The sequence below is a fragment of the Bidens hawaiensis genome, unplaced genomic scaffold (genome assembly GCF_021521415.1).
Source record: "Bidens hawaiensis isolate Kalapana, Puna unplaced genomic scaffold, B.hawaiensis_p1.1 tig00019077_1, whole genome shotgun sequence".
NCBI classification, from domain to species: domain Eukaryota; kingdom Viridiplantae; phylum Streptophyta; class Magnoliopsida; order Asterales; family Asteraceae; genus Bidens; species Bidens hawaiensis.
In genome coordinates, this window is record NW_027492895.1 from 303,972 (window position 1) to 376,060 (window position 72,089).

Consider the following 72,089-nt stretch of genomic DNA (forward strand, 5'->3'; position numbering starts at 1 on the left):
GTTTCATCAAAAACCTAAGGTAATTAGTGATTTTTTCTTGATTTTTAACCATGATTAACATAGTTTAACCATGAAAAATTAATCCTTGATTAGTTTTAAACATGTTTAACCATCCAAAAACCCTAAAAATCAAGTAAAACCATGTTTTGATGTTAAACATGTTTACAAACCAGGAACGTATACTTTTTTGGTCAAAAACGCGGATTAGAACATGAATACAACGTTTTTACGGTTTGAAAGTTCGGTTTGAACCCAAAACCGAAACCCTAATTATCAAGGCTGTCACATGGATGATTTATGCTTGGTTTGATGTTATATGATATGTAGATACACTGAGTTTGCAACCCGAGACCCGGAGAGTCGTTTAAGCTAGCAAAACTCATCGAAAACCGACAAGGTAAACCCGTAACACTCGTTTAAGGGCTGTTTAGTATTAGGTTGTGACGTGCTTGTTTTGGCTTGTGAAAATTTTCTGGGACATTTGGGATCATATAAATGAGTCCCTGTTCAAATTTGGTAATTTTTCGATAAACGGAGAATATTTGGTGAATTTATTTCCGTTTATGAGCGTTTATTTGGGAAAAATATCTAAACATATTGAAAAATTATGAAACTTGGTTTTGGAGTTTAGTATGTGATGGTAAGATCACTGGTAAAGTTTGGGGGATCATTGGAAATGCCTAAGTATGGTTTGTGCAATTATGGTTTAACCGAATTTTAACAGCCGAAAAACGCGAAAAAAGGCATTTTGTCAAAATATTTAGGTTCTGGAGATTTTGCAGGGGCTATGTAATAACATTTAGGCCATTTGTAAAAATTATTGGATTTTTCGTAGGTCGTTTGATATAAACGGGCCATTTATTACACGATTATAACCTATTAAATGAATTTTTATAAGTAAATAATTAATCATAAAATTTCTGAAAATATTTTTATAAAATTCTCCATGTCTTAATGTATTTTTAGAAAAATTTACATAATTTATATATAAGTACATATTTAGTTATGATTAATCAAAGATTTAAATTATAATTGTTTTAACGAAACCGGCAGTTTTGTGTTTAACGGACTAACTGGTATGTCAAACTGTAAAAAGTGGTCAAATATCATATTTTTGAATGATATTGATAAAAACGAACTTTTTACGAGAATTTCGGACAATTCGGGTGGATTGTACGTGTTTTGTATAATCAAACCCGTGTGAAAACGGAAACGAACCCTGCGATCAAACCAGTTACCGAAACCTTAAAATTCTTTAATAAATCAAATCATTTTATCAATCAATATATTTACTTAAGTTTATGTGATCTTACCTAATCCCGAAACGCATAAACGATCAACTTAGCTAGGCTCGGGAAACGGTGAAACTGAGCCAAATCCAGTTTTAATATTTTCATAGTATACAACGTCACAATCTAAGACTATGGTCATGTTCTGGGCCTAACAGCTATACCCGGATTATCTATACAGCCCGATTTGGTTTAAACACTGTACTAGTATTAACAGTACGATACCGGTTATATGATTCAAGCTATAATCGAGACATTCTTGTTACCGATACGTACCACCAGCTTGAACAACATTAAGGTGAGTTTCACGACCCCCACTTTCTAAACTGTTTTACAAACTTTTGGGGTGAAAAGCATGTTTACATATACTTATATACTTGAAAACGTGTGATGATGTGGATTATCTAAGTACTAACACTTGACAAGTCCCCACAAACACAAGTGATTAACTTCGTGCCGGTGACGTGAGGATAGTACTATCGGTTTGACAAACCCAACTGACAGAGCCGGTGGGGTATGCCAGAACATGTTAACCCAGTTGCACATTGTCATTTAAACTTATTACATACTGCTATGTGGTGTTAGACATAGTACATACTTGGGGCAAAGTGATTGTTAAATGCCAACGGGAGTACATGGGCAGGGGTGGCCATGTGTTTTAGCTCGTTTCGGTTTCACTTGTGGCTTAGTATAATACATCATACACATACATGTATACATACACACTGTACACTTTACGAACTCGTATACTGATTTCGTTGATACTCGTGAAACTTGAAACTCACAAACTAGACGTAGTTGACCCGTTTTAACATGCTTTTCAGGTAAAGCGAAAGTGGAATGAATTTCTTACATGCTTGGTGTTAGAAGGAGAGTTGAATAGCTGTGAATAGACACAGACATATAATATTAAATAAAAAGCTCGTAAACCGGTTATGTGATTCTCATCTAGTTTGTAAACATAGTACCAACCCATGTAATATGATGTAAATTAGTTGTTGAATTTCTTTATAAACAATGTTGTTGATACCAGTGTTATCTGTTACATTCCCGTATTACGCTTCCGCAACTACCTAGTCGGGCTGTGACAGTTGAGAAGATTCCAATCTTCCATAATCTTTATTTAGGTCAAATCTCCTCATTTGGGTCAAACTCTTGACCCAACAATCTCCCCCTAGATTGGAACACCTCAGCTGGCCCAAAATACTCTATGGTTACTTACACTCAGCAAAATACACATCAAATTAATAGTCAAAGTTTCATAATCAAATTACATAAACAAAATTACATATTCAAAAGTGTACGACGACATTACAAAACAAAGCCTATCTTGAAATTCTTCATTTCAGCCAGAGATGCTTGTTTAATTTTCTTGCTCAATCAAGAATCTTAATAGTTCTGATTGCTTAGCACTTGTAGGCCTTTGCCTTTCTTTGTAATCAGAGAGATACAGTGCTGAAATCACATTCAATTGCCATAGATTGAATTTTATGAAGTCATTTTTAGAGAAGATCTTCACAATCTCTCCATTTTCCATCATAACATTCAGATGTTCAGTCCTGGAATCATAGAATATTCCACTTGGCATAACATTGTGGTTGACTGAAGGGTTTTTGGCTTTTACAGCAACCTTGACATAGGGTTTATCCATCTTCAAGTGCATCTGCTTTGGTTTTTCCTGAGTAGACACAGACATCTTCCCTTTCTTTGTATTGTTCTGTTTTGAGAGCACGGATGTTGCCTGTTTGCATAATTCCTCTACTTTGAATTTCCCTTTTATTGTCATCCTTGATAGATCAACCATCTTTTTGGATATTCCTTTGTTCTTACCAACCAGAGACTGAGTGGCTCCCTTCTTCAATTTCAATTGTTGTCCTTTCATTTTCTTGAAGTTGCTCAAAATCTCTTTTCTTGTCATTATTTTTACTGAATCAAAAGGAATTCCATTCTTAACCAAAAATTTTGGTTTACCACCATATTTGCTTAAGAATTTTTGAATTTCCACTTCTTGTTCCAAATCATCTTTCAATTTCAAGCATTTTAGTTCATTGTCTTGAGTATTCCTTTCTTTACTTAAAGCCTTTGAAATCTTGTCAATGACAGTGTCTAGTTTCTCCTTTATCTCTTTCTCAGGTTCTTCTTGCTTAATTAGTTTGAGCAGAGAGACTACCACACCATTTGGAATTTCTTGATCATTCAAGCATTTTTCAATCAGTTCTTGAGGGACTTCTCTCTGATTATTCTTCACTTCATCTCTTAGCTTTCTCTCATCTTCAATCAACTTCATCAAGTTTTCTTGTTCTTCAAAGTCTTTATCAGACATCATTTGAGAAAGAAATTCTCTGTCATAAATTTCTGTTATTCTTTGCACATAGACTCTTTTGGCTTCTGATTCAGATTCATTCATTTCCGAGTCCATTGTATTCTCCTTCTGAGAATTTAAGTCTGAATTTCATCATCCTCTTGAGCAATTTCTTTCCCTTTTAATTTCTTTCTTTCCTCAAGATCTTCCTTTTCATCTTCTGTAACATTGTCAGCTTCATCATCTGAGCTGTTTTTTTCATAAATTGAGAGAAGCTTCAGCGAATTCTCCCCCTGATTCAGTACTTTCTCCCCCTGTTTTGGGGCAGCTGAGATCTTCTCAACCTCAGTAATTAGGATTTGAAGTCGTTGCAATGCTTTCTTCAGTTCTTTAGAAAGATGACGTTTGTAGGAATTGTAATTACTTGGTGTTGGATCCATTGTTGATTTTCTGTTATATCAATGAACACACAACTATCAATTAGATCCAAAAAAAAAATATTAAAGTATAAATAATATGTCAATTCAAACCGTTGTCTTGAATGATATAGAAATCTGCACAAAAACACAAATGTGAGTTACTCTTGAAATGTGAAGTTTCAAAATTTTAATAGCATATGCAGGTCTTCATTTAATGAGAGTTAAGTCAAACGTAAGGTACATATCTGTAGCTTTATCAGAAAAGAGTTATGAATAAAGGTCTGCATATTTTGCTTTTCTTCAGCATATCAGATAAAGTGAGAGATTTTAAAAGTGTTTTGTCTTTTATCTCATAAATTTCTTATCTATTTCAAAAATGGTTTGCTTTGTGATACCAGATTTGCAGTGGAAAGAGAGAGAGGGAAATAATGTTGAAAAATTTGCCTTACTCCCTCTTTTATACCTTTTGAAATTGGGTTTAAATGCTTTTTGTCATTTTGTGAAATATTAGCTGTCAACCAGTAACATTATCCACTTGATATATTAAAACATTTAATTTCATTTAAGTTTATAGGACCTCACTCTAAAGATTAGTATATCCAAATTCTACTCGGTATACTTCCACATACAAACCTTACTCGGTCAAACTTTGCTTGAAAAATTTTCATTTTTGAATATACAAAGTTTGCCCGAATTCGTCTATATATCAACCTTGCTCGATCAAGTAAATTAATTTAAAGTTAAGACAATAATGAAGAAAGCTTACCCGAAATACTCGATTTCTTGAGAAATTAATCACAAGGCATATAATCAAGTATAATCATCAAATAAACATCCTTACTAAGAGTCAATTAAGATCTCCACATAGATTTCTCAATTTCAAATTAAAACTTATCTAGCATGAACCCTCATAAGTATCATAATCAATTTTATCATAATCAATTAACATATTCAACCAACACATTCATTCAAGTATGCTTGAAAACATAGTGTGCTCGAGCAATCTTTCTGGAGAATAGTGTGCCCGAACAACAATCATATGCAAAGTATACCCGAATAACCTTCATATAGTACAAAGTGTGCCCGGAAAGGAATTCTAGCAGACAGTGTACTCGGAAAGTTATGTTTTGAAATTACCAAGTATATTGAAGGAACACAAGTGTGCCCGAAATATAAAGTGTGCTCGGAAAACAAGGTTTGCCCGAAAACACTTGTAATTTCAAAGAAATCATACACATATCACAGAGCATGCTCGGAATGAAATTAAACACATAAACATTTAAGTGTGCTATAGTCTAAAATTTCATAGAGCTTGCCCGAAAATCCTATGTTAGCACTAAGCTTGCTAGGATAAACACATTCAATCATCTGGTATGCCGAACATCAATCTTATTCAAAGTATACCCGAAAAAATGACAGACTTAAACAGTAACATCTAAGCGTGCCCGGAAAGATTATCAAACCTTACCCGAAACAACACATTCACACATAATCAAGTCAAAAATGACTAAGCTTACTCGAAAAGGTTGAAAACTATCAACCCTTACCCGAAACAACATATTCACACATAAACAAGTCAAAAATGACTAAGCTTACTCGGAAAGGTTGAAAATTATCAAACCTTACCCGAAACAACATATTCGCACATAATCAAGTCAAAATTGACTAAGCTTACTCGGAAAGGTTGAAAATTATCAAACCTTACCCGAAACAACATATTCACACATAATCAAGTCAAAAATGACTAAGCTTACTCGAAAGGTTGAAAATTATCAAACCTTACCCGAAACAACATATTGACACATAATCAAGTCAAAAATGACTAAGCTTACTCGGAAAGGTTGAAAACTATCAAACCTTACCCGAAAATACATATTCACACATAATCAACTGTTTTGTACTCGGAAAGGTTGTAAATTATTAAACCTTACCCGAAAATACATATTCAAACAGTTTGTGCTCGGGAAAGTTATAAAGCATTAAACCTTACCCGAACTTACATATTCAACCTTTTTAGGCAAAATGCAACACTTTTTGACGTAAACTACTTTGTCAAAATATATTTTTCATTAAAGATCATAGTTTAAGAGCAAATGGTGCATTTGGAGATCAAATTTCAGTTATAATTTCTTTTCAAAACAATTTCTTCCTTTTACTGAAAAGATCTCAAGAATGGGATCATATTGACTAAGTAGCTATCTCAATACTTCACTCTCAGCATTATTATGACAACATAGATAGGTTAACAGCAGGTATAAACTTAGCATGAATTTCATCTCTTTGGTGATATGATTTAGGTTCATTTAAAGCATAATGCATTAATGGTCAACACTGTGCAATGATGCCTCATATCTCTTCTCAAAGCTTATTTGGCTTTCCCCAGATCACCCCAATTTGACTCCAACCTCCTGTATTTGGTCAAAAATAGTTTTTGTATGACAGAACTTATTGTATTTTTGTATTTTTTTTTTAGATTCAAACATATCTAGAGGTTGAACGTTGGACTTACAGTTAGAAACATGCCTTTCATTCAAGATGAGACAGTTTTTGCCAACATCTTTGTAGTTCTAGTTGTAACCCTCTTGTTTGATAAAATATTTAAAACACTTATCAACTTTTGGTTGATTTATTCATTTTCCCCTTGTTTTTGATATTTTCTCAAATTTTCTTAAAGTATGTTCCTTGTCATATTTAAAGATGTTTCATTTTTGGTTGACCAAATAACAACAGGCTCGTGTATGACTGGGTAATCACTTTTCTGCCTATCATTTGGAGAGATTTATCTTGAGATATGCAAAACAACTATGCATCTCCACATATAAATTAGCATATTCATTATGTTTATATCACCTTAGATTTTACATCATCATGGGAAAGCAACCATACATGTTAAGTACTATACTAAGGACTTTTTAGCCTATTAATTCCATATGATCAGCTAAGTAGTCAATGTACTATCATTTCCCAAATAAACACAGTTTAATATTCAATCACCCCAATATCTCTTCATTGTCAGGTTAATGGCTATCCTGTTTGACCAACAGTGGTCAACAGGACCAAACATACATATGTCCTTTCAAAGTCAGAGCTATTGACATAGTTTTAAGTGAAGGAATAAGAAACAAGTCATAGTTGCCCCAAATGCATTCAGTTTTCAGGTCAATGGCTATCCTTTGAATCTATAGAGATTTAAGGACCAAACATACACAAGTGCATGTCCTTCCAACTGGCAAATGACATAGTTTTCAGCAAAAACAACTTTATGAGACTTCTCTTAAAAAAAATCCTTCTTTTAAGCTTCTTTAAAGCTTGAACTGAATAATTTTATCATATCTCTACACCATTAATCAACTTGCTCATGTTTTGATCAAAATAAAGTATTTATGCAAAATTCATCATAAAATCCATTAAATCACTTAATTTTGACATAAAACACATTTTGACATAAACAGTTGAATCACATAATCAAATCTAATCATTCTTAACATCATCAAGAAAACAGACTGTACTAACATTCAATGTCTATCCTATCTTAACAACATCAAAGATCAGATAAAGCACATATTCAAGTAACCATAAACATGTGATTACTCATGACATTAGACAAGTATTTAATTTCACCCAAACAGATTAAACTACTTATCATAACATCAGATCAGTTAACATGATAGTCAAGAATTATCATTAATTTCAAACAAATTGCACAGATATTTACTAAAGCACATATCAGTTAACTTCAAAACAGTGACATATTCAAGACATATTCAAGACACATTCAGTTGAAACATATTCAAAACATAATCAAACAACAGTCAGTTGAAACATATTCAAAACATAATCAAACATGATATTATCAAGACAAGCAGACAGCACTAGCATTCAAAGTCTATTCTATCTTAATAATATCAAAAGATCAGATAAAACACTTATTCAAGCAATTATACAATGATATCAGATAAGTAGTTTAACAGATTAAACATAACACGTCTACCTATCTTATCATCATAAATGCTCATCAACTGACAAACATGCAAACATAACTTCAATCAGTCATGACAGAGTAATTAATCATCCTTGCACACACACAGTCAGTTAAGGCACCCTACATTTAACATACTCATTAACATACTCAGCATCATACTCATTAACATACTCAGCAACATATTCAGCAACATACTCAGTAACATATTCAGTAACATACTCAGTAACATATTCAGTAACATACTCAGTAACATACTCAGCAACATATTCAGCAACATACTCAGCAACATATTCAGCAACATACTCAGTAACATACTCAGCATCATACTCATTAACATACTCAGCAACATACTCAACAACATACTCAGCAACATACTCACCAACATATTCAGCAACATACTCAGTAACATACTCAACATCATACTCATTACTCAGCAACATATTCAGCAACATACTCAGCAACATATTTAGCAACATATTCAGTAACATATTCAGTAACATACTCAGTAACATACTTTAACAACAACTTTCAGCCTCACATGAATAAGAATCTTTGAGGAAGTGTTTGCACCAGTTGCAAGACTGGAAGCCATAAGAATCTTCCTTGCATATGCTGCCTCAAAGAACATTAGAGTATTCCAGCTTGATGTTAATCTGCATTTCTAAATGGAAAGATTGAAGAAGAGGTGTATGTAGCTCAGCCACCAGGTTTTGAGGATCCAATGTATCCAAACAGGGTGTATAAGTTTAACAAAGCCCTTTATGGACTGCATCAGGCTCCTAGAGCATGGTATGATGAGCTATCAACTCATCTACTTGAAAATGGTTTCACAAGGGTAGCCATTGACAAGATACTCTCCTACAAAAGAAAGGGGTCAGATTTGTTGCTTTTACAAGTCTATGTTGATGATATCATCTTTGCATCTACAAATGAAATTATGTGTTTGGAGTTTGAAGGGGTGATGAAATCCAAGTATAGCATGAGTTCCATGGGTGAAATGAACTTCTTTCTGGGACTGCAAATTCTACAAAAGGCTGAAGTGATCTTCATTCACCAAACTAAATATGTGCAGGACATTTCGAACAAGTTCAACTGTCATGATTACAAGACTGCTTCAACTCCAATGGACACCAAAGAAAAGATGATTGCTGATGAAAAGGGGGAGTTAGTAGATGAACATGTATACAGAGCCAAGATTGGATCTCTGATGTATCTGACTGCAACAAGACCATATATCATGTTTGATGTGTGTGTATGTGCAAGGTTTCAGTCCAATCCAAAAGTCTCCCACATGAATGCTGTGAAAAGAATATTCAGATATTTGAAGGGAAGACCAGACTTAGGAATTTGGTATCCTAAGAATCAAGCCTTTGATCTGCTTGCTTATACAGACAGTGATTATGATGGGTGTAACATGAGCAGAAAGTCAACATCAGGGGGATGCCAGTTTTTGGGTGAAAGGTTAGTGTCATGGCAATGCAAGAAACAGACTACAGTATCCACTGCAGAAGCTGAATATGTTGTTGCATCTGCCTGCTGTGCACAAGTTCTCTGGATTCAAAATCAGATGCTGGATTATGGTTTGAATTTTCTAAACACCCATATTCTGATTGATAATACTGCTGCATATTTTACTGTTAAAAATCATGTGCAACATTCTAAGACTAAGCACATTGAAATCAGACATCACTTCATCAGAGATTGCAGTGAAAAAGGTTTGATTGAAATGCAAAGGGTTGATACAAGTGATAACTTGGCTGACCTATCACCAAACCACTTGACAGAACCAGGTTCAACTTTCTTTTGAAAGTCCTGGGGATGATCACCTCTGATGAAATCTGATTAAGGATGTGTGCTTGGTTGTGTACCTCTATGTGCTACCTAAAAAATTTAGAAGAGGTCACACATGCTGAATATGTTGCTGAAGTTTGGGTTGTAATTGTTGTTATTGAAGTTGTTCATTTGATTGTTGTTGTTGTTGAATCTTGGCTGATTTTTTTGGTAATTCTGCTGACCTCTTGGTTGATTTTGTTGATATTGATGCTGACCTCCTGGTTGATTCTGGAATTGATTCATTTGAAAGTTTCTTGGTTGATTGCATTCTCTTGCAAAATGACCAGGTTGTTGACAATTGTTGCATATTGCTTTTGACTTGTCAAAACCAATCCTGTCAGTAGGACCAGAAACCAGAGACCTACCAGTTCTGTTATACAGCCTTCTACTTCTCAAACCCAACATGGCAGCTTGCCATTTCAAATCCATGTCTTCCAAATCATCTACATCAATTTGTTCCAAATCATCTTGTACCACACTTGTGTGAATTAGGTTCTTTGCAACAAATTCATTATATGACTCAGTAAACATAGACAACAAGGCTTGTGTTTCACTGCTTTGACTATGTCATTTTCCAGTGTTAGGAACATTTCCACTTGACATAGAGGCAGAATCAGAATCATCAATTAGTTGCACATTGAACCTCTGCTGATTTCCTTGATTACTTGTGCTACCCCCAATGAAAGATTTTGGAGTGACAGCATTATGTTCAGCTGGTTCTTCAATAATGGGAATTTGTTGTTGGTTCTTGGTGGACGGATTTCCCATTGGTGCAATCAATGCATTTGAAACATTGAAACTCTATCTTCCTTGATCATCTCATTCTCAATCATTTCAAGTTCAGCAGCCTGAAGAAAGCATACTACATCATCCAATTTCAATTCATTGAAATTTTGCTTCTGAAGGATGAATTTGCAAGCAGTATACCATTCTTTTGGCTTTGAGTTGAGTAACTTTGTATTCAAATCAAAGTCAGTCATTACATAATCAGTTGTTCTCAACTCATTCACAATACTTAGAAATCTTTCTAGTATTGATTTCAACCTTTCTCCATCTCTATACTTGAACCTTTCCAACTGTTGCTTCAATCTTTGCTTCTTTATGTTCTTTAGTTCAGTATTCCCTTCATACATTTCAAGGATGGCATCATACATTTGTTTTGCAGTTGTGTGATGAGCCACCTTGGTCAGGATCTCCCAAGACAAACCTAGCTTAATCATAGCTAAGGCTTTGTCATCCACCTTTCTCATTTTTTCTCTTACAGCAGCAGTTGCAGTAGCATTTGCACCTTCTTCAACAGCAGTTTGTGGACCATTCTTGATGGAGTTCCACATGTCAATATCATTGTAGCATACGGCTGCTTCAAAAAGTACCTTCCATTTGATAAAGTTTTCCTGTCCATACAACCTAGGTATCTTGTTAGTAGACACCTCTTGTTCCTCATATCCAGATATTTTGAGAAATCAAAAATCAGTTTCTTTAAAAAGAGTTTCAAACTAATCAGATCTAAAAACAAAATGCTTAGATCTGATGTGTCTGATGTGATTAGAACAAGATTTATATATAAGGATCCTAAGAGAAGCGATTTTGGTAACAAGTTTCTCTCTCTAGGAAAGGCGATTTTGGTATCTAACCCTATGCGATCGGCCGCATAGGGTTTTTGGCTTTCCTTGGGTTTTTTGTTGCTCTAATCTTGTTCCAATCCTTGGTTCTGATTGCTTAGTAGGTTTGTTATTGATCACGGCTATTGTTATAGTTTAGTTAGATCGATAACACCCTATTAATTGATTAAGGATCTTGTGGTTTTCAAGGTTAGGGTTGTTTCTTATTTCTTGATCTTGTTCGTTCTTGGGGTTGTTAGATCTTGGATCTTTGGGCAGATTTGGATTAAGGTTCCATTCTCCTCTTGGTTCCTTGGATTCGGCTGGCTTGGGTTTCTTGGATTCGGCTGGATTAAGGTTCTTGTTATTGGTTCTTGATCTTGTTCTTGGTTTCTTCGTTCTTGGCTGTTACGTGAGATCTTGTTCTTGGCTGAATCTTGCTCTTGATCTTGATCTTGATCTTGTTATTGGCGGACCTTGTTCTTGATCTTGATCTTGATCTTGGTTTGGCCGAATCTTGTTTTTGATCTTGTTCTTGGCTGATTTGGTTTATTGTGAGTGAGATATTGTTCTTGATTTGGTTTGATCTTGGCTGATTCGTGTTTCCTTATTTATTGATCTTGATCTTGATATTGATTTTGGGGTATCTTGGCTGGATTTTTATTGGGGTTGCATGGAGAAAAAGGGTGGCATTGGTTCTGTTGATCAGATTATACATGGGTTTCCAGCGAATCGGGTAACGAACATTGATGGGGCTCCCCCTCGTAGGGGGGTTCTGAAAACTGGTTCTTCGGGAAACCCTATTGTTACGGGTTCTTTTAGTTCGTTTGCTGCAAACACTACATTCACTGCTCCGTTAAATGACGTTATCCATAATGTTGGTGGTTGTTCAGCAGTGGGGAACAAAGCTAGTGGTTGCTTGAGCGATAACAAGGGTATTGGATCAGGTTCGCTAAAGAGTCAACAAGATAAGGGTTGTTCAGCTTTTGTTCCGAATGAAAATAAGGTGGTTGGAGCTGAATCGTCTAATATTCAGAGGGATGTAGGGAAGGAAAAACATATGGAAAATTCAAAGCCTTCCTACATGAGTGTTGTTCAACTTGAAAACAAAACATCGAAGGCAACTTTAAGAAAAGTAAATGTTGAATCAACGATGGATGGAGTTGATGTGGTTATACCGGTTGATTCTGTCAAGAAAGTTAAAGAGAGGTTTAATAATACTTTGTTTGGCTATTTTTTGGGTAATAGACTCCCTTTTCCGGTTGTTGAGGATTTTGCTAAGAAAAATTGGAACAAATATGGGCTTACGAGACTAATGATGAATGCGAAAGGGTTTTTCTTTTTCAAGTTCCATACGGAAGCTGGGATGATGAAGTTGATTGAGGATGGTCCTTGGATGATTAGGAATGTTCCCATTATTCTCCAAATTTGGACTATGGAGTCAGATTTGGAGAAGGAGGATGTACGGTCTGTTCCGGTTTGGGTCAAATTACAAAACATTCCCCTGGGTGCCTTTACTGAGGAGGGTCTAAGTATGCTCGCGTCAAGAATTGGGGATCCGATAAGTATGGACTCTTATACTGCTAATATGTGTAAGGAATCGTGGGGAAGAAGTAGTTTTGCTAGAGTACAGGTTGAGCTCCATGCAAATCAGGAGATTAAAAGGAAGCTTGTTGTTGCTGTTCCGGATACGTGGGGGGAGACAAATAAGATCTCGGAGATTAAAGTTGAATATGATTGGGAGCCCCCCAGATGTTCTTTATGTGAGGTGTTTGGCCATTCGAACGCCCAGTGCCCGAAACAAGTTCACGATAGAAAGTTAAATGACGAACAAACGAAAGTCACTAATGATGATGGTTTCCAGAGGGTGAAGGGAAAGAAAAAAGTTAATACGCAAATCAAGAAACATAATCTTGTCTACCGACCGGTGGTTAAACCTGCTGTGCCACAAACTATAAATAAACCATCCGCTCAAGAACAAGACAATAATTATCCTGTGGGTAAACCTACAACTTCCATGGCTAAGGGGGTCCAGTTAAAGGAAAATCATACTGTCCAAACCAGTAACAGGTTTGGTAAGTTGGCGGACGAGTCGGAAAGTGATGAAGATGATGATGATGTGGAGGAGTTGTTTACGGATGTGGCTAAAGCTATGAAAGCGGATATTTTTTCTGAGGGTGCAAGCACACCCGGTGAATTGGGTGTTTAATGGGTACCATCGCCACTTGGAATATAAGAGGGTTGAACCGCCCTCTTAAACAAAAAGAGGTTCGTAAGGTAATACAAGATAATAATATTCAGGTATGCGCTATTCTTGAGTCTCACGTCAAATTAAACGCGGTTTTTGATGTTTGTAAGAAGATCTGTAATAATTGGGATTGGACCAGCAATGGTAGTGTTTGTGATAAAGGTACTCGGATTATTGTGGGGTGGAATACGGATTTGGTTGATCTTATGGTTATTGATTATTCGAATCAGGTTCTTCACGTTCAGTTAAAGTTTAAGCTTGATTGCAAGGTGATGTATGGTTCTTTCGTGTATGCTGAGAATTGTTATTTGAAAAGAAGGGAGTTATGGCGTAATCTTCTTGTTCATAAACAACTCACTCGTGATAAACCTTGGGCTTTACTTGGTGATTTTAATTGTGCTCTTAGTTTGGAAGACAGCTTGCATGGTTCTTCCAAAATTTCTACTGGAATGATTGATTTTCGTGATTGTGTTAACAACATTGAAGTTCCTCATATAAAGGGGGTCGGACTCAAATACACTTGGAGCAATAAACCGAAAACGGGTATGGGCCATTTTAAAAAGCTTGATAGGGTGATGGGAAACTCTAAATTCTTGGAGATTTTTAATGATTCTTCGGCGGTGTTCCTTCCGTACCGGATTTCAGACCACTCTCCATGTCTATTGAAATTCCCCTCTCTTATTAAAGGTAAGCCTAAACCGTTTAAATTCCCTAATTTCTTGATTGAAAAACCGGGTTATCATGATATTATTGCTAAAGGCTGGAATATTGAGGTGAACGGGTATCACATGTTTCGCGTGGTAAAGAAACTCCAGAACTTAAAACACCCTATTCGTTCTTTGCTGTACCGGCAAGGCAATCTCCATAAGATAGTTACTGACCTAAGAACCCGTCTGGATGCTTGTCAAACCCGCCTTGACACTGACCCTACTAATTTGGAGTTGATTCGGGAACAGAGTAATTATCTTAAGGCTTATCATGAGGCGGCTAAGGATGAGGAAGAATTCCTTAAACAAAAGGCTAAAGTTGATTGGTTAAAGCTTGGTGACTCTAACACTGCATACTTTCACAATTCTTTGAAAATGCGAAACCATAGGGGTCGCATTGATATTATAAGTGATGCTCAGGGCCGTTTATTTGAGGGATTGGATGTTCCTTCGGTGTTTGTTAATCATTTTACGAACATCTTTGGCTCTGATTTGAAACCATTGAGGAAACTGGATAATCAGATGTTTACTACTAAACTCTCGGCCTCCCAGGCGGAGTTTATGATTAGACCTATCTCCGATTTGGAAATCAAGGATGCGGTTTTCTCTATTGAGAATTCCAAAGCGCCGGGACCTGATGGTTTTTCCTCGGCCTTTTTCAAGAGTTCTTGGGATATTGTTGGGAAAGATGTGTGTTTGGCGGTTCGTGAATTTTTCAGCAGAGGAAGTCTCCTTAAACAGGTAAACCACACCATTATTGCCCTTATTCCTAAAGTGACTAATATTGTGACTCCGAATGATTTTCGTCCTATCTCGTGCTGCAACACTTTATATAAATGCATTACCAAGATTATCTCGGTTCGTATGATGAAGGGGTTGGAGTCGTTAATTGATATTAATCAGTCAGCGTTTGTGCCTGGGCGTAGGATTTCTGATAATATCCTTTTGACCCAAGAATTAATGCATAATTACCACACTAATACAGGTCCGCCTAGATGTGCTTTTAAAGTTGATATCCAGAAAGCCTATGATACGGTCAGTTGGGACTTCATACGTGATATTCTTTTTGGGTATGGTTTCCACGATAAGATGATTCAGTGGATAATGGAGTGCATAACCACTTCTTCTTTTTCGATAGCAGTTAATGGGAATTTACACGGGTTCTTTAGTGGTAAAAGAGGTCTGAGACAGGGTGATCCGATGTCCCCTTATATTTTCACGCTGGTTATGCAAGCTCTCACGTTGATTCTGCATCGAAAGGTTCGTATTGATGGATCGTTCCGCTTTCATCGATGTTGTGAAAAGTTAAATATTATCAACATTTGCTTTGCGGATGATTTGTTCCTGTTTGCTCGTGGTGATGTGAATTCTGCTAAAATTATTATGGGGGCTCTGAATGATTTCAAAGATATGTCCGGGCTTACTCCGAGTGTTCCGAAAAGTACCGCTTTTTTCTGTAATGTCCCGGACCGTGTTAAAGGTGGTATTTTGAATATTATGCCCTTTGTTGAAGGAAGGCTCCCGGTTAAATACTTGGGGGTTCCTCTTATATCCACGAGGTTAAATTACCGGGATTGTAAGAGGTTGCTGGACTGTATGGATAGTCGGATTGGAGATTGGAAGAATAAAACTTTATCTTTTGCGGGTAAATTGCAGCTGGTCAGGTCTGTTCTTTCGTCTTTATATATTTATTGGGCTGCTGTGTTTTCTCTCCCTTCTAGACTTATTGCTGATCTTGAGAAACGGATTAAAAACTTTCTTTGGGATTATGGTCAAAATAAGGGAAAGCATAAAGTCTCTTGGGATATTGTGTGTCGGCCGAAGTGTGAAGGTGGTTTGGGTATCCGGCGTATACGGGATGTCAATAACTCTCTGCTGGTTTATCATATTTGGAGCTTAATCAATGTGCGTAACTCGTTGTGGGTTAAATGGATTTATGAGTATAAAATGAAGGGGCGAAATTTTTGGAGCTTGCAGATTCCTAACTCGTGTACGTGGGGATGGAGGAAAATTCTTCAGTTCCGTCCTCAGATTAGAAAATTTATATGGCATGAAATTGGGAATGGGAGATCTACTTCAGTTTGGTATGATAAGTGGGATGAGATTTGTCCTTTAATTGAATATATTAACCCTAGAGCTATTCATCGTGCTGGCTTGTCTTTAGAGACCTGTGTCAGTGATGTTGTTCATCATAATAACTGGGGTTGGCCGCCTGATTGGATTTTGAGGTATCCAATTCTTTTGAACCTAAAAGAAGTCAGCATTTGTCCGGATGAGAGGGACAAGATCGTGGTAATGGATGAGAATGGGACTTCAATGAATTTCTCGGCGTCTGGAATTTGGAATCTTATTCGGAGACCGGCTGATAAGGTGTCTTGGGTGCATGTTGTTTGGTTCTCTCAATGTGTTCCAAAACACTCCTTTATGTTGTGGATTGTGCTTCATGATAGGTTGAGCACGCAGAATCGTATTATGGGATGGAAAATTGGTGGGTATCCAAATTATAACTTGTATTGCTGCCCTCTTTGTAATGGAGAGCCGGATTCTCGTAACCACCTCTTCTTTGAGTGTAAGTTCTCTGCTGAGGTTTGGAGTATTGTAAGAATGAAAGGGAAGTTTCAGGGATGTAGGAATGGTTGGGCGAATATTCTTCAATATGTGTCTCAATTTGGAATGTCCAACTCTATTGAAAATGTTGTTAATCGGCTGCTATTTGGGGCTTCAGTTTACGTTATCTGGAAGGAGCGAAACAACCGGCTTTTCAAGAACTCTTTGAAGACTCCGAAGATGGTTGCGGACGAAATCATTAGGGGGACGCGCCTAAAGCTTATGACTCTAAAGTTCAAGAATTCTGAACGGGTTAATCGGGTTCTCGAGGATTGGCACTTTCCGCGGGGAGTTTCCCACCAGATTGATGATAATGGTTGATTTGTTTTAGTTTTGTTTATTTACATTGTTCTTGTGTAAGCTTTGGCTGTGTTTACCAATGTTTGGTGGTTTTGGTTTGTTTACTCTTGTATGGCATGTCATACATGAGAACTAATATGGCACTCTGTCATATTACTTGTACTTTTTGATTGTGTGGAATGCATTTAACCGGGTGAATCCCTTTACCCAAAAAAAAAACAAGATTTATATATAAAGATTAGAACTTTAATGGAAATAAGGAAGAGAAAACACCGGTAGATTGTAGATCTGGAAGAAAAAATGAAAAATAGAGCTGCTGACGTCACAAATCAATCGAACAATGGTCTGCTTACGTCATTCTTCTTCAAATCTTCAATCAGCAACAATCTTTCTAAAAATAGCAGTAACAGCTCTGATACCACTTGTCGGGTCCCTTTGATTTCAGCTGGATCTTAGTCAATCAAGTCATAACTCACACAGATTAATCGTGTTGACAAGAGAGTTAATGACGGGTTGCTATATTTAGAAAGATATCCGTTTGTTAAAGGCGGAATCAATAACAAACATACGGTTGCAATAAATAATCACAGGTAGAAGGCACACTCAAGATTCACTCAAAAGATTTCCATTTATATAATGTTAATCATACAAAAGGATAATCGATTTAGGGTTTTCTAGGAATCCTAAGACAGCCGTCACACAATATTCTCTCAATAAATGAGTCAGTCTTATCCGTATTGTGTGTTCTGCCTCCTTCTACCTCTCTTTTGGTGTGTTTGGCGGTGTGCCCTAAACATTCTATTTATAGGCCTGCCAACCTAGGATAGCTGTCATTCCTTCTAGAAACCCTATCCGATAATACATATTCAAATTACATATTCAAAATAAACTAAGTGTAAAACAAGTCTTCCGGGTAGGCTTTTCATTAATTTTTAGTCTCCGAGTACGCAGTGTACTCGGCCTTCCTTCAGACTTGGTAAACATAGAAGTGTACTCGGGATCAGTTTCCGGGTAGACTTTACTTAAAGAATATTTTACCAAGTCAAATATTCACCGAGTAGACTTCAGTCTTCTTGACTTTGCCAGACTTTGCCCGACAACTCCTTACGAGCAACCTTGTTCTTCGATGATCCAATTCAACTTTTTGCCATAAATAACTTATTAGCAAAGCGTACTCGGGAGTACAGTTCCTTGCTTGAGTTGAACCTTGCCTGATGTTACTTAGAGGTATATTCCATTTATACATCAAGCATGCTCGGACCATAATTATTAAAGAATACCTTGCCTGGTCTTCCAATCACTTGGTTTCTTGGACTTGGTTAAGCAAACCTTACTCGGAAGAGTAAAATACTTGGTCTTAAAGAACAAACCTGCTTGAAAAAGTGAACCTTGCTCGGAGATACCAAATCAGTGATCCTTACTCGGAAATGCACTGATTAGCATACCTTGCCCGGATACCACTTTTTTTTTTGGGTAAAGGGATTCACCCGGTTAAATGCATTCCACACAACCAAAAAAGTACAAGTAATATGACAGAGTGCCATATTAGTTCTCATGTATGACATGCCATACAAGAGTAAACAAAACCAAAACCACCAAACACTAGTAAACACAGCTAAAGCTTACACAAGAACCAAGTAAATAAACAAAACAAAAACAAATCAACCATTATCATCAATTTGGTGGGAAACTCCCCGCGGAAAGTGCCAATCCTCGAGAACCCGATTAACCCGTTCAGAATTCTTGAACTTTAGAGTCATAAGCTTTAGGCGCGTACCCCTAATGATCTCGTCCGCAACAATCTTAGGAGTCTTCAAAGAGTTCTTGAAAAGCCGGTTGTTTCGCTCCTTCCAAATAACGTAAACCGAAGCCCCAAATAACAGCCGATTAACAACATTATCAATAGAGTTGGACATTCCAAAATGAGACACATATTGAAGAATATTCGCCCAACCATTCCTGCATCCCTGAAACTTCCCTTTCATTTTTACAATACTCCAAACCTCAGAAGAGAACTTACACTCGAAGAAGAGATGATTACGAGAATCCGGCTCTCCATTACAAAGAAGGCAGCAATACAAGTTATGATTTGGATACCCACCAATTTTCCACCCCATAATACGATTATGTGTGCTCAACCTATCATGAAGCACAGTCCACAACATAAAGGAGTGTTTTGGAACACATTGAGAGAACCAAACAACATGCACCCAAGACACCTTATCAGCCGGTCTCCGAAGAAGATGCCATATTCCAGAAGCCGAGAAATTCATTGAAGTCCTATTCTCATCCATTACCACGATCTTGTCCCTCTTATCCGGACAAATACTGACCTCTTTTAAGTTCGAAAGAATTGGATATCTCAAAATCCAATCAGGCAGCCAACCCCAGTTATTATGATGAACAACATCATTGACACAGGTCTCTAAAGACAAGCCAGCCCGATGTATAGCTCTCGGGTTAATATAATCACTTAAAGGACAAAGATCATCCCATTTATCATACCAAACTGAAGTAGATCTCCCATTACCAATTTCATGCCAAATAAACTGTCTAATACGAGGACGAAACTGAAGAATTTTCCTCCACCCCCAAGTACACGAGTTAGGAATCTGCAAGCTCTAAAAATTTCGCCCCTTCATTTTATACTCATGAATCCATTTAACCAACAACGAATTACGACCATTGATTAAACTCCAAATATGATAAACCAAAAGAGAGTTATTGACATCCCGGATACGCCGGATACCCAAACCACCTTCACATTTCGGCTGACACACAATATCCCAAGAGACTTTATGCTTTCCCTTATTGTGACCATAGTCCCAAAGGAAATTTTTAATCCGTTTCTCAAGATCAGCAATAAGTCTAGAAGGGAGTGAAAACACAGCAGACCAATAAATATATAAGGACGACAGAACAGACTTGACCAGCTGAAGTTTACCCGCAAAAGATAAAGTTTTATTCTTCCAATCTCCAATCCGACTATCCGTACAATCCAGCAACCTCTTACAATCACGGTAATTTAACCTCGTAGAAATAAGAGGAACTCCCAAGTATTTAACCGGGAGCCTTCCTTCAACGAAGGGCATAATATTCAGAATACCACTTTTAACGAGGTCCGGGACATTACAGAAAAACGCGGTACTTTTCGGAACACTCGGAGTAGCCCGGACATTTCTTTGAAATCATTCAGAGCCCCCATAATAGTTTTAGCAGAATTCACGTCACCTCGAGCAAACAGGAACAAATCATCCGCAAAGCAAATATTGATAATATTTAATTTTTCACAATGACGATGAAAATGGAACGATCGTTCAATACGAACCTTTCGATGCAGAATTAACGTGAGAGCTTGCATAACCAGCGTGAAAATATAAGGGGACATCGGATCACCCTGTCTCAGACCTCTTTTACCACTAAAGAACCCGTGTAAGTTCCCATTAACGGATATCGAAAAGGAAGAAGTGGTTATGCACTCCATTATCCAACAAATCATCCTGTCGTGGAAACCATACCCAAAAAGAATATCACGAATGAAAACCCAACTGACCGTATCATAAGCTTTCTGGATATCAACTTTAAAAGCACATCTAGGCGGACCGTTATTGGTGTGATAATTATGCATTAATTCTTGGGTCAAAAGAATGTTATCAGAAATCCTACGCCCAGGAACAAACGCAGACTGATTGATATCAATTAACGACTCCAAACCCTTCATCATACGAACCGAGATAATCTTGGTAATGCATTTATATAAAGTGTTGCAGCACGAGATGGGACGAAAATCATTAGGAGTCAAAATGGTGGTCACTTTGGGAATAAGGGCAATAATAGTGTGGTTAACCTGTTTAAGGAGACTTCCTTTTCTGAAAAATTCATGAACCGCCAAACAAACATCTTTCCCAACAATATCCCAAGAACTTTTGAAGAAAGCCGAGGAAAAACCATCAGGCCCCGGCGCTTTGGAATTCCCAATCGAGAAAAAAGCATCCTTGATTTCCAAATCGGATATAGGTCTAACCATAAGCTCCGCCTGAGAGGCCGAAAGCTTAGTAGTAAAAATCTGATTATCTGGTTTTCTTAAAGGTTGCAAATCTGAACCAAAGATGTTCATAAAATGATTAACAAACACCGAAGGAACATCCGACCCCTCAAATAATCGGCCCTGAACATCACTTATAGTATCAATACGACCTCTATGGTTTCGCATTTTCAAAGAATTGTGAAAGTACGCAGTGTTAGAGTCACCAAGCTTTAACCAATCGACTTTAGCCTTCTGTTTAAGGAATTCTTCCTCATCTTTAGCCGCCTCATGATAAGCCTTAAGATAACTACTCTGCTCCCGAATCAACTCCAAATTAGTAGGGTCAATGTCAAGACGGGTTTGACAAGCATCCAGAAGGGTTCTCAGATCATTAACTTTCTTGTGGAGATTGCCTTGCCGGTGCAGCAAAGAACGGATTGGATGTTTTAAATTTTGGAGTTTCTTTACCACGCGAAACATGTGATACCCATTCACCTCAATTTTCCAGCCGTTAGCAATAATATCATTATAACCCGGTTTTCCGATCAAAAAATTAGGGAATTTAAACGGTTTAGGCTTACCTTTAATAAGAGAGGGGAATTTCAATAAACATGGAGAGTGGTCTGAAATCCGGTACGGAAGGAACACCGCCGAAGAATCATTAAAAATCTCCATGAATTTAGAGTTTCCCATCACCCTATCAAGCTTTTTGAAAAGACCCATACCCGTTTTTGGTTTATTGCTCCAAGTGAATTGGAGCCCGACCCCATTTATATCCTCAACTTCAATGTTCTTAACACAATCACGAAAATCAAGCATCCCAGTGGAAATTTTGGAAGAACCATGTAAGCTGTCTTCCAAATTAAGAGCACAATTAAAATCTCCTAGTAAAGCCCACGGTTTACCACGAGTGAATTGTTTATGAACAGCAAGATTATGCCATAACTCCCTTCTTTTCAAATAACAATTCTCAGCATACACGAAAGAACCATACATCACCTTGATATCCAGCTTAAACTTTAACTGAACGTGAAGAACTTGGTTCGAATAATCAATAACCATAAGATCAACCAAATCCGTATTCCACCCCACAATAATCCGAGTACCTTTATCACAAACACTACCATTGCTGGTCCAATCCCAATTTTTACAAATCTTCTTACAAACATCATAAACCGCGTTTAATTGTACGTGACACTCAAGAATAGCACACACCTGAATATTATTATCTTGGATTACCTTACGAACCTCTTTTTGTTTAAGAGGGCGGTTCAACCCTCTTATATTCCATGAAGCGATAGTAACCATTAAGCACCCAATTCACCGGGTGTGCTTGCACCCTCAGAACCAATATCCGCTTTCATACTGTTAGCCACATCCGTAAAAAGCTCCTCCACATCATCCTCTTCTTCATCACTTTCTGGTTCGTCCACCAAATTACCAAACCGGTTATGGGTTTGGACAGAATCCATTTCCTTTGATTCAACTCCCACAGCCTTAGAGGTTATAGGTTTACCCACTGGATGATTAGTGTCTTGTCTTTGAGAGGGTGGTTTATTTACAGGCTGTGTCACAGCAGGTTTAGTAACCGGTCGATAGACAAGATTCTGTTTCTTGACTTGCGTATTAACTTTTTTCTTTCCCTTTACCCTCTGGAAACCATCATCATTATTGACTTTCATTGGTTCTTCATTTACCATTTTCTCCTGAACTTGTTTCGGGCATTGAGTGTTCGAATGGCCAAACACTTCACATAAGGAACATCTGGGGGGCTCCCAATCATATTCAATCTTAATCTCCGATATCTTGCTTGTCTCCCCCCACGTATCCGGAACAGCAACAACCAGCTTCCTCTTACTTTCCTGGTTTGCATGAAGTTCAACTTGAACTCTAGCAAAACTACTTCTTCCCCACGATTCCTTACACATATTGGCAGTGTAAGAATCCATACTTATCGGATCCCCAATTCTTGAAGCGAGCATACTTAGACCCTCCTCAGTAAATGCACCCAGAGGAATATTCTGTAGTCTGACCCAAACCGGAACAGACCGTATATCCTCCTTTTCCAAATCTGACTCCAAAGTCCAAATATTAAGAATAATGGGGACATTCCTAATCATCCAAGGACCATCTTCAATCAGCTGCATCATCCCAGCTTCCGTATGAAACTTGAAAAAGAAGAACCCTTTCGCATTCATCATAAGTCTCGTAAGCCCATATTTGTTCCAATTTTTCTTAGCAAAATACTCAACAACCGGAAAAGGAAGTCTATTACCCAAAAAGTAGCCAAACAAAGTATTATTAAATCTTTCGTTAACTTTCTTGACAGATTCAACCGGGATAACCACATCAACTCCTTCCATTGTTGACTCCACATTTAATTTTCTTAATGTTACCTTCGATGTCTTGTTTTCAAGTTGGACAACACTCATATACGAAGGCTTTGAATTTTCCATATGTTTTTCCTTCCCTGCATCCCTTTGAATATTAGAAGATTCAGATCCAAACACCTTGTTGTCATCCGAGACAAAGGCTGAAAAACCTCCATCTTGTTGAATATTTAACGAATCTGATCCAATAACCTTGTTATCATTCGAACAACCACTATCTTTGTTCCCCACGGCTGAACAACCACCATCTTTGTTGATAACATCATTTAAAGGAGCATTGAATGTAGTGTTTGCAGCAAACGAAACAAACGAACTCGTAGCATTAGGGTTTCCAGATGAACCAGTTTTCAGAGCCCCCCTACGAGGAAGAACCCCATCAATGTTCGTTACCCGATTGGCTGAAAACCCTTGCTTGACACGATCCACAAAACCATTCCCACCCTTCTGCTCCATGCAAAACCCTAGGACGAATAAACACCCAAGAACAATAACCAAGCACCAGAACCAAGATTCCAAACAACAAAGATTGAAACCCTAGTACACGTTGCAAATCAAAACCACGGCTACCAAGCAATCCGACCCAAAGAAAAGATCAAGATTCAAGCAGCAAAAAACTCCAAGAATGAAACCCTAACCTTCAATCGGCTGGATGAATGAAACCCTAACCTTGATTAACCACAAGATAACCAAGGATTAGAACAAGATTCATGCAGCAAAACTCCAAGGAACAAGACCCCACAACCCTAACCGATCGCACAAGTTCCTTAAACAATTAATCAAGCTACAATCGGCTGAAAGAAACAAGCTACAATCGGCTGAAAGAAAAACCCTAACCTTGATTAACCACAAGATCCTTAATCAATTAACAGGATTGTATCGATCTAACTAAACTATAACAATAGCCGTGATCAATAGCAAACCTACTAAGCAATCAGAACCAAGGATTAGATCAAGATATAAGCAACAAAAAGCCAAGAAAAGCCAAGAACCCTATGCGGCCGATCGCATAGGGTTAATCTCCAAAATCGCCTTCTAGAGAGAGAAACTTCTTTTGGACTTTAGTAATGTATTCTCCCCGGATACCACTTAAGAAGACTATTTGAAGTAAACCTTGCCCGGGAGGCAAAATCTCGTACTCGGCTAAGTAAAAGCTTGCTCGGATCCCAAGGTGTGTTCGGATTCAATACTTAGCAGTTTCTGAGGAGGTTGAGAAGATTCCAATCTTCCATAATCTTCATTTAGGTCAAATCTCCTCATTTGGGTCAAACTCTTGACCCAACAAATTGTTGTTCAACAACTTGAGAATAAGTTACAGGTTTCTTGGACCTTCGTCTTAGATACGCAGCTTGAACTACATTTGAATTAACATATTTGCATAACGGTTCGGTTGGAATAAACTTTGGTTTAACAGAACCAAGATTTTCATTCACATGAACAACTTTTCGAGGATGCACGTTAGAGAACATAATATGAGTATCATTATCATATGACACAGGTCGTTTCAGAATCTCCTTGATAAAAGGATGAAGATTCTGATAGCTCTTCTCGCCACAATTTCTTACTACATGACCTTGTTGACCTCAAAGGAAACAGCTTCACATGTCAACATGATGATGTTGAGAATTAGTCGGAACATGTGACACAGAGGAAGGATGATGACTCACATTTTTGGTCATGCTTTTAGTAAAATCATCAGATAACTCAGATTTCATTTTCAAATAAAAATCTAAGTTAGAACAATTTGAAAAACTTTTCAACGTATCTGTTCCAGTTGGGTTCACAAATTGAACTTTCTTAGCCTGTTTTAACACTTGCTTTGCTTTAATCAATGGATCAGATGGAGCTGATGTTTTAGCTTGAGCATACCGACGTTCATTGTGAAATACACTCTCAATAAGTTCTGGTTTAATGATACTTATTGGAATGTATTTCTTAGTGAACATCGTGTCTATCCCCTTTAATTTAAATACTCGACCAGTAGATGGCTTGGAAACAGTGGGATTTATAAGATGCAACAAATCCTCATAAGAAATTTTGGGTTTTTTCTGGTTTCTTGGCCCTTACTTGTTTGACATTAACATGAGCATCATGTTTCACCTTAGTTGTGTGTGAACCATACACAACCTCCTCAAATTCATGAGGTTCACAAAGTATGTGATTAGAACTTGGAATGTTCTTGTTCTTGTGTATGATTTCAGGTTCGAACACATTCTCAATAATAACTTTGTCAACATTTTCAACAAAGATTTTGTTGCTTTGAACATGAGGTTTCTGAATTGAAGGTTGGGTTTTAACACTTTCAGTATTAACTGGTTTTGCTTTTTCAGAAATTACTGATTCTTTAACTATCTTTCATTTCTAGCAAAAGGATTCGGTTTGTAATCATTTTGAAAAGGTGGTGGAATATCAACTGTGACAATCGTCAATTTCAGGTTAACTCCGTTAACTCAACTCCGTCAATTCAAACTTAAGATCACTGAATCTATAACGCACACCTCATTACATTTAAACTAGGGTTTAAATGACGCTTAACACTTACTACATGTGTAGTCTTTCGGGAATTACACCGAAACGCATACGAGTTGACGCAAACAATTGGTGAATAAACGAAAAACGTCAAAACAGTAATTATGTGATAATAATGTGTTAGACTTATGTGTTGTGTGATAACATCGTTATAAACACTAACTCAAGATGTAAACAAGTTAGTTTAAGCTAGATAAGTAATACTTAGAAGTGGAGGGGCCAAAGTGTAACATAGTATTATTATAAATAATAATAATAATAATAAACCCTAACTTATTCTTTCTTCCCCCACACAAATCCCGATCGGACTCTCTCCCATGGTTCCCTTGGCTGCCGCCACTCATACACACACATACAACCAAGATTTCAAGCCTTTGATTGAAGATTAAGGTGCTAGGAAGGTATAAACGACTATCCTATGCATCCTTTATACTTAATTTCGATGTTTAATGGGTTAATTGAAAACCCTAGAGGCCGATTTATGTGTGTATGTAATCCATATGATTGTTGTTGATTTGATGATGATTTGATAACTAAATTGGATATTGTTACATGTTAATTGCTTGTGTCTTTGATTTGAGTTCAAACAAAAACCCTAATCATGTATGTAATGTGTAATTGATGTGCATGGATAGTGATTATGGAGTCTAGAGTGTTATATGAATGAAGGATGGTCCATAGATAGTTAATATGTTGAGTTTGGATGCAAACAGTTTCTGGACAGATTGTGTTATTGATGTTTAATTGACTGTAACGAGGTGTAAATGTGAAAATTGGTTGAGATTATTGATACTACAGTAAACTAGGTTGAGTCTAGTTTCTAAATAATATAAATTTGTAATTTTTGGACAAGTAAAGGTTAACTTTTATGATTTTACAAAAACGTTGTGCAAAGCTGAGTTGTCAGACCTGTGGTTAGGTTGTTTTGTAAATGTTATATCTCATGAACTACGAGACCACTTGGGTTGGTTCCACTTCTGGAAGTTGACTTATTGAGTTAGGAACCTAACCCAAGTGGTCTTGCATTTATTGGATTTTTCGTTTAACGGGAATTTCAAATAACATTCTGTTGCGCATGAATTTGACTGTTATGAGTTTGCTGTAATGATTTGATGATTGTGAGAAACCTATGTGGAATAAAAATATAATAAAATATGTTCTGGAAACCTAAGACTTTTTGGTAAATTAATTTTGATGCTATGATCGGTGAGATAGACTAGTTTTTCAAGTAGAATTCTGTCGTTAAGAAACTAGTTGCTGAGTTTTATGAAAGTTGCATGAAACAACGTGATTGCTAATTTATTATCGTGTTTTGACCAAATTGCCCTTGAGGGGAATGATTGCTAATTAATTGTCGTGTTTTGACCAAATTGCCCTCATGGGGAATAATTGCTAGTTAATCGTTATGTGTTGACCAAATTGCCCTTACGGGGAGTAATTGCTAGTGATGTACATTATGAATACATGACACGTAAATAATTTCTTACACATGTAACGTATCACAAATACACTTGTTAAAGTCACACACGATTCACAAACAAAACACGAAACATGTTATGTGCATAGGTATTATGTGCCGGGTCTAGAGACTCGATAATATTCCGACACTTAGAAAAATCTCTTTGTTGTTTTAGAACGCTAGAGAGAGTTTTTCTGTGACAAGCATCTTAGTGAATTATTTTGGGAATACTTCGCAAACAGTGAGTTTCACTTTCCCCTTTTAAACTTTTTAAACGCTTTTCACTTGGGGGAGATAACATACTCCGAAAACGCATTTAAGATTTTGTTAATATAGATTATATATCACTTGTAAAGACTAAGTGGCAAACGCGTTAACTAAAGTCCTTCATTCACATCGAACCGTTTAATATTGGATAATAGCGAGTCATTGTTGAGTAGTACTACTGGGTTTGACAAACCCCACCCAACGCTAAACTCGACTGGAGGTCGAGTGGGTGTAATCTTGGCTAAACACATACCATGGTCTGGATGACCTGGTGGCAAGGCAAATGATAAACATTCAGCTTCGGTGTCGAACACTTAGTGATACTTGTTTTATAGGCTAGCTACCTATAGATATATAATTGACATAACACTATCTGGTAACGCAAAACGCTGTAACGCAAAACGCTTAACGCAAAACGCTGAACGCAAACGCTAAACGCTTTATTTTATATAACTTGTGAACTCACCAACCTTGTGTTGACACTTTTAGTATGTTATTCTCAGGTAGCCGAGGCGGGCGCGGGGTTTAGGATCATGCATTTCTTGAAACACTTTTAATTATGCAAACTTATTTTAAACTGTTATCATTGGGTTTTAAGTCGTCCTGCGTGACGCAACATTGGTTTCTATGGTTTTACGCTTCCGCATTCAATTACTCGTAAACGTTTTCATGGTTTTGAAACTTTGGTTTATGGTTTGATTATAACTAATGAATCCGATCCTGTTAGTTCACACCCTCTGACGGTAAAACTCCGTTAGTGGATTTTGAGGGTGTGACAGATTGGTATCAGAGCCATTGGTTATAGCGAACTAGAAGCTGCATGCATACTAGACTATAACCGCGACGACCCATTAGTTATAATGATACGCACTGCATAGATTTGTGTAGTCTTTGTTATCTTATCTCTTTACCTCTTTCACTCATACGCGCGCGCATACACGGCTTACCTGTAGGAATGTCGACGCCGCTATTATCATCATCATCCGATCCGATGACTCATGCTCACGGGAAGGAACCGCAGTTACCTACCGCATCGCCACCCCGTGTAGTCCCGGAACTCGAAGCTCCCGCACCGAAGAGGTACCGCCTATCCGGAGGCATATACGAAAACGAAGTTAGCTGGGATTGGTACCCTAACATGATCAGACGTATGGTCTATCGCGAACAAGTTCCCCCGTTACCTCACCCGAACCACCCTGCTTATCCCAACACCCTACCACCCATAACCGAACCTGTAGAGCGAGTTCTCGCAGCTGTTGTTTCATGTTTGGAGCGTGATGTGGGTTACATGCGCTATACGAGAGCCAACGTTTCCGGACTGTTAAAAGACGGAACCGAGACTAAGGAGGAAATTGCCCGCATGGCAGCGGCAATGAAGGAAATGCAAGAGGCTAGTGATCAACAGATGAAGATTATGAGAAAGATGCAAGCCGAGATGATAGACTTGCAAGAGCAACTCCAAGTAGCAAGGACCCGAACCGAGATAGCTCTAGAGCGTTGCGATGTCTTACAAATGCAACTTGCTCAGAACGCAGCCGAAGCTGAGGCAGAGCCTGAGGCAGATCCCGAAGAGGAGCCTGAGGAGGACCCCGAGGAAGATCCCGAGAAGGAACCTGAAGAAGAACCGGAGGAAGAACCGGCTGAGGAGGAGGCACACTCAGAGGTGTCCTCAGATGATGACATCTAGTGATGATAACACCTAGATGGAGGGGTTGTCTCCATCCGAATTATTATTTTCTATGATTTTAAGGATTGATTGGAAATACTTTGTAGCGAATACAATGGTTTTAATCATGAATTATTAATTAGATTAATATATGGTTGTGATGTGATGTTTCTTATTTCTTTCTTACCTATCTTTTTATTACATGTATGGTGTGTTGTATATGAAAGAAAAATTCATGTTTAACATTTTATACTGTGATTCTAGGAAATGGCTGGAAGAAACGCTGGACACGGACGTGGTAACATCAACTTGACTGCAGCTGAACTCCAAACTCTGCTGAACGACCATGCGGCGGCCGCTCTAGCCGCACACGTTCAGATCCGCCGAGTAAGAGGATTGAGATGTATATTGATGGGTTAGCACCGCAAATTCAGGGCATGGTGACGTCTTCCAGACCAGCCACGATTCAACAAGCGATCTGTTTAGCTCACAAACTGACGGATCAAGCTGTGACCCAAGGTGCGTTACCACTCAAGGGTTCAACCACTAAAGCCCGTGACAACCCGAGTAATGACAACAACAGCAACAGCAACCCGAGCAGCGGAAAGAGAAAGTTTGACAACACCAGATCCTCATCCTCGAACCTCCCACAGCAACAACACTACCGTAAGCCCGAATTCACTCGGAGCTTTAACAATCAGAGTCACAACAACAATAACAACGGTAGCGGGCAGGGTTCGAGCGGATATACTGGGAAATATCCGAAGTGCAATAGGTGCAACTATCATCATGTTGGCCCGTGTGACCGTGTCAAGTGTCAGAGATGCGGAAAGATGGGTCACCAGGCAAAGGAATGTAGAGGAGACCTTGCGGCAAAGGGTGCTCCTAAACCACCTATGACGACGAAGGGATGTTTCGAATGTGGGCAGGAAGGTCATTTCAGGAAAGATTGTCCCAAGCTGAAACAGAACGACAACAATGGAGGTAATGGAAGTGGCAGTAGTGGTGGAAGCAATGGCGAAGGAAGAGCTTTTGTAATTGGGTCGGGTCAAGCCCGCAATGATCCTTAGGTGGTGACTGGTAAGTTCCCTGTGAACGATTGTTTTGCTTCTGTATTGTTTGACACTGGAGCTGATAGGAGTTTTGTGTCGAAAGCCTTTAGCCAACTCTTAGACTTAACTCCAACTCCGTTAGATGCTAAGTTTCCTGTTGAATTAGCTGACGGTAAGACTATAGTAACGACTCATGTACTTGCGGGATGCAAGTTAAAACTGTCAGGTCATGTCTTTGATATCGACCTTATTCCTTTTACGCTTAGTAGTTTCGATGTCGTGGTCGGCATGGACTGGTTATCCGAGAACCGAGCGGAGATTATATGTCACGACAAGATAGTCTACATTACTACCCCTTCCGGCGAGATCATTTCGATCCGAGGTGAGAGAAGCGGCATGACCACCAGCGTCATTACCCTCATGAAGGCGCAGAAGTACCTACGAAAGGGTCATCCGACAATTTTGGCGCAGATTGTTGAGAAACCCGCGGAGGAGAAGCGAATTTAAGATATACCGATTGTGCGAGATGTTCCGGAAGTTTTCCCGGAGGATTTGCCTGGACTCCCTCCTATACGACAAGTCGAATTCCAAATCGAGTTGACACCCGGTGCAGCACCCATAGCACGAGCCCCGTATCGGCTCGCACCGGCGGAGCTTCAGGAGTTGTCCACTCAGTTGCATGATTTATTGGATAAAGGTTTTATCCGACCTAGCTCATCACCATGGGGAGCCCCTGTCTTATTTGTCCGAAAGAAAGACGGGACTTTCCGCATGTGCATCGACTACCGGGAGTTGAATAAGGTGACGGTCAAGAACCGTTATCCTTTACCCCGAATTGATGATTTGTTTGACCAACTTCAAGGATCGAGTTACTACTCGAAGATCGATCTGCGATCCGGTTACCACCAACTAAGAGTGCGCGAAGAAGATATCTCAAAGACGGCTTTCAGAACACGGTATGGTCACTACGAGTTTTCGGTTATGCCTTTTGGACTAACCAACACACTAGCCGTATTTATGGATCTCATGAATCGAGTATGCAAGGCGTACCTCGACAAGTTTGTGATTGTTTTCATTGATGATATTCTCGTCTACTCCAAGGACGAAGCTGACCATGAAGAACACTTAAGGGTAATTCTGGAATTATTGAAGAAGGAACAACTGTATGCTAAACTCTCGAAATGTGAGTTTTGGCTTCGCGAGGTTCACTTTTTAGGACATGTGATCAACGAGAATGGTATCCATGTCGATCCCGGTAAGGTAGAGGCCATCAAAAACTGGGAAGCACCTAAGACTCCGACTGAGGTGCGGCAATTCCTAGGACTGGCCGGCTACTACCGGCGTTTCATCGAGGGATTTTCAAAGATTGCTCAACCCCTCACCGCTTTGACTCACAAAGGTACTAAGTACAATTGGGGTGACGCGCAAGAATCTGCTTTTCAACTGTTAAAAACCAAACTCTGTAGCGCCCCTATTCTAGCCCTCCCCGAGGGAACGGAAAATTTTGAGGTACACTGTGATGCATCGATACAAGGTCTCGGTTGTGTGCTGATGCAATTCGAGAAGGTTATAGCTTATGCCTCTCGACAACTACGGGTTCACGAGAAGAACTACACGACCCATGATATGGAACTCGGAGCTGTGGTGTTTGCCCTTAAGATATGGAGGCATTACTTGTACGGTACCAAGTTTACCATTTACACCGACCACAAGAGTCTCCAGCATATCTACGATCAGAAGGAGCTGAACATGCGACAGCGTCGTTGGGTCGAGCTGCTTAAGGATTATGATTGTGCCATCAAGTACCACCCTGGCAAGGCCAATGTAGTGGCCGACGCCCTCAGTAGAAAAGAAATCGATAAACCCAGACGAGTGCGAGCATTGCAACTCACGATTCATGCAAACTTACCCGAACAGATTCGCGATGCCCAACTCGAAGCTTTGAAAGATGATAATCTTCCATCGGAACTCATGCGAGGCATGAACAAGCAACTTGAAACCAGATCGGACGGGGTCCGATATTTTGAGAACCGGATTTGGGTTCCACGGTTCGGAGAGTTGAGAACTCTGGTAATGGACGAAGCACACAAGTCCCGATATTCTATCCACCCTGGCTCAGATAAAATGTACCATGACTTAAAGGCACTTTACTGGTGGCCGAACATGAAAGCCGACATTGCCACCTACGTGAGCAAATGCTTGACTTGTGCCAGAGTCAAAATAGAATACCAGAAGCCATCTGGTCTACTGCAACAACCGGAACTCCCAATGTGGAAATGGGAACACATCTCAATGGATTTTATCACGGGTTTACCTAAGACACCGACGGGATGCGATACCATCTGGGTGATCGTTGACCGGTTGACTAAATCTGCACACTTCTTAGCGATTAAGGAATCAGACAAAATGGAAAGACTGACTCGCGTCTACGTGAAGGAAGTAGTGTCTAGACACGGAGTGCCTGTCTCAATCATTTCTGATCGAGATTCTAGTTTCACTTCGCACTTTTGGAAGTCGCTGCAAAGCGCACTAGGCACCCGTCTTGATATGAGCACAGCATACCATCCTCAGACGGATGGGCAAAGTGAACGAACTATTCAGACCCTGGAGGATATGTTGCGTGCATGCGTGTTGGATTTCGGGAAAAAGTTGGGAACCTCACTTACCTTTGGTGGAGTTTTCGTATAATAACAGCTACCACGCAAGTATTAAAGCAGCGCCGTTTGAAGCGCTGTACGGACAGAAGTGTCGATCACCACTCTGCTGGGCAGAGGTGGGTGACAGCCAAATCACTGGTCCAGAACTGGTACTCGAAACTTCGGAAAAGATTGTTCAAATCCGAAATCGCATGGCAGCAGCATAAGATCGCCAAAAGAGTTACGCCGACAAGCGCCGAAAACCTCGCGAATTTCAAGTGAATGACCAAGTGTTACTCAAAGTCTCACCTTGGAAAAGTGTGGTTCGCTTTGGTAAGCGAAACAAACTCAACCCACGATATGTTGGTCCTTACCGGATAACTGAGTGCATTGGTCCGGTGGCGTACCGACTGGAGCTACCAACGGAACTCAGTGGCGTACACAATTTTTGTCACGTATCCAATTTGAAGAAATGCCTATCTGATGAAACCCAAGTAGTCCCTTTGGAGGAACTGCAAGTTGATGAACAGTTACGTTTCATTGAGGAACCGGTCGAGGTTTTGGATTGGGAAACCAAAACGCTCAAGCACAGCAAAATTCCAATCGTTAAAGTTCGTTGGAACTCGAGACGTGGACCGGATTTCACGTGGGAACGCGAGGATCAAATGATGAAAAAGTATCCTCACCTTTTTGAAGGGCTGACCAAACACAGAAAACCGCGAAACCCGGCAAACCGTCAGAAATCACCGGAGGTATGAATTAAATTTCGGGATGAAATTTCTTTCTACTAGGGGATGATATGACAAACTGAAAATTTTTTCTTACTTTTTCAGACACTCACCACGACTTGACTCAAATTTTCGGGACGAAAATTCTTTAACATGGGAATGATGTGACAATCGTCAATTTCAGGTTAACTCCGTTAACTCAACTCTGTCAATTCAAACTTAAGATCACTGAATCTATAACGCACACCTCATTACATTTAAACTAGGGTTTAAATGACGCTTAACACTTACTACATGTGTAGTCTTTCGGGAATTACACCGAAACGCAAACGAGTTGACGCAAACAATTGGTGAATAAACGAAAAACGTCAAAACAGTAATTATGTGATAATAATGTGTTAGACTTATGTGTTGTGTGATAACATCGTTATAAACACTAACTCAAGATGTAAACAAGTTAGTTTAAGCTAGATAAGTAATACTTAGAAGTGGAGGGGCCAAAGTGTAACATAGTATTATTATAAATAATAATAATAATAATAATAATAATAATAATAATAATAATAATAATAATAATAATAATAATAATAATAATAATAATAATAATAATAATAAACCCTAACTTATTCTTTCTCCCCCCACACAAATCCCGTTCGGACTCTCTCCCTTGGCTCCCTTGGCTGCCGCCACTCATACACACACATACAACCAAGATTTCAAGCCTTTGATTGAAGATTAAGGTGCTAGGAAGGTATAAACGACTATCCTATGCATCCTTTATACTTAATTTCGATGTTTAATGGGTTAATTGAAAACCCTAGAGGCCGATTTATATATGATTGTTGTTGATTTGATGATGATTTGATAACTAGATTGGATATTGTTACATGTTAATTGCTTGTGTCATTGATTTGAGTTCAAACAAAAACCCTAATCATGTATGTAATGTGTAATTGATGTGCATGGATAGTGATTATGGAGTCTAGAGTGTTATATGAATGAAGGATGGTCCATAGATAGTTAATATGTTGAGTTTGGATGCAAACAGTTTCTGGACAGATTGTGTTATTGATGTTTAATTGACTGTAACGAGGTGTAAATGTGAAAATTGGTTGAGATTATTGATACTACAGTAAACTAGGTTGAGTCTAGTTTCTAAATAATATAAATTTGTAATTTTTGGACAAGTAAAGGTTAACTTTTATGATTTTACAAAAACGTTGTGCAAAGCTGAGTTGTCAGACCTGCTGTTAGGTTGTTTTGTAAATGTTATATCTCATGAACTACGAGACCAATTGGGTTGGTTCCACTTCTACAAGTTGACTTATTGAGTTAGGAACCTAACCCAAGTGGTCTTGCATTTATTGGATTTTTCTTTTAACGGGAATTTCAAATAACATTCTGTTGCGCATGAATTTGACTGTTATGAGTTTGCTGTAATGATTTGATGATTGTGAGAAACCTATGTGGAATAAAAATATAATAAAATATGTTCTGGAAACCTAAGACATATATGCTTTTGTAATGATTTTTGGTAAATTAATTGTGATGCTATGATCGGTGAGATAGACTAGTTTTTCAAGTAGAATTCTGTCGTTAAGAAACTAGTTGCTGAGTTTTATGAAAGTTGCATGAAACAACGTGATTGCTAATTTATTATCGTGTTTTGACCAAATTGCCCTTGAGGGGAATGATTGCTAATTAATTGTCGTGTTTTGACCAAATTGCCCTCATGGGGAATAATTGCTAGTTAATCGTTATGTGTTGACCAAATTGCCCTTACGGGGAGTAATTGCTAGTGATGTACATTATGAATACATGACACGTAAATAATTTCTTACACATGTAATGTATCACAAATACACTTGTTAAAGTCACACACGATTCACAAACAAAACACGAAACATGTTATGTGCATAGGTATTATGTGCCGGGTCTAGAGACTCGATAATATTCCGACACTTAGAAAAATCTCTTTGTTGTTTTAGAACGCTAGAGAGAGTTTTTCTGTGACGCGCATCTTGGTGAATTATTTTGGGAATACTTCGCAAACAGTGAGTTTCACTTTCCCCTTTTAAACTTTTTAAACGCTATCATTAGGGGGCTTCGGTTTACGTTATCTGGAAGGAGCGAAACAACCGGCTTTTCAAGAACTCTTTCATGACTCCGAAGATGGTTGCGGACGAAATCATTAGGGGGACGCGCCTAAAGCTTATGACTCTAAACTTCAAGAATTCTGAACGGGTTTTTCGGGTTCTCGAGGATTGGCACTTTCCGCGGGGAGTTTATCACCAGATTGATGATAATGGTTGATTTGTTTTAGTTTTGTTTATTTACATTGTTCTTGTGTAAGCTTTGGCTGTGTTTACCAATGTTTGGTGGTTTTGGTTTGTTTACTCTTGTATGGCATGTCATACATGAGAACTAATATGGCACTCTGTCATATTACTTGTACTTTTTGTTTGTGTGGAATGCATTTAACCGGGTGAATCCCTTTACCCAAAAAAAAAACTTTTTAAACGCTTTTCACTTGGGGGAGATAACATACTCCGAAAACGCATTTAAGATTTTGTTAATATAGATTATATATCACTTGTAAAGACTAAGTGGCAAACGCGTTAACTAAAGTCCTTCATTCACATCGAACCGTTTAATATTGGATAATAGCGAGTCATTGTTGAGTTGTACTACTGGGTTTGACAAACCCCACCCAACGCTAAACTCGACTGGAGGTCGAGTGGGTGTAATCTTGGCTAAACACATACCATGGTCTGGATGACCTGGTGGCAAGGCAAATGATAAACAGTCAGCTTCGGTGTCGAACACTTAGTGATATAGATATATAATTGACATAACACTATCTGGTAACGCAAAACGCTTAACGCAAAACGCTGTAACGCAAAACGCTTAACGCAAAACGCTGAACGCAAATGCTAAACGCTTTATTTTATATAACTTGTGAACTCACCAACCTTGTGTTGACACTTTTAGTATGTTATTCTCAGGTAGCCGAGGCGGGCGCGCGGTTTAGGATCATGCATTGCATGAAACACTTTTAATTATGCAAACTTATTTTAAACTGTTATCATTGGGTTTTAAGTCGTCCTGCGTGACGCAACATTGGTTTCTATGGTTTTACGCTTCCGCATTCAATTACTCGTAAACGTTTTCATGGTTTTGAAACTTTGTTTTATGGTTTGATTATAACTAATGAATCCGATCCTGTTAGTTCACACGCTCTGACGGTAAAACTCCGTTAGTGGATTTTGAGGGTGTGACATCAACAAAACCTATTCCTTTCTTTGAATACTTTTGCTTACCAGATACTTCAATTATTCCATTTAGCAAAAAGGAAGAGTTTCTAAATTTTCCCAATTTGTTATTTAAATCAAGAACCTCATTTTCAAGCTCAGTTATATTTGATCTATGTTTCAAGATTTCTTTAAATTTTTGATCATTGACGGTCATTTTCGCCGACAACTCAGCCTTAAGATCATGATTACTTATAGTTAAAGCCTCAATTTTCTCTTTTGAATTCATTTGAGAGGTCAAGGATTGCCTATAAGTATCTTTTAACGAAACAATCTCTTTTAGCAAATTATCATTTTGAAGTTTCAAGACATCTATCTTAGACTTATTGGTCTCACAATCAACACATGATAATTTAGAAGTAGAATTACTAACCTCATTTTTCTTAGCCATGCAAGCATACATGGTTGAATTACTGATCTTTGCCATACAAGCGAAAGTAGCCGGAAGCTTTTCATTTGAGTCATCAGATTCAGACTCGGTATCAGCATCAGAAGATAAATCACTTCCACTTGCATCTTGAAAGTACTTAGGAAATCCAAACATTGCCAAATTTGCTTGATTGTTACCACATAATAACCTTTGTGACCAGTCATCTCCATCTACGTTGGATAACATTGCTTGAGATGCGGAAGACGAAGGTTTACCTCCAGAAGGCTTTCCTGCATCATTACCACTCTTTCCCGATGAGTTTTGATCTTGCTTTCTGGGACCGGTATACTCCTTTTTAGGCCTATCACATTCTTTGGCAAAATGACCAAATTCTTGACAATTGTAGCACTTGAACTTTAATTTATCAAACCCCAATTTCTTGTTCAAAGATGAAAGATCTTTACCCGTTCTCTGCATATACTTTTTAACTTTTCTGACTATCATCGCCATGTTCCACTTTAATTCCATCAGTTCTAAATCATCAGGATCGATCTGATCATAATCTTCATCAGTCAGATCACTTGTAGCAATCTTACTACTAATCAAATTCTCATATGAAGTCATGAAAGGAGACAAAAACGCAAAGTTTTGTTTGGCCTCTCTCATGTTTACATTTGTTTGAGATGAGAATTGATGTGATGGAGATGAAGATCCAGATCCTCCAGTTGAACCAGAAGCACTAGATAATCCAGTATTCCCAGCTGTATAGAAACAGGCTCGTGGATCACTATACAAGGTTGTTGCAGTCTCACTTGCATTTTGTGTGAGAAATGCAGTGATAGGAGAAATGGTTGAACTCAATGGCATACTTCCACCATAAATTGCGGGATCTTGACTGTTTTTTGAAGACTTTTGACATTTAAGATCATATTCTCATGCTTCGATCTTTTGCATAAAATCCGATGCCGTCAAATCTTCATTGTTGAAATAATTATTCTCTTTCAAAATCATCAAGAAAGTAGAGTAGGAACTCGGTAGTGCACTGTTAATGGTATCAATTTTATCAATCTCAAAAGTTTACAATCTCATCTTCTCCATTTCAGCTATCAAATGATTAAACCTTGTTATCATCTCTTCAACAGTTTCACCTTTAAGTAGGTTAAAGTTTCTGAATTGAAACTTGAGTATAACCTTTTCGCTTTCAGCGGTGTTTCCCATACTTCTCATACGGATATGTTGAAATAAAGAAGCACAAATCTTTATACTCCCTACTTGGTGAAAGATATTTTCAGGCAAAGCCATAGTAAGAGTAGAATAAGCTTTTGTCTCAATTTCTAATGCTTTCTTCTCTTCAACCGAATATTGTGAGATAGCTTTAGGTGTAAAACCAATAGTCTCATCCCCAATTATTGGAACGGTGTAAACCTCATCCAAACAGTACGAACAATCAGGATGAACTGATCCTAGATGAGCACGTAAACGAGGTTCCCATTTAGCAAAATCACTAAATTTCATCAAACGTGGACATTTTAAATGTGAACCAATCTCATTGTAACATTTGTTGCATCAACATGTTTTGAAAAGCTAATGCATACATACCAGCCATTCTTGACAAGTTTCAAAATTCAAGGATTAAAAATTAAAATTAGTTAACGAACTGTAAACAGTGTAACGAACTGTGAACAATTGTAACGAACTATGAATAGTTGTAATGAACCACACCTTAACGAAGTTAAGATTAATGTTAACGAATCAGATGGTCAACAAATCAGATGGTCAACGAATTAAATGGTCAACGAATCAAATGGTCAACGAATCAGATGGTCAACTAACGAATTAGATAATCGACTCACTAAGAGAAGGCTTAGCGAATTGTAGGGCGAATCAGCTACAGTTGATAACGAATCAGGTTGTTACAACGGTTGTAACAAACTCTGACAACGAATGCCACGTGGCCAAAGTTGTTATAATACAATTTCCAAGGTAGACACGTGTCACACGAATCAGTTGACACGAATCAGATGGTGAAGCGAACCGGTTAATTAATCAACCAAAATTCATAACGAATTGGCTAAGTATGTTAACGAATCAAAGTGAATGTGTTAACAAATTAAGTAGAACACTTAACGAATCAAAAATGTATTCAAATCTTCAAATCTTCAAAGAAGATTTCCAGATTTCTGGAAACGAAGAACACACAAACAAGAAACGAAAATTTGTAATACCAACTCAATTCTCAACCAAATCACACATCCAACCTATCGATTTACCCGTAAATCGATCACGAGTCTAATCGTATCACTCTCGTAACCCAATTCACCATAACCCAGATCTAATCTAACCAAAAACGATCCCCTGTTCTCGGTCAAAACTAGATCCAACCAAAAACGATCCAAACACAATCCAAACTCCAATTCTAGTCAACCACAACTCACCAATACCTTAACAAATTCAGATCCAGTCCAATCTTTACAAAATCAATTCAATTCAGTCTTAAATCAATTCAAAACCAAACCGATTAATAATTAATCTATTTTCAATCTGAATAACATCAATTAATCATCAAATCAAGCGTAATGGAGCACCGAAAGCTCTGATACCACTTGTTTGATCTCTCGAATTAATCCTAACACAGTACACAGATTCTCAGATCTGATATACGATTAACCTTATACGGATCTAGCTCATGATTACGTATGATTTATATGTTATATGATGTATATTAAGTATCTATATATTAGTTGTATGTATGTGTATTAATAATATTAGTATGAAGATGAAGCTTGAGAGAGAATTCGGCAGAGATTCGTTAATTAAACTCAAAACTTATATTAAACTGTGAACAGTGTTCACTATAAATAGAAGATGGACCTAGTTCGTTAACATCCCCTAACGAACTAGAGTCCACTTTGTTACATACATTAAATTAAATACTCTTAACGAATCACCCCCTGATTCGTTAAACATCCTTAACGAATTAGGAGGGGTAATAACTTAGATCTAGTTCGCTAAACATCCTTAGCGATCTAGACTATAGCTTTAGCGAACTACCTTAATACATTCATAATTTATTACATAAATAAATGATAAATACATTAACGTTAAATGCAAAGACTCGAGATGCAAAACCGTGTATTAACACTTTTTTTCTTTAAAGATTATGATGATCATGTTATTTCAAGAAATCACAATTATTTTCTCAAGATCTTGGATCAAAAGTATAATATTTCCATGAACAACTATGAATATTCTTATGATCTTCAAAAACTCATAAAGTTATCATAAATATCATAAATTATAATATTTACACTTTAAACCCTATACTTTCATAAATGTCAATAAACATCCTAAACTAAAATATTTACACTTTAAACCCTATTGTTTCCTAAATGAAAATAAATACACAAAACAATAAGATATTACACTTTTAACCTCGTACTTTCTTATTTATCAAAACCATCTAAAACATTTTGAGCAAGTATACAAATAGAGTATAAACCGAGTATGTATTTATCTGACAAGCAAACGGTTCTGCCAAAGGCAAGAGTGGCGTAAATAATCACATTGGACCCGTGACCCTTACATGGGAATCAACTTGCTAGAGGTCATGCTCTAGTATGCGACACTCTAACTAACTTAAAAATCAAAACTTAATTTAGGGCTTCCCGTGACCGGTTCAACAAACTCTTGCTCGTGTTCGTGTTCATCTATCAAGCAAGGTGAGTTCATAGCCCCTTTTACATGTTTTAAAACGTTTTATACTTTGGGGTGGAAACATGCAACTTATTTATTTTAATGTTTTATAAATGCTATTTGATTCAAGCTTTATTCATATCATTGTGTGTGATCATTACAAGTATATACTTAATCGCATGTACAACCATTAACTTTTTAAGAACGTGGTAGTATGATGATAGATCTATTATCCCGACCCGCCCACTCAGTCCTCGGGTAGAGGCCTGTGTGTTCAAAATCCGATGATCGTTAAACATTAAACATAATAGTCTAATCGTGGATTAGACGACTCGCTAATCGTGTTAGAGGTTTGGTTGTAATCACAAAAGTATATAAAGTAACTTAACACATATGGAATGTTTTTAACATAAAACATATTTTTCCATAATTTTAAATTTAAAACCTATGTTCTCACCAATTATTTTTAGTTGACACTCTCACATGTTTTTATGGTAATGGAAATTAATGAAGATTCTTGAAGTATCACCTAGGGGATGTGTCAGACTTAGAAGTTTAATTGCTATGTCATGTTTCTATTATGGATTATGTTTGGTTTGAACAACGTGTTGGTTTATTTTAATAAGAGTTTTACATTTAATACCATGTGCATGATTTCAATCTACGCACGCCCCGGTGTTTCCGCCTTCGGCCGGGGGTGTGACAGATTGGTATCAGAGCCTTGGTCGAAGAGAGTTAGTAACCGACCTAGGTCTAAGAATGTCCCTTAGGTTGAAATTATGTTCTATTAGATGTACTAACTTCCCTTTTGTAGCATATATTTTAATTCCGCCAACCCTTCTGAAAACTCCCACATCCCCTTACCACCGTTGGACTTAGACTACATTGCGCTAGAAGACTTGGACATGCCTTTGAACCCTCCATCACCAAGTATCTCCACCTACAGCCCAATTAGTTAGGCCCGTTTAATGAGAACTCCTTCCCCCACCCATGGAGAACTAATAGGCCCAATTGGAGAATTCATAGCCCTGTCAGTCAATAGCTCGGTAGGAAGTAATCAACTACTTGGCGATGAGCTCGAGGTTGATGCCACTAGCAAACAGGGCTAGGCCCTTGGAACTAACTTGAAGATTATTGGAATTTTTGGGCTTACAATCCTGATCTATCTTTTCACTTTCTAGTTTATCTTGTATTCAAATTTTGATGCCATGAAATTTCTAGTTTGAACTATCTTTCTTTTGTAAACAATTGTTTTATTATTCCTTACTCTTTTACTTGTTCCAACTTTGTATGATGATTTCTTAGAAAGCCTCCTATACGCGATGCCTCTAATGACAACAACGACAACAATGCCCCATTGGCAACAGTGCTCGCTTAAATGGCCACTCTTATTCCTGCTATCGTCAATCAACTCAACGGCAAAAATAAAAAAACAACAATAATTGAAACAACTACGATCAATCCTACCGAACCTTTGTTTCTTCAAAACCCACCGAGTTTACTGGCTCGGAAGGTGCCACCGGCTTGTTAGAGTGGTTCGAGAGCACGGAAGCCCCTTTAAGCATGTGTAATTGCCCGGAGAATCTTAGGGTCAAGTATGTTGCTAGCACCCTTAAGCTAGGAGCTTTGACTTGGTGGAACAAGAGACTCTGAACTTTGGGGCCATACCATGAAAGGAGCCAATCACCTTGGCTATACCAACCGTTTTCAAGAACTATCCCAGTTAGTACCCCACCTAGTCACTCCCGAGGAGAAGGCCACTGATCGCTACATAAATGGCTTACCTTCTTCAATGAGGAGCATAATTTTGACCGTTGATCCTGGAACCCTCCAAGACACCATAAACCAAGTCAGTACCTTAACCGATGAACTAGTTAAAACCGGAATTTTGGTGAAGGATTCGGGGAAACAAAAAGAGAGAGAGTTCAAGAAGATAGCTATCAACCTAACATGAAACCAAAAACTACCAACTATGCCGCAGTCACCCCTGCTGTGCCCGTCCAAGCTGTGGCTCCTGCTAACCAAGCCCCAGCTAGGGCAGGGTACTCTGGACCTCATCCTCTATGCTCCACCTGCAACTATAATCACCCACCAAGTTCCCAATGTCGAAAGTGTACTAATTGTGGTCGATTTGGGCATCTAGCTCCTCGATGCTGAACTGCCCATGTTGCTATTAATCAAGCCATTGTAGCCAACGCCGCACCAACAAACAATAACAATGCTCGTGCTTGCTTTGAATGTTGTGGTTTAGACCATTTCAAGAACAAATGTCCCCAATTGGCTCCAAAGAACAACCAAGCCACTCGTGGTAGAGCTTTCAGTACTGGTGCTTCGGATGCACGTCAAGATCCCAATGTCATAACCGGTACATTTCTCTTAAATAGCTACTTTGCGTCCATACTAGTTTATACGGGTGTGAAAAGAAGCTTTACATTACTTGATTTTGAACCCCTTGTTAAATGGAAGCCGACAAAACTAGACTTCCCTTACACTGTCGAGTTAGCCAATGGTAAAACCATCCAAGCCAATTCTATTATACGCGATTCCATCTTGACTTTTGATGATCATTCTCTTAATATCGATCTAATTTCCTTTAAGCTTGGTTGCTTTGACCTAGTTGTGGGAATGTATTGGTTATCCCGTAATCTAGCCGAAGTTGTATGTGCCGAGAAGCTCATTCGTATCCCGTTACCATCCGGTGAAACACAAATCATTCAAGAAGAAAAACCCGATCGTAACCTAAAAATAATCTCTTGTATGAAGGCCCGTAAACTTTTGAGTAAACAATGCTATGCCTTTTTAGCCCACGTAGTTGACAAGAAATCCGAAAGGAAAAAGATTCAAGACATACCCGTTGTCAAAGACTATCCCAAAGTTTTTCCCAACGACTTGCGAGGACTTCCTCCCTCTCGACAAGTCGAATTCCGAATCGACCTTATACCCGGTGCAACTCCCATAGCCAAGTCCCCCTATTGCTTAGCCACGTCAGAAATGCAAGAACTCTCTAGCCAACTTCAAGAACTTCTCGAAAAAGGATTTTATTCGACCCAGTTTTTCACTTTGAGGAGCTCCTGTCCTTTTCCTAAAAAAGAAAGACGGATCTTTTCGAATCTGCATTGACTACCGAGAGTTAAATAAACTTACCATCAAGAATCGGTACCCATTACCGAGAATTGATGATCTCTTCGATCAACTTCAAGGAGCCACTTGTTTTTCAAAAATTGATCTTCGCTCGGGTTATCACCAACTGCGAATTCTCGATGAAGACATACCCAAAACCGCCTTTTGTACCCGCTGTGGACACTACGAGTTCATGGTCATGCCCTTTGGCTTGACTAATGCACCAGTGGTGTTTATGGACCTCATGAACCACATTCGCAAACCGTACCTTGACAAATTCATCATTTTTTTATTGAAGACATTTTAATCTTTCAAGAACCAAGACCGAGCATGAGCAACACCTTCGTCTCACCTTGGAACTGTTGAAGAAAGAACAACTTTATGCTAAATTTTCGAAATGTGAAATCTGGCTTAACGAAGTTCAACTTTTGGGTCGTGTTATTAACGATAAAGACATACACGTGGATCCCGCAAAATTCAAAGACATCAAGAATTGGGAAGCTCCGAAAACCCCATCAGAATTCCATTCCTTCCTTGGTCTAGCTGGTTATTATCGTCAATTCATCTCGAATTTCTCAAAAATAGACTTACCTCTCACCACCTTAATTCAAAAAGGCAAGCCGTTCATTTGGGAACAAAAGCAAGAAGACGCATTCCAAACCCTAAAACAAAAACTTTGTAGCTCACCCATCTTTACCCTTCCCGATGGAAACGGCGATTTCATTATCTATTGTGATGCTTCAAATCAAGGTATCGGTTGTGTATCATGCAGCCAGGCAAAGTCATAGCTTATGCCTCTCGTCAACTCAAGATCCATGAAAAGAACTATACCACTCACAATCTTGAGTTAGATGCATTCATTTTCGCTCTTAAAATTTGGAGACACTACCTTTATGTAACTAAATGTGTCATCTATGTCGATCATAAAAGCTTGCAACACATCCTCAACCAAAAAGAACTCAACATGAGGCAACGGCGTTGGGTAGGGTTACTTAGTGACTATGATTGCGAAATTCTCTACCATCCCGGGAAAGCGAAGGTCGTGGCTGACGCCCTAAGCCGAAAGGATAGAGTTAAACCCTCTCGTATTCAGGCCCGAATTCTTCAAGCTCAAGCCCAAGTGGTAGCCCAAAACAATCTCAAGGCCGAATTGGATCGTGAAGACGAAAAACAATTTGAAACTATGTCCGATGGAGTTCTCATGGGACGCATATGGATTACAAATTCTGAAGACCTTCAAAATCTTATCCTTGATGAAGCACAAAAAACTCGATACTTGATCCATCCGGGAGCCGATAAAATTTACCACGATCTTAGGGAATTCTATTGGTAGCCTGGTATGAAGAAAGATATAGCCTTGTATGTTGGGAAATCTCTCACTTGCTCAAAAGTCAAAGCCGAACATCAAAAGCCCTCGGGTTTGCTTCAACAACCCGAGATTCCTCTATGGAAATGGGATCAAATTTCCATGGATTTCATCACTAATCTACCAAAAACCACTCGTAAGCATGATTCTATTTGGGTTATAATCGATCATCTCTCCAAATCTGCTCATTTCATCCTTGTTAGTGAAGCCTACAAGATGGAGAGGTTGTCTCAAATTTACATCAACTAAATCGTGACACGTCATGGTGTTCCCTAATCTATAATCTCTGGCCGTGAAAATCGCTTTACCTCCAACTTTTGGCAATCCCTTCAAAAAGCTTTGGGGACTCGTGTGGATCTTAGCACAGCCTATCATCCCCAAACAGATGGTCAAACCGAAAGAACCATCCAAACCTTAAAAGACATGCTCCGTTCTTGCATAATCGAGTTTGGAGGAAATTGGGATGATCACCTACCTCTCATTGAATTTTCCAATAATAAGCTACCATACTAGCATCAAATGTGATCCTTTTGAGGTTTTGTATGGTAGGAAATGTCGAAAACCCGTGAGTTGGACCGAGATTGGTGACCCACAAGTTATTGGTCCCGAAATCGTCCAATCAACCTCCGACAGGTTTGCTATCATTCGGGAAAGACTTAAGGCCGCTCGTGATCGACAAAAGAGTTATGCTGACAACCGAAGGAAACCACTTGAGTTCAAGTTGGCAACCATGTCTTAATCAAAGTTCCCCCCTAGAAAGGCATAGTCCAATTTGGGGAAAAGGGAAAGCTTGCTCCTAGGTATGTTGGACCTTTTGAGATTCTTGATAGGATTGGTCCAGTGGCACACAAACTCAAACTACCTTAAGAATTGCGCGGTATTCATGATACATTCCATGTTTCTAACCTCAAGAAATGCTTAGCCAATGACACTCAGCTTATTCCCCTTGAAGATATCCGCATTGATCATAAACTTCATTTTGTTGAGGAACCTATTGAAATCGTGGATCGTGATATCATGAAACTCAAGCGAAGTCGAATCCGTCTAGTGAAAGGCAAGTGGAACTATAAGTAAGGACCCCAGTTTACTTGGGAACTTGAATATCAAATGAAACAGAAGTACCCTCATCTTTTTCAATCCGAACCAGTCTCTACTATTTAATTTCGGGACAAAATTCCCTTAAGTGGGGGACACTGTACCATGTATGGTTTTTTTTTCTTGTTAATAAACGCTAGTTTTTTCTACTCATTTAATAAAGTTATCGTATTCATTTCATCGTCTACATTTATTATTTTTGAATTATATGTTATTTATTGAATAACATTAATTTTGTATGCGTAATTATATGATCCAGTGCTCATTTCATCATAATCATGTTTAATTTTTAATATGACACGTTGAACCGGAATGCCTGGATTAATTTTTCTATAACATGTAACAAAATATTTTGCTATTATTATTAATATTATTTTTATCCTAAGTATTTAAATAAACCATGTAATTACAAAATGGAACATTTTAGAACCTTCTATCTTAACCTTATTTCACAAGTAAGTTTATCATGTTCTTTTAATTTGAAAGAAAAAAAAGATAAAATATAAAAAAAGATTAGAAAAAAAAGTTCAAAAAAGTTCGGTGCACTTTTCATATGCACACACATATTTTGTTTTTTTAATAATTATTATTATTAGTTTTTCTTATTATTATCATATTGCTTATCATTTGATATACAAACCAGTTTTATCTCTATCTCAATTGTATTCAAACCTCCTTACCTCCACTATAAATAGAGACTCTCATTCTCATTATTTTTCATACCAAATCTCATTCTCTATTTTCTCTCTAAGCATAAGCAAGTAAGTCTTTATAATAATTTTGCTTGTCATTGATGTTTTTATAAATTTTTGCTTTCTATTATGAATTTCTTCTTGTTTGTTCTTATGTTCTTGAGTTTTCCTTTGAATTTTCATAGTTGTTCATATGTTCTCACCATGATCATCATAAATTGTTAATAAAACCCTTACTTTTTTGCTTTAAAGATTATGATGATCATGTTATTTCAAAAAATCACAATTATTTTTCTCAAGATCTTGGATCAAAAGTATAATATTTCCATGAACAACTATGAATATTCTTATGATCTTCAAATACTCATAAAGTTAACATAAATTATAATATTTACACCTTTTACCCTATACTTTCATAAATGTCAATAAACATCCTAAACTAAAATATTTACACTTTGAACCCTATACTTTCCTAAATGATAAAAAAAAAAACTATAAGATATTACACTTTTAACCTCGTACTTTCTTATTTATCAAAACCATTCTAAAACATTTTTAGCTAGTATAAAAATAGAGTATAAACCGAGTATGTATGTATCTGACGAGCAAACGGTTCTGCCTAAAACATTTAATCACAAAAGTATATAAAGTAACTTAACAGATATGGAATGTTTTCAACATAAAACATATTTTTCCATAATTTTAAATTTAAAACCTATGTTCTCACCAACTATATTTAGTTGACACTCTCGCATGTTTTTCAGGTAATGGAAATTAAGGAAGATTCTTGAAGTATCACCTAGGGGATGTGTCAGACTTAGAAGTTTAATTGCTATGTCATGTTTCTATTTTGGATTATGTTTGGTTTGAAAAACGTGTTGGTTTATTTTAATAAGAGTTTTTACATTTAATACCATGTGCATGATTTCAATATACGCACGCCCCGGCGTTTCGCCTTCGCCCGGGGGGTGTGACAGGTTAATATCTATATGGTTTGTATTTGTTGTGGGCTTATACTATAAACCGAGATCAACTTGGATCTCGCTGGGCTTTTGGGTATCTTTGGGCCTATGTAGTTGATATATAAACATATTCCTTGGTCATTATGTGGTTGGTTGACCTTGACAGAGGAGAGAGAGAGAGAGAGAGAGAGAGAGAGAGAGACGGGTTGTAATCAATTGTGCTTAAGCACCCGATGTTAAAAAACGTGTGTTTTGAAGCATTTTCATCTTGTTGTTATTGTTTATTTGATTTCCATTTAATCCTTTCATTGTTGGATTCCACATAACGATCTCACGTGATATCATATTGAAAGATGCGTCTAAGGGACTTACAATTGGTATTAGAGCATAATGACCTATTCTAGGCTCGGTTGTGATATCACGGATTCAATGAGTGTGATTTGGTTCTTAATCTGGTGGCCGTAGTGTATGTTTTTCCGGTGGATCACTCATCGGAGGAGGAAGGATATAGTTTCGGTTATAGATTGAGTTATCTTTGGTTAAAATTCAAATCCCATTGATTTCGAGATTTAGTTGGTTACCAAACTTAAATGGTCAAAGCTATCTTAGGAGGTTTCTTCTTTATTTGATCATTTTTGGGCATCACTTGACTGTTTTCGGGATTGTTTAAGGGTATTCGGCCAAAACTCTGGGTTCTTGGTGACTTTCACTAGTTCTCGGCCAAGCTCTCGAATTCTCGGTCAAATTCTTGAGATCTTGGTCAGGTTCTCGGGTTATCGGTCGGGTTCGTGGTCAACTATCTAGGTTCTCAAATATCTACCTTAACTATGACACTTTCAAGTGAAATTGCCTTATATATAGAGAATTACAGTCTGCTAAGGCTTTTATGGGAAGCCCTTATTGAAGTGTAAGAGGGAAACGAGGACATGAGAAGAAGCCGACAAGATCTTTACAACAAAAATTCAACATGTTCAATCACGTTCTGGGAGAGTCTTTGGATACACAACTATAGAGATTTATATCTCTAGTCACTAAAATGCGATCCGCAAACAAAAACTTGTCTGTTGCTGAGACAAATAACAAACTAGTCAATTCCCTGCCACAAAGCTAGGATATGAATGTTGCTGTGATTAAGAAAACAAAGGATCTTGTTAGGCTAACTTTATTAGAAGTAATGGTAATCATTAAAGCATGTGATATGGATGAAAAGCAGTGTGCCATAAATCATGCCAATTCCTAAAATGCGACCGGCTACAGTGTAGCTTCCAATAATGCTCTCATCTCACAAGACAACTTTTGTTAGTGCACGGTTTTGTCGTCTCGAGTCTTTGTAATTTTCGTTTGTAATTTGTTATTATTTTAATGTTAAAGGGGTATTTATGAAAATATGAACCCATTCGTTATCTAAGGTTCATTTGTTAAGGATGTTTAATGAATGTGCCCATTCGCTATTATGTACAGTTCATTCGTTAAGGATGTTTAATGAATGATCCATAATCGTTATTTGTAATTATCCATTCGTTTAGGATGTTTAATGAATGGACCTCAATCGTTATGTAATTAATCTATTCGTCATGGAATGTTGACGAGGAAGGAGATAGTTTCGGTTATAGATTGAGTTATCTTTGGTTAAAATTCAAATCCCATTGATTTCGAGATTTAGTTTGTTACCAAACTTAAATGGTCAAAGCTATCTTATTGAAAGTCACCGAGAACCCAGAGTTTTGGCCGAATACCATTAAATAATCCCGAAAACAGTCAAGTGATGCCCGAAAACGATCAAATAAAGAAGAAACCTCCTAAGATAGCTTTGACCATTTAAGTTTGGTAACAAACTAAATCTCGAAATCAATGGGATTTGAATTTTAACCAAAGATAACTCAATCTATAATCCCATCGTCTATATAAGGCTTGTTCAGCCTTTGATAAATAAAGTATTGATTAAGGTTATACCGAAACTCTATCAAATTGATCTCTCTCAATCACTTCACTTAATATTAATCGTTTGTTACCTAATCTAAAGTATATCATATAACTAGATCTATCATCTAATAAATATACTATGGATATGTATTGATTAGATCCGGTGTTTCAACAAGTGGTATCAGAGAACTAGGGTTAGATTGCTTGTGGTTTAAGGTAATTTGGTATGAATTGACAGAGAACTCAATTATTAATTGTTAATTTTTGGTTTAAGTTAATTGAATTCACTTGAATTAACATGCTGATATGTTAATTGGAGTTCGATTTGGGTGAAATTGTGTTCGAATTGGATTGTGTAAGGATTGTGAGGGTTGAATTGAGTTATAAAGCATATTTGTGATGGTTTTGGTTTGGATTTGAATTATGAATGGAACATGGGATTTTGGTTTTTGGGTGATTGGATTTTGGTGATCGGTAAATCGATTTGTGGTTTACGGAATAGGATAAGGATGTTCGCGAGTTGATTACGAGTATTTTGAACTTTTGATTGGTTGATTTGGTGCAATATTGACGTAGTAATCCGTTAGTTTATTTTGTGTTTTACAAATTTAGATCTGGAAATTTTCTAGAAATCTGGAAATCAATGTTTGAAAGTTTGAAGATTTTAAGATCTTTGTCATTCGTTATGATTATTATTATTCATTCGTTACTTGTGTATTTTTTATTCGTTATCAGTTTCTAACTGATTCGTGACACGTGTGCAGTTTGTTACAACAGAATAACAAACTCATTCGTCATCAATTCGTTATTAAATCGTCCACTCATTCGTCATCAATTCGTTATTAAATCATCCTCTCATTCGTCACTGATTCGATAACCATTCGTCTTCTCATTCGTCACCGATTCGTTAACCATTCGTCTTCTCATTCGTCACCGATTCGTTAACCATTCGTCATCTCATTCTTCATTAATTCATCATTGATTCATCACTCATTCGTCATTCATACCTCACTTCATTCGTTAAGTTACTGTTCTTGATTCGTTATTAGCCATCTTCACTTATTCGTTATTAAAGTTTCATTTTAACTCTATAAGTTTGAATTTGATCAAAGTTTGAACCTGTGTTTACTTAAAATGGCTGGTTTTTGTGCACTGGCCTCTTAGAACGTACTAATGCAGCAAATGTTTCATCTTGATGCTGAAATTGGATCCCGTTCGAAATGTCTTTGTTTGATGAAATTTAGTGATTTTGCTAAATGGGAACCACGTTTTCGAGCACATCTTGGTTCTGTTCATCCTGATTTTTCTCGATGTCTTGGTGATGTTTATACAGTTCCAATGATTGGTAGTGAAACTACGGGATTTACTCCAAAGGCTTTTTCTCAATACTCGCAAGATGAAAAGAAAGCTTTAGATATTGAGACTAAAGCATACTCTACTTTGACCATGGCATTACCAGATAACATCTTTCATCAAGAAGGGAGTATTAATTATGTTGAGTCAAAGATTTGACCAAAATGAAGTATATGGAAGATTGGAATCTTCTCAACCTCCTCAGAATTCGCTAAGTATGGATCCGGGCACACCTTAGACCTCCGAGCAAGCTTTTACTTAGCCGAGTACGATATTTTGTCTATCGGGCAAGGTTATCTTCAAGAAGTCTTCTTTAGTGGATATCCGAGCAGGGTTTGTAAATTAGTGTATTACCAAGCAAGGTTCACTAGTTTATGTAAATCCGGGCAAGGTTCACTTTATCAAGAAAGTCTTTTCTTCATAGCCAAGTAAAGTTCACTTCCGAGTAAGCTTTTGGCTAACCAAGTCCATGAAGCCAAGTGATTGAAAGACCGGGCAAGGTATTCATTAATAATAGTCCGAACAAGCTTGATTGAAATGAATATCTTTAAGTAAAATCGGGCAAGGTTCAACTCAATAAAGGAACAATACTCCCGAGTACACTTTGCTAATAAGTTATTTTATAGCAAGGAGTTAAAATGGACCATTGAAAAACAAGGTTGCTCGTAAGGGTTTGTCGGGCAAAGTCTGGCAAAGTCAAGAAGATTGAAGTCTACTCGGTGAGTATTTTACTTGGTAAAATACTCTTCAAGTAAATTCTACCCGGAAACTGATCCCGAGCACACTTCTATGTTACCAAGTTGTGAAGGATGGCAGAGTACATATCTTACTCCGAAAATGAAGATTGATGCAAAGCCTACCCGGGAGACTTGTTTTACACTTAGAATATTTTGTGACTATGTAATTTGAATATGTATTTACGTTTGGGGTTTCTAGAAGGAATGACAGTTGTCATAGGTTGGCAGGCATATAAATAGAATGTTTTAGGGCACGCCGCCTGAGGCAGAGACACATTAATGAAGAAATAATATTGTGTGTGTGACGGCTGTCTTAGTACGGAAAAACCTTCTTTCAAGAAACCCTAAATCGATTATCCACTTTTTATGATTGGTATTATATAAATGGAAATCTTTTGAGTGAATCTTGTTCGTGTTGGTTACATTTGAATATTGATTAAGCAACCGTATGTTTGTTATTGATTCCGCCTTTAACAAACGGTAATCTTTCTAAATATAGCAACCCGTCATTAACTCCCTTGTCGACACATCAATTTGTGTGAGTTATGACATGATTAAGTAAGATCCAGCTGAAATCGGGGACCTGACAAGTGGTATCAGAGCTTGTTGCTTAGTGCTAACACAGGGTATTCGGGCAAGCTTTTTGAAATTTTAGACTATAACACACTTAAATGTTTATGTGTTTTTAATTTCATTCCTAGCATGCTCTGTGATATTTGTGTTTATGATTTCTTTGAAATTACAAGTGTTTTCGGGCAAACTTTGTTTTCCGAGCACACTTTATATTTTGGGTACATTTTTGTTCCCTCAATATACTTGGTAATTTCAAAACTTGATTTTCTGACTACACTGTCTGCTAGAAGTCCTTTTCCGGGCACACTTTTTACTATAGGAAGGTTATTCGGGTATACTTTGCATAAGAAGGTTGTTCGGGCACGATAAAACATTGTGAAGGTTACTCGGGCACACTATGCTTCCAAGTATACTTGATTGAATATTTTTTTAGTATGATTGATTGATTATGATTCCTATTTCATTAGGGTTTATGCTAGACTAAGTCATTTAATTTGAATTCAATAAATTTATACGGGGATCTTCATTGATTCCTAGTAAGGAGGTTTATTTGATATCCTATACTTGATTATTTGCCTTGTGATTAATTTCTCAAGAAATCAGGTATTTCAGGTTAACTTCCTTCATTTTACTTAAATTTATTTCATGAATTACTTTAACTTTAAATACTTTACCATTTCTGTACATATTACAATGCAAACATTCCTTAAGTAGATAAGGAACTTATTAGCTAAAAGACAAAACACTTTTTAAGTTTCTCACTTTACCTGGCATGTAAAAGAAAGAGAGAATCAAATAAGCTTTATCTACAGCTTTTCTGCCAAAATGTGCAGAGATCTACTTTACATTTGTCTTAACTCTCATTAAAAAGAGACCTTCATATGTTACTCAAAATTGAAAATTCACATTTAAAGAGAAACTCACATTTCTGTTTTGTGCAGATTTCAATATCATTCAAGACAACGGTTTGAATCGAAATATTCTTTATGCCTTAATCTTCATTTGTATCTTAATTACACTTACTTAGAAATCTAACTGACAATTGTGTGTTCATTTCTTAAAAAGAGAATCAGCAATGGATCCAACTCCAAATTATTCAAATTCCTACAAACATCATCTTTCTGAAGACTGAAAAAGGCTCTACAAAGAGTTCAAACCCTAATGTCTGAGGTTGAGAAGACCTCAGTTGCCCCAAAACAGGGGGAGAAAACACTGAATCAGGGGGAGAATTCGTTAAAGCTTCTTTCTTATTATGAAGAAAACAGTTCAGATGAAGAAACTGACAATGTTCCAGAAGATGAAAAGAAAGATCTTGAGGAAAGAAAGAAATTAAAAGGGAAAGAAATTTCTCTAGAAGATGATAAAATTAAAACTTTCCTTCAAGAGAATACAATAGATTCAGACATGGATGAATCTGAATTAGAAGCCGAAAGAGTCTATGTGCAAAGAATGATCGAAATTTATGACAGAGAACTTCTAAATCAAATGCTGACTGACAAAGACTTTGAAGAACAAGAAAGTCTGATGAAGCTATTTGAAGACAATAAGAAATTAAGGAATGAATCAAACTATGAACATCAGAAGGAAGTCCCACAAGAATTGATTGAAAATTGCATAAATGATGAGGAAATTCCAAATGGTGTGCTAGTATATCTGCTCAAGCTGATTAAACTGGAAGAACCAGAGACAGAGGTAAAAGAGAAACTAGACACTGTTATTGATAAAATTTCAAAAACGTTGAACGAAGAGACCGTTCAAGACAAAATGAAAGATGAATTGGAAGAAGAAATGAACACTCAAAAGTTCTTGAGCAAATATGGTGGTAAACCAAAATTTTTGGTGAAGAATGGAATTCCTTTTAACCTGGTAAAAGTCATGACAAGAAAAGAGGTCTTGAGAAACTTCAAGAAAATGAAAGAACAACAGTTAAACAAGAAGAAGAGAGCTGCTCAGTCTCTAGTGGGTAAGGGAAAAGGAATATCCAAAAAGATGGTTGATCTACCAAAGATGACAATGAAGGGGAAATCCAAAGTAAAGGAATTCTGCAAAAAGACAACATCCTTGGTCTCAAAACAGAACAGTACAAAGAAAAGGAAGATGTCTTTAACTACTCAAGAAAAACCAAAGCAGAAGCACTTGAAGATGGATAAACCCTTTATCAAGGCTACAGTAAAAGCCAAAAAACCTTCAGTCAACCACAATGTTATACCAAGTGGAGTATTTTATGACTCAAGGATTGAACATCTGAATGTTATGATGAAAATAGAGAGATTGTGAAAATCTTCTCTAAAAATGACTTCAGAAAATTTAATCTATGGCAATTAACTGTGATTGCAGCACTTCATCTCTCCGATTTTAAAGAAAGGCAAAGGCCTACAAGTGCTAAGCAATCAGAACTGTTAAGTTTCTTGAGTGAGCAAGAAAAGTTAAACTTCCCATGCCTGAACAAACAACTCTGGCTGAAATGAAGATTTATAGAATAGGCTTTGTGATGTAATGTCTTCAGACAGCTTTTGATTATGTAATCTGTTTATGTTATTTGATTATGTAATTTGACTTTTAATTTGACGTGTATTTTTGACTAAGTGTAAGTAACCTTAGAAATGTTTTGGAACAGCTGAGGTGTTCCAATCTAGGGGGAGATTGTTGAGTCAAAGATTTGACCAAAATGAAGTATATGGAAGATTGGAATCTTCTCAACCTCCTCAGAATTCGCTAAGTATGGATCCGGGCACACCTTAGACCTCCGAGCAAGCTTTTTTTACTTAGCCGGGTACGATATTTTGTCTATCGGGCAAGGTTATCTTCAAGAAGTCTTCTTTAGTGGATATCCGAGCAGGGTTTGCAAATTAGTGTATTACCGAGCAAGGTTCACTAGTTTATGTAAATCCGGGCAAGGTTCACTTTATCAAGCAAGTCTGTTCTTCATAGCCAAGTAAAGTTCACTTCCGAGTAAGCTTTTGGCTAACCAAGTCCATGAAGCAAAGTGATTGGAAGACTGGGCAAGGTATTCATTAATAATAGTGGTCCAAACAAGCTTGATTAAATGAATGTCTTTAAGTAATATCGGGCAAGGTTCAACTCAAGCAAGGAACAGTACTCCCGAGTACACTTTGCTAATAAGTTATTTTATAGCAAGGAGTTGAAATGTACCATTGAAGAACAAGGTTGCTCGTAAGGGTTTGTCGGGCAAAGTCAAGAAGATTGAAGTCTACCCGGTGAGTATTTTACTTGGTAAAATACTCTTCAAGTAAAGTCTACCCGGAAACTGATCCCGAGCACACTTCTATGTTACCAAGTTGTGAAGGATGGCAGAGTACATATCCTACTCGGAAAATGAAGATTGATGCAAAGCCTACCCGGAAGACTTGTTTTACACTTAGAATATTTTGTGACTATGTAATTTGAATATGTATTTACGTTTGAGGTTTCTAGAAGGAATGACAGCTGTCATAGGGTGGCAGGCATATAAATAGAATGTTTTTGGGCACGCCGCCTGAGGCAGAGACACATTAATGAAGAAAGAATATTGTGTGTGTGACGGCTGTCTTAGTACGGAAAAACCTTCCTTCAAGAAACCCTAAATCGATTATCCACTTTGTATGATTGATATTATATAAATGGAAATCTTTTGAGTGAATGTTTTTCGTGTTGGTAACATTTGTATATTGATTAAGCAACCGTATGTTTGTTATTGATTCCGCCTTTAACAAACGGTAATCTTTCTAAATATAGCAACCCGTCATTAACTCCCTTGTCGACACATCAATTTGTGTGAGTTATGACATGATTAAGTAAGATCCAGCTAAAATCGGGGACCTGACAATATATGCATTATTGTTCAACTTATCAAGATGAGGAGAATTGGAAATACCGAGGAAAGTAAGAAAGTGATGCTAAAGTTTCAATTTCGAAACTTTAACTTATTGAAAGGTGAAATTGTTAGAGTCCAGGTTGCTAGAGTCCAGGTTGCTAGAGTCCAGGTTGAGCTTCAGGCAAATCAGGATATTAAAAGGAAGCTTGTTGTTGCTGTTCCGGATACGTGGGGGGAGACAAATAAGATCTCGGAGATTAAGATTGAATATGATTGGGAGCCCCCCAGATGTTCTCTATGTGAGGTGTTTGGTCATTCGAACGGAATCGTGGGGAAGAAATAGCTTTGCTAGAGTCCAGGTTGAGCTTCAGGCAAATCAGGATATTAAAAGGAAGCTTGTTGTTGCTGTTCCGGATACGTGGGGGGAGACAAATAAGATCTCGGAGATTAAGATTGAATATGATTGGGAGCCCCCCAGATGTTCTCTATGTGAGGTGTTTGGTCATTCGAACACTCAATGCCCGAAACAAGTTCATGATAAAAAGTTAAATGAAGAACCAACGAAAGTCACTAATGATGATGGTTTCCAGAGGGTGAAGGGAAAGAAAAAAGTTATTACGCAAGTCAAAAAACATAATCTTGTCTATCGACCGGTCGTTAAACCTGCTGTGTCACAACCTATAAATAAACCACCCGCTCAAGGACAAGTTAAGAATCATCCTGTGGGTAAACCTACAACTCCTATGGCGGTGGGGGTCCAGTTAAAGGAAAAGCATGCTGTCCAAACAAGTAACCGGTTTGGTAATTTGGCGGATGAAGCGGAAAGTGATGCAGATGATGATGATGTGGAGGAGCTGTTTACGGATGTGGCTAAAGCTATGACAGCGGATATTGGTTCTGAGGGTGCAAGCACACCCGGTGAATTGGGTGTTTAATGGGTACCATCGCCACTTGGAATATAAGAGGGTTGAACCGCCCTCTTAAACAAAAAGAGGTTCGTAAGGTAATCCAAGAGAATAATATTCAGGTGTGTGCTATTCTTGAGTCTCACGTCAAATTAAATGCGGTTTTTGATGTTTGTAAGAAGATTTGTAAAAATTGGGATTGGACCAGCAATGGTAGTGTTTGTGATAAAGGTACTCGGATTATTGTGGGGTGGAATACGGATTTAGTTGATCTTATGGTTATTGATTATTCGAACCAGGTTCTTCACGTTCAGTTAAAGTTTAAGCTTGATAGCAAGGTGATGTATGGTTCTTTCGTGTATGCTGAGAATTGTTATTTGAAAAGAAGGGAGTTATGGCATAATCTTGCTGTTCATAAACAATTCACTCGTGGTAAACCTTGGGCTTTACTTGGAGATTTTAATTGTGCTCTTAATTTGGAAGACAGCTTGCATGGTTCTTCCAAAATTTCCACTGGGATGCTTGATTTTCGTGATTGTGTTAAGAACATTGAAGTTGAGGATATTAATGGGGTCGGACTCCAATTCACTTGGAGCAATAAACCGAAAACGGGTATGGGTCTTTTCAAAAAGCTTGATAGGGTGATGGGAAACTCTAAGTTCATGGAGATTTTTAATGATTCTTCGGCGGTGTTCCTTCCATATCGGATCTCAGACCACTCTCCATGTCTATTGAAATTCCCTTCTCTTATTAAAAGTAAGCCTAAACCGTTTAAATTCCCTAATTTCTTGATTGGAAAACCGGGTTATAATGATATTATTGCTAACGGCTGGAATATTGAGGTGAATGGTTATCACATGTTTCGCGTGGTAAAGAAACTCCAAAACTTAAAACATCCTATCCGTTCTTTGCTGCACCGGCAAGGCAATCTCCACAAGAAAGTTAATGATATGAGAACCCTTCTGGATGCTTGTCAAACCCGTCTAGACATTGACCCTACTAATTTGGAGATGATTCGGGAGCAGAGTAGTTATCTCAAGGCTTATCATGAGGCGGCTAAAGATGAGGAAGAATTCCTTAAACAGAAGGCTAAAGTTGACTGGTTAAAGCTTGGTGACTCTAACACTGCGTACTTTCACAATTCCTTGAAAATGCGAAACCATAAGGGTCGTATTGATATTATAAGTGATGCTCAGGGTCGTTTATTTGAGGGGTTGGATGTTCCTTCGGTGTTTGTTAATCATTTTAGGAACATTTTTGGTTCAGATTTGCAACCTTTGAGAAAACCGGATAATCAGATTTTTACTACTAAGCTCACGGCCTCTCAGGCGGAGCTTATGGTTAGACCTATATCCGATTTGGAAATCAAGGATGCGTTTTTCTCTATTGGGAATTCCAAAGCGCCGGGTCCTGATGGGTTTTCCTCGGCCTTCTTCAAAAGTTCTTGGGATATTGTTGGGAAAGATGTTTGTTTGGCGGTTCATGAATTTTTCAGAAAAGGAAGTCTCCTTAAACAGGTAAACCACACTATTATTGCCCTTATTCCCAAAGTGACCAACATTGTGACTCCTAATGATTTTCGCCCCATCTCGTGCTGAAACACTTTATATAAATGCATTACCAAGATTATATCGGTTCGTATGATGAAGGGTTTGGAGTCGTTAATTGATATAAATCAGTCTGCGTTTGTGCCTGGGCGTAGGATTTCTGATAACATCCTTTTGACCCAAGAATTAATGCATAATTATCACACTAATAATGGTCCGCCTAGATGTGCTTTTAAAGTTGATATCCAGAAAGCTTACGATACGGTCAGTTGGGACTTCATTCGTGATATTCTTTTTGGGTATGGTTTCCACGATAAGATGATTCATTGGATAATGGAGTGCATAACCACTTCTTCCTTTTCGATATCCGTTAATGGGAACTTACACGGGTTCTTTAGTGGTAAAAGAGGTCTGAGACAGGGAGATCCGATGTCCCCTTATATTTTCACACTGGTTATGCAAGCTCTCACGTTAATTTTGCATCGAAAGGTTCGTTTTGAACGCTCGTTCCGTTTTCATCGCTATTGTGAAAAATTAAATATTATCAATATTTGCTTTGCGGATGATTTGTTCCTGTTTGCTCGAGGTGATGTGAATTCTGCTAAAACTATTATGGGGGCTCTGAATGATTTCAAAGATATGTCCGGGCTTACTCCGAGTGTTCCGAAAAGTACCGCGTTTTTTTGTAATGTCCCGGACCGCGTTAAAAGTGGTATTTTGAGTATTATGCCCTTCGTTGAGGGAAGGCTCCCGGTTAAATACTTGGGAGTACCACTTATTTCCACGAGGTTAAATTACCGGGATTGTAAGAGGTTGCTGGATTGTATGGATAGTCGGATTGGAGATTGGAAGAATAAAACTTTGTCCTTTGCGGGTAAACTGCAGCTGGTCAGGTCTGTTCTGTCGTCCTTATATATTTATTGGTCTGCTGTGTTTTCACTCCCTTCTAGACTTATTGCTGATCTTGAGAAACGAATTAAAAATTTCCTTTGGGACTATGGTCACAATAAGGGAAAGCATAAAGTCTCTTGGGATATTGTGTGTCGGCCGAAATGTGAAGGTGGTTTGGGTATCCGGCGTATCCGGGATGTCAATAACTCTCTTCTGGTTTATCATATTTGGAGTTTAATCAATGTTCGTAATTCGTTGTGGGTTAAATGGGTTCATGAGTATAAAATGAAGGGGCGAAATTTTTGGAGCTTGCAGATTCCTAACTCGTGTACTTGGGGGTGGAGGAAAATTCTTCAGTTTCGTCCCCGTATTAGACAGTTTATATGGCATGAAATTGGTAATGGGAGAGCTACTTCAGTTTGGTACGATAAATGGGATGTTCTTTGTCCTTTAATTGATTATATCAACCCTAGAGCAATTCATCGGGCTGGATTGTCTTTAGTGACATGTGTCAGTGATGTTGTTCATCATAATAACTGGGGTTGGCCGCCTGATTGGATGTTGAGATACCCAATTCTTTCGAACTTAAAAGATGTAAGTCTTTGTCCGGATATGAGGGACAAGATAGTGGTTTTGGATGAGAATGGGACTTCAATAAATTTCTCGACTTCAGGTATATGGCATCTTCTTCGGAGACCGGCGGATAAGGTGTCTTGGGTGCATGTTGTTTGGTTCTCTCAATGTGTTCCAAAACACTCCTTTATGTTGTGGACTGTGATTCATGACAGGTTGAGCACGCAGAATCGTATTATGGGGTGGAAGATTGGTGGGTATCCAAATCATAACTTGTATTGCTGCCTTCTTTGTAATGGAGAGCCGGATTCTCGTAATCATCTCTTCTTTGACTGTAAGTTCTCTTCTGAGGTTTGGAGTATTGTAAAAATGAAGGGGAAGTTTCAGGGGTGCAGAAATGGTTGGGCGAATATTCTCCAATATGTGTCTCAATTTGGAATGTCCAACTCTATTGAGAATGTTGTTAATCGGCTGTTATTTGGGGCGTCGGTGTACGTTATTTGGAAGGAGCGAAATAACCGGCTTTTCAGGAACTCCTTGAAGACTCCTACGACTGTTGCAGAAGAAATTATTAGGGGTACTCGCCTAAAGCTTATGACTCTTAAGTTCAAGAATCCGGAACGGATTAATCGGGTTCTCGAGGATTGGCATTTTCCGCGGGGAGTTTCCCATCAAATTGATGATAATGGTTGATTTGTTTTTTTTTCCTTGGTTCTTGTGTAAGCTTTAGCTGTGTTTACCAGTTTTGGTGGTTTTGGTTTGTCTACTCTTGTATGGCATGTCATACTTGAGAACTAATATGGCACTCTGCCATATTACTTGTATTTTTTGGATGTGTGAATGCATTTAACCGGGTGAACCCCTTTACCCAAAAAAAAAAAGGTGAAATTGTTGAAGATATGCTTACTAGATTTAATCATCTTATTGCTGAAATGAATAAGTTGAAGATGGAACCAACTAAACATGATAGAATTGATATAGTAAAAAATTCTTTACCTGGTTCATATTCGACGTTTCTAATGGTGTTGAAAGAAAACAACTATTTCAAGAATGAAGATCTCACGGCCTCGGAATTCATGCAAAAAGTGGAAGATCGAGAATATGATCTGAAATGTCAGAAATCTTCAAAAGAAACTCAAGATCCAACTCTTTATTGAGCTTGTATGCCTTTGAGTAGCTGTGCAACTCCAATTACTGCATTCCTTACTCAAAGTGCACAAGAAGGATCATCGGCTTATAGTGATCCTAATGTATGTTTCATGGCTTCTACTGTTAATGATAGTTCTGGGGGATCAACCACTTCTAACAATTTTACTGCACCACCAAATGTGAACATGAAGGAAGTTGAACAAAATTTTTCTTTTCTTTGTGCGTTTATGTCATCATATGAAAATTTGGTGAGTAAGATTGCTACAAGTGAGTTGAATGATGAAGACTATGACCAAATCGATCTAGATGATTTGGAGTTAATGGATCTTAAATGGAATATGGCCATGATTGTTAGAAAGGTGAAGAAGTTTATGCAACGAACTGGTAAAGACTTACCATCTCTGAACAAGCAAGTTGGTTTTGACAAGTTAAAAGTCAAATGCTACAACTGTCAAGAGTTTGGCCATTTCTCTTTTTACCGGTTCTCTCTTATTAGGAAAGGCGATTTTGGTAGCTAACCTTATGCGATCGGCCGCATAGGGTTTTTGGCTTTCCTTGGGTTTTTTGTTGCTCTAATCTTGTTCCAATCCTTGGTTCTGATTGCTTAGTAGGTTTGTTATTGATCACGGCTATTGTTATAGTTTAGTTAGATCGATAACACCCTATTAATTGATTAAGGATCTTGTGGTTTTCAAGGTTAGGGTTGTTTCTTATTTCTTGATCTTGTTCGTTCTTGGGGTTGTTAGATCTTGGATCTTTGGGCAGATTTGGATTAAGGTTCCATTCTCCTCTTGGTTCCTTGGATTCGGCTGGCTTGGGTTTCTTGGATTCGGCTGGATTAAGGTTCTTGTTATTGGTTCTTGATCTTGTTCTTGGTTTCTTCGTTCTTGGCTGTTACGTGAGATCTTGTTCTTGGCTGAATCTTGCTCTTGATCTTGATCTTGTTATTGGCGGACCTTGTTCTTGATCTTGATCTTGATCTTGGTTTGGCCGAATCTTGTTTTTGATCTTGTTCTTGGCTGATTTGGTTTATTGTGAGTGAGATATTGTTCTTGATTTGGTTTGATCTTGGCTGATTCGTGTTTCCTTATTTATTGATCTTGATCTTGATATTGATTTTGGGGTATCTTGGCTGGATTTTTATTGGGGTTGCATGGAGAAAAAGGGTGGCATTGGTTCTGTTGATCAGGTTATACATGGGTTTCCAGCGAATCGGGTAACGAACATTGATGGGGCTCCCCCTCGTAGGGGGGTTCTGAAAACTGGTTCTTCGGGAAACCCTATTGTTACGGGTTCTTTTGGTTCGTTTGCTGCAAACACTACATTCACTGCTCCGTTAAATGACGTTATCCATAATGTTGGTGGTTGTTCAGCAGTGGGGAACAAAGCTAGTGGTTGCTTGAGCGATAACAAGGGTATTGGATCAGGTTCGCTAAAGAGTCAACAAGATAAGGGTTGTTCAGCTTTTGTTCCGAATGAAAATAAGGTGGTTGGAGCTGAATCGTCTAATATTCAGAGGGATGTAGGGAAGGAAAAACATATGGAAAATTCAAAGCCTTCCTACATGAGTGTTGTTCAACTTGAAAACAAAACATCGAAGGCAACTTTAAGAAAAGTAAATGTTGAATCAACGATGGATGGAGTTGATGTGGTTATACCGGTTGATTCTGTCAAGAAAGTTAAAGAGAGGTTTAATAATACTTTGTTTGGCTATTTTTTGGGTAATAGACTCCCTTTTCCGGTTGTTGAGGATTTTGCTAAGAAAAATTGGAACAAATATGGGCTTACGAGACTAATGATGAATGCGAAAGGGTTTTTCTTTTTCAAGTTCCATACGGAAGCTGGGATGATGAAGTTGATTGAGGATGGTCCTTGGATGGTTAGGAATGTTCTCATTATTCTCCAAATTTGGACTATGGAGTCAGATTTGGAGAAGGAGGATGTACGGTCTGTTCCGGTTTGGGTCAAATTACAAAACATTCCCCTGGGTGCCTTTACTGAGGAGGGTCTAAGTATGCTCGCGTCAAGAATTGGGGATCCGATAAGTATGGACTCTTATACTGCTAATATGTGTAAGGAATCGTGGGGAAGAAGTAGTTTTGCTAGAGTACAGGTTGAGCTCCATGCAAATCAGGAGATTAAAAGGAAGCTTGTTGTTGCTGTTCCGGATACGTGGGGGGAGACAAATAAGATCTCGGAGATTAAAGTTGAATATGATTGGGAGCCCCCCAGATGTTCTTTATGTGAGGTGTTTGGCCATTCGAACGCCCAGTGCCCGAAACAAGTTCACGATAGAAAGTTAAATGACTAACAAACGAAAGTCACTAATGATGATGGTTTCCAGAGGGTGAAGGGAAAGAAAAAAGTTAATACGCAAATCAAGAAACATAATCTTGTCTACCGACCGGTGGTTAAACCTGCTGTGCCACAAACTATAAATAAACCATCCGCTCAAGAACAAGACAATAATTATCCTGTGGGTAAACCTACAACTTCCATGGCTAAGGGGGTCCAGTTAAAGGAAAATCATACTGTCCAAACCAGTAACAGGTTTGGTAAGTTGGCGGACGAGTCGGAAAGTGATGAAGATGATGATGATGTGGAGGAGTTGTTTACGGATGTGGCTAAAGCTATGAAAGCGGATATTTTTTCTGAGGGTGCAAGCACACCCGGTGAATTGGGTGTTTAATGGGTACCATCGCCACTTGGAATATAAGAGGGTTGAACCGCCCTCTTAAACAAAAAGAGGTTCGTAAGGTAATACAAGATAATAATATTCAGGTATGCGCTATTCTTGAGTCTCACGTCAAATTAAACGCGGTTTTTGATGTTTGTAAGAAGATCTGTAATAATTGGGATTGGACCAGCAATGGTAGTGTTTGTGATAAAGGTACTCGGATTATTGTGGGGTGGAATACGGATTTGGTTGATCTTATGGTTATTGATTATTCGAATCAGGTTCTTCACGTTCAGTTAAAGTTTAAGCTTGATTGCAAGGTGATGTATGGTTCTTTCGTGTATGCTGAGAATTGTTATTTGAAAAGAAGGGAGTTATGGCGTAATCTTCTTGTTCATAAACAACTCACTCGTGATAAACCTTGGGCTTTACTTGGTGATTTTAATTGTGCTCTTAGTTTGGAAGACAGCTTGCATGGTTCTTCCAAAATTTCTACTGGAATGATTGATTTTCGTGATTGTGTTAACAACATTGAAGTTGAGGATATAAAGGGGGTCGGACTCAAATACACTTGGAGCAATAAACCGAAAACGGGTATGGGCCATTTTAAAAAGCTTGATAGGGTGATGGGAAACTCTAAATTCTTGGAGATTTTTAATGATTCTTCGGCGGTGTTCCTTCCGTACCGGATTTCAGACCACTCTCCATGTCTATTGAAATTCCCCTCTTTTATTAAAGGTAAGCCTAAACCGTTTAAATTCCCTAATTTCTTGATTGAAAAACCGGGTTATCATGATATTATTGCTAAAGGCTGGAATATTGAGGTGAACGGGTATCACATGTTTCGCGTGGTAAAGAAACTCCAGAACTTAAAACACCCTATTCGTTCTTTGCTGTACCGGCAAGGCAATCTCCATAAGATAGTTACTGACCTAAGAACCCGTCTGGATGCTTGTCAAACCCGCCTTGACACTGACCCTACTAATTTGGAGTTGATTCGGGAACAGAGTAATTATCTTAAGGCTTATCATGAGGCGGCTAAGGATGAGGAAGAATTCCTTAAACAAAAGGCTAAAGTTGATTGGTTAAAGCTTGGTGACTCTAACACTGCATACTTTCACAATTCTTTGAAAATGCGAAACCATAGGGGTCGCATTGATATTATAAGTGATGCTCAGGGCCGTTTATTTGAGGGATTGGATGTTCCTTCGGTGTTTGTTAATCATTTTACGAACATCTTTGGCTCTGATTTGAAACCATTGAGGAAACTGGATAATCAGATGTTTACTACTAAACTCTCGGCCTCCCAGGCGGAGTTTATGATTAGACCTATCTCCGATTTGGAAATCAAGGATGCGGTTTTCTCTATTGAGAATTCCAAAGCGCCGGGACCTGATGGTTTTTCCTCGGCCTTTTTCAAGAGTTCTTGGGATATTGTTGGGAAAGATGTGTGTTTGGCGGTTCGTGAATTTTTCAGCAGAGGAAGTCTCCTTAAACAGGTAAACCACACCATTATTGCCCTTATTCCTAAAGTGACTAATATTGTGACTCCGAATGATTTTCGTCCCATCTCGTGCTGCAACACTTTATATAAATGCATTACCAAGATTATCTCGGTTCGTATGATGAAGGGGTTGGAGTCGTTAATTGATATTAATCAGTCAGCGTTTGTGCCTGGGCGTAGGATTTCTGATAATATCCTTTTGACCCAAGAATTAATGCATAATTACCACACTAATACAGGTCCGCCTAGATGTGCTTTTAAAGTTGATATCCAGAAAGCCTATGATACGGTCAGTTGGGACTTCATACGTGATATTCTTTTTGGGTATGGTTTCCACGATAAGATGATTCAGTGGATAATGGAGTGCATAACCACTTCTTCTTTTTCGATAGCAGTTAATGGGAATTTACACGGGTTCTTTAGTGGTAAAAGAGGTCTGAGACAGGGTGATCCGATGTCCCCTTATATTTTCACGCTGGTTATGCAAGCTCTCACGTTGATTCTGCATCGAAAGGTTCGTATTGATGGATCGTTCCGCTTTCATCGATGTTGTGAAAAGTTAAATATTATCAACATTTGCTTTGCGGATGATTTGTTCCTGTTTGCTCGTGGTGATGTGAATTCTGCTAAAATTATTATGGGGGCTCTGAATGATTTCAAAGATATGTCCGGGCTTACTCCGAGTGTTCCGAAAAGTACCGCGTTTTTCTGTAATGTCCCGGACCGTGTTTTTTTTTTTTGGGTAAAGGGATTCACCCGGTTAAATGCATTCCACACAAACAAAAAGTACAAGTAATATGACAGAGTGCCATATTAGTTCTCATGTATGACATGCCATACAAGAGTAAACAAACCAAAACCACCAAACATTGGTAAACACAGCCAAAGCTTACACAAGAACAATGTAAATAAACAAAACTAAAACAAATCAACCATTATCATCAATCTGGTGATAAACTCCCCGCGGAAAGTGCCAATCCTCGAGAACCCGAAAAACCCGTTCAGAATTCTTGAAGTTTAGAGTCATAAGCTTTAGGCGCGTCCCCCTAATGATTTCGTCCGCAACCATCTTCGGAGTCATGAAAGAGTTCTTGAAAAGCCGGTTGTTTCGCTCCTTCCAGATAACGTAAACCGAAGCCCCAAATAGCAGCCGATTAACAACATTTTCAATAGAGTTGGACATTCCAAATTGAGACACATATTGAAGAATATTCGCCCAACCATTCCTACATCCCTGAAACTTCCCTTTCATTCTTACAATACTCCAAACCTCAGCAGTGAACTTACACTCAAAGAAGAGGTGGTTACGAGAATCCGGCTCTCCATTACAAAGAGGGCAGCAATACAAGTTATAATTTGGATACCCACCAATTTTCCATCCCATAATACGATTCTGCGTGCTCAACCTATCATGAAGCACAATCCACAACATAAAGGAGTGTTTTGGAACACATTGAGAGAACCAAACAACATGCACCCAAGACACCTTATCAGCCGGTCTCCGAATAAGATTCCAAATTCCAGACGCCGAGAAATTCATTGAAGTCCCATTCTCATCCATTACCACGATCTTGTCCCTCTCATCCGGACAAATGCTGACTTCTTTTAGGTTCAAAAGAATTGGATACCTCAAAATCCAATCAGGCGGCCAACCCCAGTCATTATGATGAACAACATCACTGACACAGGTCTCTAAAGACAAGCCAGCACGATGAATAGCTCTAGGGTTAATATATTCAATTAAAGGACAAATCTCATCCCACTTATCATACCAAACTGAAGTAGATCTCCCATTCCCAATTTCATGCCATATAAATTTTCTAATCTGAGGACGGAACTGAAGAATTTTCCTCCATCCCCACGTACACGAGTTAGGAATCTGCAAGCTCCAAAAATTTCGCCCCTTCATTTTATACTCATAAATCCATTTAACCCACAACGAGTTACGCACATTGATTAAGCTCCAAATATGATAAACCAGCAGAGAGTTATTGACATCCCGTATACGCCGGATACCCAAACCACCTTCACACTTCGGCCGACACACAATATCCCAAGAGACTTTATGCTTTCCCTTATTTTGACCATAATCCCAAAGAAAGTTTTTAATCCGTTTCTCAAGATCAGCAATAAGTCTAGAAGGGAGAGAAAACACAGCAGCCCAATAAATATATAAAGACGAAAGAACAGACCTGACCAGCTGCAATTTACCCGCAAAGGATAAAGTTTTATTCTTCCAATCTCCAATCCGACTATCCATACAATCCAGCAACCTCTTACAATCCCGGTAATTTAACCTCGTGGATATAAGAGGAACCCCCAAGTATTTAACCGGGAGCCTTCCTTCAACAAAGGGCATAATATTCAAAATACCACCTTTAACACGGTCCGGGACATTACAGAAAAACGCGGTACTTTTCGGAACACTCGGAGTAAGCCCGGACATATCTTTGAAATCATTCAGAGCCCCCATAATAATTTTAGCAGAATTCACATCACCACGAGCAAACAGGAACAAATCATCCGCAAAGCAAATGTTGATAATATTTAACTTTTCACAACATCGATGAAAACGGAACGATCCATCAATACGAACCTTTCGATGCAGAATCAACGTGAGAGCTTGCATAACCAGCGTGAAAATATAAGGGGACATCGGATCACCCTGTCTCAGACCTCTTTTACCACTAAAGAACCCGTGTAAATTCCCATTAACTGCTATCGAAAAAGAAGAAGTGGTTATGCACTCCATTATCCACTGAATCATCTTATCGTGGAAACCATACCCAAAAAGAATATCACGTATGAAGTCCCAACTGACCGTATCATAGGCTTTCTGGATATCAACTTTAAAAGCACATCTAGGCGGACCTGTATTAGTGTGGTAATTATGCATTAATTCTTGGGTCAAAAGGATATTATCAGAAATCCTACGCCCAGGCACAAACGCTGACTGATTAATATCAATTAACGACTCCAACCCCTTCATCATACGAACCGAGATAATCTTGGTAATGCATTTATATAAAGTGTTGCAGCACGAGATGGGACGAAAATCATTCGGAGTCACAATATTAGTCACTTTAGGAATAAGGGCAATAATGGTGTGGTTTACCTGTTTAAGGAGACTTCCTCTGCTGAAAAATTCACGAACCGCCAAACACACATCTTTCCCAACAATATCCCAAGAACTCTTGAAAAAGGCCGAGGAAAAACCATCAGGTCCCGGCGCTTTGGAATTCTCAATAGAGAAAACCGCATCCTTGATTTCCAAATCGGAGATAGGTCTAATCATAAACTCCGCCTGGGAGGCCGAGAGTTTAGTAGTAAACATCTGATTATCCAGTTTCCTCAATGGTTTCAAATCAGAGCCAAAGATGTTCGTAAAATGATTAACAAACACCGAAGGAACATCCAACCCCTCAAATAAACGGCCCTGAGCATCACTTATAATATCAATGCGACCCCTATGGTTTCGCATTTTCAAGGAATTGTGAAAGTATGCAGTGTTAGAGTCACCAAGCTTTAACCAATCAACTTTAGCCTTTTGTTTAAGGAATTCTTCCTCATCCTTAGCCGCCTCATGATAAGCCTTAAGATAATTACTCTGTTCCCGAATCAACTCCAAATTAGTAGGGTCAGTGTCAAGGCGGGTTTGACAAGCATCCAGACGGGTTCTTAGGTCAGTAACTTTCTTATGGAGATTGCCTTGCCGGTACAGCAAAGAACGAATAGGGTGTTTTAAGTTCTGGAGTTTCTTTACCACGCGAAACATGTGATACCCGTTCACCTCAATATTCCAGCCTTTAGCAATAATATCATGATAACCCGGTTTTTCAATCAAGAAATTAGGGAATTTAAACGGTTTAGGCTTACCTTTAATAAGAGAGGGGAATTTCAAAAGACATGGAGAGTGGTCTGAAATCCGGTACGAAAGGAACACCGCCGAAGAATCATTAAAAATCTCCAAGAATTTAGAGTTTCCCATCACCCTATCAAGCTTTTTAAAATGGCCCATACCCGTTTTCGGTTTATTGCTCCAAGTGTATTTGAGTCCGACCCCCTTTATATCCTCAACTTCAATGTTGTTAACACAATCACGAAAATCAATCATTCCAGTAGAAATTTTGGAAGAACCATGCAAGCTGTCTTCCAAACTAAGAGCACAATTAAAATCACCAAGTAAAGCCCAAGGTTTATCACGAGTGAGTTGTTTATGAACAAGAAGATTACGCCATAACTCCCTTCTTTTCAAATAACAATTCTCAGCATACACGAAAGAACCATACATCACCTTGCAATCAAGCTTAAACTTTAACTGAACGTGAAGAACCTGATTCGAATAATCAATAACCATAAGATCAACCAAATCCGTATTCCACCCCACAATAATCCGAGTACCTTTATCACAAACACTACCATTGCTGGTCCAATCCCAATTATTACAGATCTTCTTACAAACATCAAAAACCGCATTTAATTTGACGTGAGACTCAAGAATAGCGCATACCTGAATATTATTATCTTGTATTACCTTACGAACCTCTTTTTGTTTAAGAGGGCGGTTCAACCCTCTTATATTCCAAGTGGCGATGGTACCCATTAAACACCCAATTCACCGGGTGTGCTTGCACCCTCAGAAAAAACATCCGCTTTCATAGCTTTAGCCACATCCGTAAACAACTCCTCCACATCATCATCATCTTCATCACTTTCCGACTCGTCCGCCAACTTACCAAACCTGTTACTGGTTTGGACAGTATGATTTTCCTTTAACTGGACCCCCTTAGCCATGGAAGTTGTAGGTTTACCCACAGGATAATTATTGTCTTGTTCTTGAGCGGATGGTTTATTTATAGTTTGTGGCACAGCAGGTTTAACCACCGGTCGGTAGACAAGATTATGTTTCTTGATTTGCGTATTAACTTTTTTCTTTCCCTTCACCCTCTGGAAACCATCATCATTAGTGACTTTCGTTTGTTCGTCATTTAACTTTCTATCGTGAACTTGTTTCGGGCACTGGGCGTTCGAATGGCCAAACACCTCACATAAAGAACATCTGGGGGGCTCCCAATCATATTCAACTTTAATCTCCGAGATCTTATTTGTCTCCCCCCACGTATCCGGAACAACAACAACAAGCTTCCTTTTAATCTCCTGATTTGCATGGAGCTCAACCTGTACTCTAGCAAAACTACTTCTTCCCCACGATTCCTTACACATATTAGCAGTATAAGAGTCCATACTTATCGGATCCCCAATTCTTGACGCGAGCATACTTAGACCCTCCTCAGTAAAGGCACCCAGGGGAATGTTTTGTAATTTGACCCAAACCGGAACAGACCGTACATCCTCCTTCTCCAAATCTGACTCCATAGTCCAAATTTGGAGAATAATGGGAACATTCCTAATCATCCAAGGACCATCCTCAATCAACTTCATCATCCCAGCTTCCGTATGGAACTTGAAAAAGAAAAACCCTTTCGCATTCATCATTAGTCTCGTAAGCCCATATTTGTTCCAATTTTTCTTAGCAAAATCCTCAACAACCGGAAAAGGGAGTCTATTACCCAAAAAATAGCCAAACAAAGTATTATTAAACCTCTCTTTAACTTTCTTGACAGAATCAACCGGTATAACCACATCAACTCCATCCATCGTTGATTCAACATTTACTTTTCTTAAAGTTGCCTTCGATGTTTTGTTTTCAAGTTGAACAACACTCATGTAGGAAGGCTTTGAATTTTCCATATGTTTTTCCTTCCCTACATCCCTCTGAATATTAGACGATTCAG